At 39.1% G+C, this 71,798-nt stretch overlaps 5 protein-coding genes and 1 long non-coding RNA gene across 7 annotated transcripts; 4 read left to right on the top strand and 2 right to left on the bottom strand.

The window, feature by feature from the left end:
* Positions 1–29,006: 29,006 nt before the first annotated feature.
* LOC107760047 (uncharacterized) lies at positions 29,007–36,805 on the top strand. 2 transcript variants are annotated; one of them, XM_075244448.1, is made up of 9 exons: positions 29,007–29,435; positions 31,958–32,221; positions 32,322–32,424; positions 33,320–33,399; positions 33,480–33,557; positions 35,048–35,139; positions 35,921–36,032; positions 36,199–36,324; positions 36,407–36,805. In XM_075244448.1, exons 1-9 carry the CDS (start codon positions 29,130–29,132, stop codon positions 36,521–36,523), a joined length of 1,278 nt encoding a protein of 425 aa, XP_075100549.1. In that variant the 5' UTR covers positions 29,007–29,129; the 3' UTR covers positions 36,524–36,805. The 2 variants fall into 2 exon arrangements, with proteins under 2 accessions (XP_075100549.1, XP_075100550.1); XM_075244449.1 differs by having other exon boundaries at positions 29,009–29,435; positions 32,024–32,221.
* Positions 36,806–38,111: 1,306 nt separating this feature from the next.
* LOC107823798 (F-box/kelch-repeat protein At1g51550-like) lies at positions 38,112–41,527 on the top strand. Its single transcript, XM_016650507.2, has 2 exons — positions 38,112–38,732; positions 40,216–41,527. The coding sequence occupies exons 1-2, from the start codon at positions 38,294–38,296 to the stop codon at positions 41,184–41,186; spliced, it is 1,410 nt and encodes a 469-aa protein (XP_016505993.1). The 5' UTR covers positions 38,112–38,293; the 3' UTR covers positions 41,187–41,527.
* Positions 41,528–43,646: 2,119 nt separating this feature from the next.
* Positions 43,647–44,563, top strand: LOC107823796 (uncharacterized). The gene is made up of 2 exons (XM_016650506.2): positions 43,647–44,028; positions 44,187–44,563. Exons 1-2 carry the CDS (start codon positions 43,712–43,714, stop codon positions 44,407–44,409), a joined length of 540 nt encoding a protein of 179 aa, XP_016505992.1. The 5' UTR covers positions 43,647–43,711; the 3' UTR covers positions 44,410–44,563.
* Positions 44,564–44,694: 131 nt separating this feature from the next.
* On the bottom strand, positions 44,695–48,187 carry LOC107823797 (uncharacterized). The gene is made up of 2 exons (XR_001656717.2): positions 47,062–48,187; positions 44,695–44,919 (listed from the first exon to the last, which is right to left on the bottom strand). It is a non-coding gene; the product is annotated as an uncharacterized LOC107823797 (long non-coding RNA).
* Positions 48,188–48,485: 298 nt separating this feature from the next.
* LOC142176452 (uncharacterized) lies at positions 48,486–50,961 on the top strand. The gene is made up of 3 exons (XM_075244254.1): positions 48,486–48,984; positions 50,269–50,386; positions 50,650–50,961. Exons 1-2 carry the CDS (start codon positions 48,600–48,602, stop codon positions 50,334–50,336), a joined length of 453 nt encoding a protein of 150 aa, XP_075100355.1. The 5' UTR covers positions 48,486–48,599; the 3' UTR covers positions 50,337–50,386; positions 50,650–50,961.
* Positions 50,962–52,533: 1,572 nt separating this feature from the next.
* LOC107782425 (V-type proton ATPase catalytic subunit A) lies at positions 52,534–60,225 on the bottom strand. Its single transcript, XM_075243950.1, has 20 exons — positions 59,940–60,225; positions 59,139–59,265; positions 58,978–59,033; positions 58,823–58,879; positions 58,578–58,689; positions 58,437–58,474; positions 58,227–58,328; positions 57,504–57,560; positions 57,329–57,400; positions 57,140–57,241; positions 56,957–57,019; positions 56,747–56,879; positions 56,196–56,302; positions 54,783–54,977; positions 54,625–54,711; positions 54,396–54,500; positions 53,723–53,820; positions 53,559–53,637; positions 53,208–53,296; positions 52,534–53,059 (listed from the first exon to the last, which is right to left on the bottom strand). The coding sequence occupies exons 1-20, from the start codon at positions 60,015–60,017 to the stop codon at positions 52,945–52,947; spliced, it is 1,872 nt and encodes a 623-aa protein (XP_075100051.1). The 5' UTR covers positions 60,018–60,225; the 3' UTR covers positions 52,534–52,944.
* Positions 60,226–71,798: the final 11,573 nt, after the last annotated feature.

The raw sequence follows: 71,798 nt of genomic DNA, 5'->3' as shown, positions 1-71,798 counted from the left end.
GGTCGAGGCTGCAGGTTCGACCATAGAAGAGCTCAATCCTATCTAATTGAACCTCAACGACCATAGTAAGAAGACCTATATCGGCTGCAAACTCCGAGAACCTAGTAAATTCAGTAAATTCTTAATAGCTAATGAAGATATGTTTGCTTTCAGCCATGCAGATATGACGGGCATCCCAAAAGGAAATCACCACGCTCTAGTTAAATGTTGACCCATTCCACCCCCAGTAAGGCAAGTCAGGCGTAAATTGAACTCCGCCATCAATGATGCAGTCTGCGAGGACATAGAAAAACTGTTAGAGAATGGCTTCATTAGGGAGTCGAAGTACCACAAGTGGATCGCCAACGTACTGATGGTCAAAAAGAAAAATAAGAAATGGTGGATATGCATGGATTTTATAGACTTGAGTAAAGCATGTCCAAAGGATTCGTTCCCATTACCCCATATTGATCAACTCATCGACGCAACAGTCGGGCACGGACTATTAAGTTTCTTGGACGCTTACTCAGGCTATAATCAAATTCTCATGGAGGAAGAAGATCAAAAGAAGACCACGTTCATCACCCACCAAGGAACGTATTGCTATAGGGTCATGCCATTAGGACTGAAGAACGTGGGGCTGCTTATCAAAGATTGGTAATAAAGATGTTCAAAGACTAGCTCGGTAAGACCATGAAGGTATATATAGATGACATTTTGGTTAAGTACGAAAGGGTAGAGGATCACATTGATCATTTGAAAGAAACTTTCGACATACGCAGACAATACGGGATGAAGTTGGACCCAGAAAAATGCGCATTTGGCGTAGCCTCGGGAAAGTTCTTGGGTTTCCTGGTGTCGCAACGAGGGAAAGAGGTCAACCCAGAACAAATCAAAACTATTGAGGAGATACTGGAACTCTTAACCACCAATAAGCAAGTCCAAAGGTTGACTGGTCGAATCACTACCCTATCAAGGTTCATTTTGCGGTCGTCGGATAGATGCCACAATTGTTTTGGCATAATCAAGAAGGACAACGACCTCTAATGGACTTCCAAGTGCGTCCAGGCTTTGCGATAACTGAAGGCCTACCTATCATCACCGCCTCTACTTTCAAAACCCAAACCAAAAGAGCAACTCCTCGTCTAACTAGCCATCTCAGAGGTAGCGGTAAGCGTAGTCTTGATCCACAAAAATAAAGGTACGCTATCTCCCATTTATTACATTAGCAAAACACTCGCCGACATTGATATAAGGTACCCACACCTTAAAATTTTGGCTCGAGACTTGGTCGTAGCTTCACGAAAGCTTAGGCCTTATTTTTAATGCCACCCCATCTCGGTCGTCACAACCTTTCCCCTGAGAAGCATTTTCCATAAACCCGAGTTGTCGGGGAGGCCGGCCAAATGGGCCATCGAGTTAAAAGAGCACGATATCACATACAAGCTACGAATGGCGATAAATTCACAAGTTCTCGTTGATTTCAGTGCAAAAATAATGCCTGAAGTCAAAGGGGAAGTCGTCCAAGCTTCCCTCCAAACACAAGACCTCTGGGTTCTATACACCGATGGCACTTCCAATGCATCCGGGTCCAAACTGTTACTTGTACTCGAGGTCCCAACAGGCGAAGTAATTCTCCAGTCCATAAGGTGCCCGGATATGACTAACAATGACGCCGAGTATGAGGTCGTAATTACAGGGTTAAGGCTAGCACTCAAGTATGAGGCAAAATAGTAGAAGCTCCGTTGTGATTCCCATCTCGTAGTCAACCAAGTCACAGAAACTTTCCAAATTAAGGAACAAAGGTTGCAGAAATACCAGACCAAAATCTGCAAGTTATTGCCTGAGTTCGATAAATACCGGCTCGATCAGATCCGAAGAGCAAAGAATGTCGAAGCATATGGCCTCGCTATACTGGCCTCAATAACCAAAAGCATCACAACCGGAGATAAAGGCGTAGTCCATCTCCTCAACTCATCACTAGACCAAATCAAGGTAAAAACCATAAACTTAACTTGGGACTCGCGCAATCGTATTATCGCATATTTGCAGGACGACACACTCCATGGCGACAAAAAAGAAGCCAAGAAACTAAGAATGCAAGCGTCCATATACAGTCTCATTCATAGCAACCTATACAAGAGAACTTACGGCGGTCCTCTAGTGAAATGTTTGGGCCCGAACCAAATCCAGTGCGTCCTCGAAGAAATCCATGAAAGCAATTGCGGTGCCCACTCCGACAATCGGGCACTAGTCAGATGCCTCATAGGGGTGGGATACTATTGGACCACCATGAAAAAGGACGTTGCAGACTTCGTAAGGAAATGCGAACACTGCCAAAAGTACACCTCTATGATTCACTAAGCAGGTGAATACCTCCACTCAGCCATCTACCCTTGGTCATTCATCAAATGGCGAATGGACATCGTAGGCCCCCTCCTAGTGGGATGAGGTAATGTACGATTCCTTTTAGTTTTAACTGACTATTTCTCTAAATGGTTGGAAGCATGAGCGTTCGCCCAAATACAGGAACAAGAAGTAATCACCTTTAGATGTAGAAATATTATCTGCTAATTCGGCCTACCCAAGGAAATCAGCTGTGATAACGGACCCCAGTTCATAGGAAAGAAAACCACTGAGTTCTTCGAGAAATGGCGTATCAAGAGGATACACTCAACCCTATATCACCCAGCGGGTAGCTAGATTGCTATCCAACATAATCAACAGTTGAGAATTATGTGATTAAAAACTAAAATTACTTAATAATCTAAAGCTAATTGACGAATGAAAATCGAAACAAAAGTAAGCAAGAAAGATATCGATGGGAGAAAATAGGGATTGACTGGATAGGTGCAAGATAAATGTCTGGGATTTAACTCTAGTTAATTCACTTCTAATGTTCAAGAGAGTCTCTCGAATTCACTCAATTATTATTTCAAACGTTTAGTTGAAACTCCTCTCTCGATTAAGTCTCAACCTCACAAGATGAACTAAGTTAAGCTCGGTGAAGATATACAAGAATTTGTAATGGATTGGTCTTTAGGAGAACCTCTTTCGATTATCCTCCTAACTAGGTTTAATCAACAATTCAACTAGCCTCTTTCGATTGCTAAGAGGAATTAATGAATTCAACCAACAAGATAATGCAAAGATATCACAAGTTATGCCTCTCTCAGTTATATGAACGTGTTAATATAGGTGCAACTATTAAAACATCCAAAAAGATTCACTACACCAAATCCATCAAACCCTAAAAGGAACTACTCCATAGATATGTAGTAATTCATCACAATTATGTTTAAAGTAAAGGAAAACATAAAACGATCCAAATTCGTGTCTTTAGTGAGGATTGAATGAAGAACTCCTTGTGCTTTTGCCTCTACACCTTCTCCTTAGCCTCCTTAGGTCTTCGTGGTGATACTAATATTTACTAACTAATATTGTCTCCCTTTGCTTTGCATCTTTCTTCTGGATTTCATGGTGTTCCTATTTATACTATGATTGTTATTGTGATACTAATATCAATTCATACTAAACATCATGAAGAAAAAGCTCGAGGATGCCAAGGGACTGTGGCCGAAAATACTACCAGAAATGTTATGGGCCTACCGAACAACTCCGAAGATGAGCACAGGAGAGACGCCCTACTCTCTGGTCTATGGAACCGAGGCAGTAATATCGGTAATGGTCAAAGAACCCAACCTAAGGTAATACCATGAAAACGGCACGAGTAACGATAAAATCAACGAACAAAGAGATATAGCGTACATAAAATGGTCGCCCAAAAACAAGCAGAACGCTATGACAACAAGAAAGCAAAGATCCGGTCACTTAAAGTCGGGGACTGCATATTGAAATCCAAAACTTAAGCGAGCAAAGACCCCAGGAAGGCAAACTGGGAATGAATTAAGATGGTCCGTACAAAATCACAGCCAAAGCAAACAAGGTTTCATTTCAACTAGAGACAATGGAAGGAAAGCTACTAGCAAACAACTATAACATCAACCACCTCAAATACTTCAACTTCTGAGAGAAAAAACATCCCCTAAGTCGTACTCTTTTTTTCTCTCACTTGAGTTTGTCCCATTTGAATTTTCTCAAGAAGGTTTTTAACGAGGCGGCAAAGGGAACACTTCGAATCGAAGTACGCAAAGGTAGGATCGTTGTTACCATTTCATTGCTCGACCTCTCAATACCCTCAAGGTCAACCAATGAAGGGACTAGATAGACTAGGACTGGGACTAGAATGCCAGCCAATGCCCAAAATCTGTAATTTTCTCCAAAGTAGGTAACCAAAGCAATAAAAGACTTAGGTTTATCAAGACACCTTTTTTAAGGTTAACGAAAGGTTATGTTCGACCCCTTTCGAACAAACACCTACCAGCCCTCGACCACGATTTAATTAAAGGTTATGTTCGACCCCACTCGAACAAACACCTACTGGCCCTCGGTCACGATTTAATAAAAGGTTATGATTCAACCCCACTTGAATAAACACCTACCGGCCCTCCGCCGCGATTTAATGAAAGGCTATGTTTGACCCCGCTCGAACAAATACCTACCAGCCCCCAGCCGCGATTTACTGAAAGGTTATGTTCAACCCTACTCGAATAAACACCTATTGGCCCTCGGCCTCGACTTAACAAAAGGTTATGTTTTACTAAGATCGAACAAACACCTACTGGCCCTTGACCATGATTTAAACGAAAGGTTATGTTCGACCTCCTTCGAATAAACACCTATTGGACCCCAGCCACATCTCAACAAATAAACGCACGCGATTTATGAACACCCGACTCCAAGGCCACAACTAGCTAAAAGATAACACCAATAGGGGAAAAAGCGATACGAGCAAACAATAGAAGAAAAAATATACACAAGTACAGAAAATAAACCATAGGAATGGGATGCAAGGAACAACTTTGATGTTTCATATACTTAAACTATTTGCAAAAGGCTCGTGATGACGCTAGAAAAAAATACACAAAAAACCAAAAAGAAAACTATTGGTCACCGCCATTACGACCTTCAGTGCCCTCGCCATCTTCGCCTTCAATGGTATCACCACCCTGACCATCAATGCCCTCATCATCTCAGCCCCTAGTGCCCTTGCCATCCTATCTTATAGGGTATATGGAGTCATACCATACCTCGTCCTCAAGGTAGTCTATAACATCCTCATTGCCCTCATCTTCTTCACCGGGACAAGGAGTAGTCGGATCATAACCACATGCAATCAGAGCCTCACGAGCTTTGATACGAGCACCCTCAAAATTGGCAGTAGCAATTGAGCCCGCTATATGCAACTCGCGAAGCACGTCCAACCGGGCTTCGGCATGAATCCACTCTTCGTACAAATCACAAGGAATGTTAGGGAAGCCAGAAGTTGTAGATGAAGAGGCCGTTCAAGTAGTTTATCATTCTCAGCCTCCAAAGCAGCAACTCGATCGTAAAGATCAGAGGTCTATTTCTCCAACTTCTCATTGAGCCGCTCTTCTTCAAGCCTTGTCGTTGTTAAATCATTCTCTCGCTTGGAACGGAGAGTCCGGGTCGCAACCTCAATAGACTCTACCTTCCTCAATGCCTACGACCGAGCAGGCGCTGCCTTCTCTAGCTCCTCCATCTTCTCGACGATCTCGCCACTAAGGGCCTCTGCCCTGAATTGATACTCTTCAAGCTAGCCTCGCAATGAGACTACCTGATCTTGGAGATCACTGCACTGCGCTTCGACCCACTTGCTAAGATCAAGCTCTTCCTCATTACATCTCAACTTCCCCTTCAAGATGCTGCACTTCCCCACTAGCCATACCAGCTCCTCGTCTCTTGACTTTAAGTCGTCCCTCAGTTGGCGCACATTGTCGTTCTCGCGGAGCCGGTACTGAAGCTCCCGGTACTTCTCAAGGCACTTGAAATACTTATCCTTTAATTTCACAAATTTATTTGCGTCTATACTCCCTAGGAGCACTCTCAATCTCCAAGACGACCGTCTACAAAACAAATGAAGACAGCCAGAGACCAGCAATGTTATTTGACAAGGAAAATAACGAAAAGCAAAATGCACTTACCCGAAGGGCAAGACCAGCAATGTTATTTGATAAGGTGCTGCCATCTATAGTTTTGAGGGTCGTACCCTCGATATCAGAACATAGAGGGACAAGTGAGGGGATTATCTCCTTGGTGTTCACAAGAATATTACGATACATCGGGATCGCAATAGTCCTGGAGCCCCCTTCCAATCTCACTTCAAGTTGAGTCAGCCCATTATCAATCATCCTTACCTCATCTACATCCATGTCAGAATTAGATCCAACGTCCTCCTCAACGACGACCTTCCTTCTATCATCAGTCGAAGAATGCATGTCCGCCGCGATCCCGGAGGATGACGCCTTTTCTGCCTCGAAAAAATAGGTCCTCCATTCTTTACCACGCCCTCGACTGCGTCCTGCATAGGATGTATGTTCATATCTTCCAAATTAGGGGCCTCGGGACTTGACTCCGGGCTCTCCCCGATATGCACTATGGTCGTATCCCTAAGGACAAGGCCGCAATTTCCTACATCGATGGAGCCGACATCTCTCCCATGATGTCTACGGCCCTCCTCTTACGAGGCATCAAACCACCATCTTCAGGCGAGACGTCGTCCTCATCAATTAGCGAATAAAGTTAGGAGGCAGTAGCCATGGAAAGAACGGAGTCAGGCTCCCAAGTTACGATAGCCGAGGTCAAGATCGAAATGGAAAATGCAGTAGTCGTAACAAGAGCCAAAGTCGAGGAGACAGCAGATGCCTTACGGAAAGAAGACACTAGTGCCCGGCTCCTCCGAAAACCCCTGCCTGAGAAAAAAACAGTACTAAATCAGCAAAACAAATCCACATATAAAAGGATACGGAGTGGAAACAATCAAAGAAAGGAAATTACCAGTGGAAGGGAAAGCATTCCTGAATTTCTTGAAAAAATTGGGCCAATCTCGGATCCCTACAATGTGAGGGAGGAGTCACTCAACCCAGTTAGAAATATGATAGGCCAGAGGATAAGGATGACTGTTGGCTACAAAAGGGAAAACACAAAAAAAAAATCATCATCATTATTCAGAATCAAAAGTAAAAACAAAAGAAAAATTGGCACTCACGAGTGTAGTTCCAAGCTTCGGGGAAGCTGTTAACGTTGGCCACGACTTCCTCGGTCCTGACAAAGAAGAATTTAAGCTAGAGCTGACGATTAGCTTTGTCGTCCATCTTTATAAGTAAGCACTTACCTCTTCGGTGGCGAAGGTTCAACATCGCCCCCTATAGAAGTCAGGGGAGAACATGTGTATCAAGTGTCGTAGTGTCAGTTCGACCCCGGCTAGCTCGACGAACTTAGTTAGCATCTTTATCACCTCGTAGACATACAGTGCAAGCTGAGCCGGGAAAATACCGTAGTGGCGACAAAATTCCTCCACTAGCGGGAGTAGAGGGAGAGAATAGCCTATGAGAAAGGGATAGCCATAGAGAGCGCAATACCCAAGGCGGTGTACCTGTACCACATCCCCTCCGGCTGGGATCAACTTAATGTGGTTAGGAAGGCTAAATTTGGCCTTGACCTCCGCTAGTTCTTTAGGCGTCGTCATTGATTTAAAAATTTCAGGCGCAACATCCGGTAATTTGGTAAGATCGGACCTGGAATCGGGATTACGTGGAATTATCTCCTCCACCGATGGGAATGCTTCATCCCCAGCAATAACAGAAGCACCTTCCCAATGAAAGGGAAACACCACTGCCAACGGAGCCACACGACTTCCCTCACCAGACTCAGAAGGTACATTCGACATGATTCGATGTAAGGAAGAGAGGTATCAAATGATGAGGAGTTAACAACAATATAAATCACTGGAACAAAGAAGAGAAATTCGGAGGAGAAGAGAGCAAGAGAAAAGTATGGGATTTTGAAACGACAGAAAATTAAAACTTCACATCGCGTCCAAATACCTCTATTTATAAATGTCATGGCATCGAAACCAAAAACGATTCATCATTACTGGCATCGGAACCGAAGCGGCCGGTCTAATAAGAGGTCATAGGCAAAACAAAGCGATGCATTGGGAATATGTGTCATAATGACACATGACATCATGACGTCATCCTAATTTGTGGATAGCATAACTCCAAAAAATCACCCAGGAAAATCGAAGCATTTGAAATGCACGGCCCACCTAGGGCCACGTTTCCAGTTTGCCGCAACCATCACAACCTGCGTAGCTCGCTTGATTAGCTCGACCACAAATAACATGATCCGCTCATCGAACTTGCCCGTGAAGCCGGCCTCAATAAGCGGAGGGACTAACTGTATGGGTCAAAATCTATCTTTAGAATATTTAAGCTAAATTAGTACTAGAGGAAGAGTTCCAGGTTATCATTTGTCAAAATGACCCAAGAAGCGGCAAAATATGTGATCGAAGAGTTAACAAAGGCCGAAGTCGAGGAGTCAACGGGGGTCGAGATCGAGGTCGAGTACTTTCAACAAGGGTCAAGGCCGAGGTCGAGTACTTTCAACAAGGATTGAGTGAGGTCGACTACTTTCGACAGAGTTATAATGGCTAGTTTCAAGATAGGACATTAAAGAGAATATTCTAGTAGATATTCTCTGCACTTGTACTATTAGGGTTTTTAGGAACATGTTCCCTGTAAATAGAAAATAACATAATGATAGAGGACATGTGATATTCATTTGTAAAAAATACACTTTAACTTGAGAAAGAGAGTCAGATCTCATTGCTAGTATACAAATATCACCTTTTCTCTAAGATTCTTGTTTATACTTTTGCACTAGATCCGTACTCAGATATTCAAAAGATTGTTCATCACTTATCATTGTCAGAAAGAACAGTCACTGATTTCATCCTTTCTTGGGTGATTTATTTATTCTATTTACTTAAATGTCATTTATTGCTATTCATTGATATTGAATTCTACATTATTGCCTTTGATTTCTGAATATTTATTGCATATTGCCGCCGTTATTCAAAGACACCAACATAATATTTGTTACATTTTCGAGAACTCCATCTAAGGAATATTATTGTTAGCTAAGATTGACCCTCATTTATATAAAATTAATTAGTTGAACCAAGATCTATATTTTTTGGTCAGACAATATCCATCTCATGAATCGTTTCACTCCAATGCATGAAAATTTAGGTTCTTTAGTACTATAAACTTTTACTTATCAAAATTTCAAATAAAAGAGTAGATTAGCAAAATTCTATGGATCAAGAAAACTTAAATTTATTTTGATAATTCGCCTGTGATGGTTTTATAGATTTACACTGCATTAGAAAACTATTTCATACTAAAGATGACAAATATATCATGATGTGAATGTTTGTACGTTTGAAAAGTTAACCAACCTATTATGGGAAAAGAATATACAAAAATCACAAATTACAAAAACTGTTATAAATATATTATATTATGGTTGTTAATTTCAGAACTCCGTTGTAAATAAGCTTCCTGAAGAAGCTTATCTATATGAGACTCCGTCGTAAATATGTTTATCTATTTAGTACTCCATTGGAAATAAGCCTCCTGATGAAGCTTATCCTTTCAGTACTCCATTATGGATAAATATTACCCATGGTAGAAGATTATCTATATCTGGCACAACAGCTTAGAGTAGCAGCTTACAAGCAGCTTACACAGCAGCATGCAGTAGCAGCTTACACAGCAACTTCCTTTCTTCTATAAATAGAGGAGAATTCAGTTCATTATGTACAGAAGTTTGAAATTTGAATAATATATCAGTTTCTCTCTATAATTGTCTTTACTTTACTGTCTTTATTTTATAACACGTTATCAACACGGGACTCTGCCATCTCGAGAAAATACTTTGAAAGTATCAGAGGTACGAACTTTCTTTTTCTAAATAATGTCAAATCTTTCTAAACTTGAGTTTGTAGCCCTGGATATATCGGGAAAAAGCTACATGTCTTGGGTGCTTGATGCCGAATTCATCTTGATGCGATGGATCTGGCAGACACCATCAAAGATAAAAATCAGGCATCAAACCAAGACCGTGCCAAAGCAATGATATTCCTACGCTATCACCTTGATGAGGGTCTGAAAATGGAATATCTTACTGTTAAAGATCCATTCATACTGTGGAATAATTTGAAAGATAGATATGACCACCTGAAGATGGTCGTTCTTCCACAGGCACGTTATGATTGGACTCATCTAAGGCTACAAGATTTTAAATATATCAGTGAGTATAATTCTGCTATGTTCAGAATTATTTCCCAATTGAAACTATGTGGTGATAATATTATTGATCATGATATGTTGGAGAAAACTTTCACCACTTTTCATGCCTCGAATATGCTCCTACAGCAGCAATATCGAGAGATGGGATTTAAAAAGTATTTTAAACTTATCTCACATCTTCTTGTAGCCGAGCAACATAATGGGCTATTAATGAAAAACCATGAAAGCCGACCTACTGGTTCTTGTCCATTTCCTAAAGTGAATGAGACGAACTTCTACCAAGCTAAGCGTGGAAGAGGACGTGGCCCCAGTCGTGGTCATGGCTGTGGTTGGAGAGGAAACTCTAATCGTGGTAATAACAATGCACTGAAGAACCCTCCTCACCACCAGCAGTGGAAAAGGAAGGAACAAAAGCATGAAGCGGTGCAAGCAGCAAAGCCAGAAAATACATGCTATAGATGTGGAGGAAAAGGGCACCGGTCACATACATGTCGTACGCCAAAGTACCTGGTTGAGCTGTATCAAGCCTCCCTGAAGAAGACAGAGAAAAATGCTGAAGCAAATTTTATTTCTGAAGATAATTTAGACTTCATGCATTTGGATGTAGTTGATTACTTTGCACTCCCAGAAGGAGAAACAAGTCATGTGATCGGTATTGAATCTGTAGAAATATAAATATTTTAATTTTGTTATTTGCAGTAGATAGTATGGTTATGTAATTGTTATACATAAATAAAAGTTATGCTTTAAAAATGATGTTTACTATCATATTTATTTTGTTTATGTCATTTTGAAGAGTATGGATAATCCTCCAATTATATTTAGATCAAAGACCAATCATGAAGATATTTATGCAATTGATAGTGGAACAACTCATGCCAGATTCAAAGATAAGAAATATTTTTCTTATTTGTATAAGGAAAAAGCAAATGTTTCAACAATTTCTGGTAATATAAATTTGATTGAAGGCTTCGGAAGAGCTACTGTATTTCTGTCTAAGGGAACAAAACTTATTGTCGACAATGCATTGTTCTCCTCAAAGTCCCGAAGAAACTTGTTGAGTTTTATAGATATCCGCCGAAATGTGTATCATGTTGAGACAATAGATGAAATGAACGTGGAATATCTTTGTATTACAAAGAATATTTCTGGCCAGAAATGCATTATAGAAAAGTTACCAACTTTATCTTCTGGCTTATACTATTCAAAGATTAGTACAGTTAAAGCATACTCTATCGTAAACCAGAAGTTTACTGATTCAAATACTTTTGTACTTTGGCATGGCCGTTTGGGCCATCCTGGATCAATAATGATGAGACGAATTACTGAAAATTCGAGTGGGCATCCATTAAAGAACCTGAAGATTCTTACAAATGATGAATTTTCTTGTGATGCTTGTTATCAAGGCAAAATGATCACTAGGCCATCACCAATGAAGGTTGGCATTGAGTCCCCTGCCTTTTAAGAATGTATGCATGGGGATATATGTGGACCTATTCACCTACCAAGTGGGCTATTTAGATATTTTATGGTCCTAATAGATGCATCTTCAAGATGGTCTCATGTATGCCTACTATCATTTCGCAACCTGGCATTTGCAAAGTTATTAGCCCAAATAATTTGATTAAGGGCACAATTCCCAGATTATCCTATAAAGGCTATTCGCCTTGATAATGCTGGAGAATTCTCATATCAAGCTTTTGATAATTACTGTCTATCAGTTGGAATAAAAGTTGAACATCTTGTAGCTTATGTTCATACTCAAAATGGCCTTGCAGAGTCATTTATTAAATGGCTGGAATTGATAGCAAGACCACTACTTATGAAAACAAAATTGCCCACTACTGTTTGGGGCCATGCTATCTTGCACGCAACATCACTTCTCCATCAAAGACCAACACATTATAATAAATATTCTCCGTCACAATTAGTTTTGGTCGTGAACCAAATATTGCCCATCTACGAATTTTTGGATGTGCTGTATATGTGCCAGTAGCACCACCACAACGCAGTAAGATGGGCCCCCAAAGAAGGTTAGAAATATATTTTGGTTTGAATCACCCTCTATTATTCGCTATCTTGAACCATTGACGGGAGATTTATTTACTGCTCGATTTGCACATTGTCGATTTGATGAAACAAATTTCCCACAATTAGGGAGAGAGAAAAAAAGGAAATCAAAAGAGAAATTATGTGAAAAGTTTCATCATTATCTCACTTTGATCCACGTATCCCTATATCTAATCAGGAGGTCCAGAAGATCATCCATTTACAGAATATAGCAAATCAAATGCCAGACATATTTACTAATTTGAAAAGGATAACTAAGTCGCATATCCCTACAGAGAATGTGCCTATCCGAATTAATGTCTCACCAGGACCATCTACTAGCATGAGAGCTAGTGAACCTAAAGCACGGCTGAAGCGTGGTAGACATTTGGGTTCTAAGGATCGAAATCCTAGAAAAACAAATTGACAAATGATCAAAATGATATTATGAAGGGATCTCCTGAAGAGACCCAAGATCTGATTAGTTGTGAGATTCCTGAAGAAATCAATGAACCCGAGACTCAAGTGAGTGAGGAACTTTTAATAAGTTTTACTGGTGATAAGATTAATTTAAATCGATCTGAAATAGTGGTGGATAATATTTTTGCTTATAATGTTGCACTTAACATTATGCAAGATAGTGAGGATTTTGAACCCCGATCTGTCGAAGAATGTCGACAAAGATTTGATTGGCCAAAATGGCAAGGGGCAATTTAATCAGAATTGAACTCACTTGCTAAAAGAGAGGTCTTTGGACCAGTAGTCCAAACACCTGCCGGTATAAAATCAGTTGGTCATAAATGGGTTTTTGTGCAAAAAAGGAATGACAAAAATGAAGTTGAAAAATACAAGGCTTGCCTTGTCGCATAAGGATTCTCACAACGACCTAGAGTCGATTATGAAGAAACATATTGACCTGTTATGGATGCCATAACATTTCGATATCTCATCAGTTTAGCCTTACGTGAAAGGCTTGAAATACATCTAATGGATGTGGTTACAGCTTATCTGTACGAGTCACTTGATAATGAAATTTACATGAAAATCCTTGAAGGATTTAAAATGCCTGAAGCATATTCAAAATCTCGGGAAATGTATTCAATCAGATTACAAAGATTTTTGTACGGTTTAAAGCAATCTGGGCGCATGTGATATAATCGCCTCAGTGAATATTTGCTGAAAGCGGGTTACATAAATGATGTTAATTGTCCATGTATTTTTATAAAAAAAATGGCTTCAGAATTTGTTATACTTGCTGTTTATGTTGATGACATAAATCTTGTTGGAACTTCAGAAGAGCTCCAAAAGACAATTGAATATCTTAAGAAAGAATTTGAGATGAAAGATCTTGGAAAGACAAAACTTTGTCTTGGTCTGCAAATTGAACATTTAGCAGACGGGATCTTTATCCATCAATCTGCCTATACAGAAAGGGTCTTAAAACGCTTTTACATGGACAAAGCGCACCCATTGAGTAGTTCGATCACTTGAAGTGAATAAGGACCCGTTCCGACCTCCAGAAGAGGAAGAGGAACTCCTTGGTCCTGAAACACCATATCTCAGTGCAATTGGTGCACTTATGTATCTTGCTAATGCTACAAGGCCTGACATAGCATTTTCTGTTAATTTACTAGCAAGATATAGCTCTTCTCCTACAAAGAGACATTGGAATGAGATTAAGCATATTTTGCGATATTTAAAGGGAACTCTTGATATGGGTTTGTTTTATGCTAACAAAGGTAGTGCAAATCTTATTGGTTATGTAGATGCAAGTTATTTATCTGATCCCCATAAAGCACGATCTCAAACCAGGTACGTATTTACATATGGAGGTACCGTCATATCATGGCGCTCCACAAAGTAATATATTGTTGCTACTTCTTCAAATCATGCTGAGATAATAGCTATTCATGAAGTAAGTAGGGAATGCGTATGGTTGAGATTAGTGATTCATTTTATTCAAGAAAAATGTGGTTTGGAATGTGATAAAAGATCTACAATTTTATACGAGGACAATGTTGCATGCATAGCTCAATTGAAGGGAGGATTTATAAAAGGAGATAGAATGAAGCACATTTCACCAAAATTATTCTACACACACAATCTTCAAAAAAATGGTGACATTGATGTGCAACAAATCCGTTCAAGTGACAATCCGGCAGATTTATTCACTAAATCTTTACCAACTTCAACTTTTGAGAAGATGGTATACAAGATTGGAATGCGGAGACTTAAATATTTGAAACAAGGTTTTCATCAGGGGAAGTAAAATACGCGATATACTCTTTTTTCCTTACTAAGGTTTTTTCCCACAGGGTTTTCCTTATAAGATTTTTAATGAGGCAGCTAGCAATGCGTATTACTAAATATGTGTACTCTTTTTCCTTCACTAGGATTTTTTTCCCACAGGATTTTTTCCTAGTAAGGTTTTAATGAGGCACATTATCTTTTAATGAATATCCAAGGGGGAGTGTTATAAATATATTATATTATGGATGTTCATTTAGTACTCCGTTGTAAATAAGCTTCCTGAAGAAGCTTATCCATATGAGACTCCGCCGTAAATATATTTATCTATTTAGTACTCTATTGGAAATAAGCCTCCGGAAGAAGCTTATCCTTTCGGTACTCCGTTATGGATAAATATTACCCATGGTAGAAGATTATCTATATCTGGCACAACAGCTTAGAGTAGCAGCTTACACAGCAACTTGCAGTAGCAGCTTACACAGCAGCTTGCAATAGCAGCTTATACAATAGCTTCCTTTCTTCTATAAATAGAGGAGAATTCAGTTCATTATATACAGAAGTTTGAAGTTTGAATAATATATTAGTTTCTCTCTATACTTGTCTTTACTTTACTGTCTTTATTTTATAAAAAAACCAATTTTTAATATCGCAAAGACAAATTTGAAAGAAACTTTTGGAAACTTCCCGTGATTATAAGATAAGACAAAGAATATGGTAACCAGTAAATGTAGGAGAATATGGTAAGCCAAGACTGGAGTCAGCTCATTCTTTCTATAGTGTATTTCAGTCTGAATTAACAAAATACTAATATTAGCAAAATAAGCTAAATATATCAAATTTTGCAGCAAGTCCTTCTCTTTAACTTTGTTAGATGTAACTTATAGAAAGAGATAGTACTTAACCAAATCCAAACTTAACCATTTTGGTTATGTTATAGATCGAGAGACTTCTACTGATATCACTAGATTGTAAGGCTTAATAATAAAACTCAATTGATTTACAAGTTTAGCTTTTTCTTTGTTCTATAGTTCTTACTTGATGCCAACCCATTACTGTTTGACCAAAAATTTTAACTTCCGGTTAAAACTATTGTGTTTATATTATGAAGGGTTAAACCTAGTTAATGAAAATATCTCTAAATGAGAATCCTGAAAGTTTGGATAATATGGGGTAGATATAGTGGGTTATAGAAAATAACAAATATTAAATATTCCAAAAAGTATGAGAAATAATGGAGGATTAACTAGCAATAAATAGCAATAAATGACATTTAAGTAAATAGGAGGAGTGATTCACCCAATGAAGAATAAACTAGATGGTTGTTCCTCCTGATAATGATGAGTGACAGATAAATCCTAGAATGTTCAAACTATTTTTGGATCTAATGAAAAAGTATGGATTCTTGATGAAAAGGTAATGTTTGTATCTTTGCTAGAGAGAGAATCTTTTTCAGAAATCTGTTCTCATCACCTCAATATTACATACCCTTTTTCCTTCTCTGTTGTCCTCTTTATATGAGAAATATCCCCACCAAACCCTAATAATACATGTGCAGAGAATATTCTTTAGAATATCCCCTCTATTATCCTATTCTAAAAACTAGCCGTTACGATTCTTTCCACGGACCTTGTCCTCGACCATCATAGGCATCCTGACCACGAGCTTCGCCATTTTCCGATCGATCTTGACTGATTTTTCCTCAATACTTCCTCGCCCTAAATGTTCTGTGGTAGATTTTAACCTATACAATTAGTCCCTCTGCTTATTAAGGTCGTACTCAGACGACCTCGATTAGTGGACTTTGTTGGTTATGGTCGAGGAGAGTGGACGAGTGAGTTGGGCAATTAAGTTTGGGCCGAGCTGGCAATGTGGCCTTTCATGAGTCGCAACTTTTGGGGGCGTCGTTTCTGCGTTAGAATGACGTCATGACATCATGCGTAATTATGACTTTGCATCGTTTCCCGTGTAACTGTCAGTTGGAGCTGTCATTTTGATTCCAGTGTTGCGTAATTATGGCATAATCTTTTGGTTTTGATGCCCGAACTCTTATATGCAGATGTGATGACATCCATTTGTTCTTTACGTGTTTTTCTAAACAAACCTTGTGATTTCTTCTCCTTCCTCCCTTGTTGTGAGTCTTTTTTCCTGGTCTTAGTGCTTCTTGTTGCTTCTAATCCTTCTTTGCCTGAATGTCCTTTCTCTCATCGAAAATATGGTTAATGTATCCTCTGGTTCCGGTGTGGGAACTGACCATGTCCCTTTGGCGGTGCTTATACCTCCTCACGCTGATGGCGTCTCTATCACCATTGAAGATGAGAACTTTCCAACGGTGGAGAAAATAATTCCTCGCAGCGAGAAAGTTAGGTCTGATTTTTCGAAGGCATCTGAAGACGAGCCCGAGGTTTTTGAGTCAGCGATGAAAGAGGCCGATCTAGCAGAGCTTAGGGCAAAATTCAACATTCCTGCCCGCATCGATTTGGTCTCAGCATGGCATGATGTAGTACAAATCCACCTCCTCGGGTATTGTGCATTCTATGCATATCCCTTCCAAGTAGGCTATGCTCTTCCTCTTCTCCCATGGGCGGAGGAATATTGTCGCTACTATGGCGTGTGCCCCGCTCAATTCGCCCCATATATCTATAAGCTCATCAGGATGCTTACTAAATTTGCGGAGTTAGCCGGGGTCGAGAACACACTTTGGCATCTGATGCATCTCATCACCCGTAGTTTCTATAGGGGACAATGTTGAACCTTCGCCATCAAGGAGGCAAATGCCTGGTGGTGAATATGGACGACAAGGCAAATCGTCAGTTCTAGCACAACTTCTTCTTTGTTAGAACCGAAGACGTGGTGGCCAACACGGACGGCTTCCCTGAGACTTTTAACTACACTCGTGAGTATCTATTATTCTTTTGTTAAAACATTTGATCTGTCTGCTTTAGTCATTGGCCCTGAAATTTTGTCCCTTCCTTCTGCAACCAATACTACGCCCCCTCCCTTGGTCGGGAACATTTCTGACAGAGGTGGCCGGATTCTGCCTCACATCGTGGGAATTCGTGAGTGGCCGGGCTTTTTCAAGAAGTTCGGGTCTGCTCCTTCCTTGGACGGTGAGTTTATCTGTATATGTTTTTGCTGGTTTGGCCTCATGGTCGCCTACTTATTGTAGTTTTCTCTTGGTGGTGATGATAACCTGATTTGATTTTTTCTTTTTCAGCCCGAGGATCTTCGAGGAGTTCGAAGGCTCCTCCTCCTGCATTTTGTAAGAGAAAGGTTGCCTCCTCTTTGGCGTCTATTCCTGCTGTAACCGCAGCTAGACCTGCTCGATCATCTGCTTTTGTTACTTCCTCAACTGCGGCCAGGTCTACTCGATCGTCAACCCTATCTACTGCTTCTCAACATTAGTTTTTTCTCCGCTTGTGGATATTTCGACAGCGGAGCTTCAGCTTTCCTTTTGCACCATCTAGTGGACGAGAAGGGGGAGTCATCGCCAAGCGGTGAGAATTTGGTCCCCGTAAGAGAAGATCGGTGGATGTTGGTGATGGGTTTGCCCGGGCTGTGGATTCAGCAAAGGATGATTTTTTCATCTGTGAGACGGTGACCATAATACTTGAGGACGACGTTGAACTGGCATCTGATGTTCCGATATTGGCGAAGGCCATTCAGGACATACCTCTTCCTTTTGCGGCAGTAGGAGCTGAATGGCCGGCCGTTGTGACTTCTAATAATTTATAGTCGGAGGGGCCGTCAACTTCGCAGCCAGCTAACGATGCATCTTTGCCGGCCAAGGGGAGAGGCAAAGTCATTGCCGAGGATGGCTACGAGATGTGTTTTGATCTCGATGCTAACGAGACGAGGATGATAGAGAAGGGATTTACCCAACTGGAGGTGAGACTAGAGGGGTCCATGCGGACTATTGTGATCCCCATAGATCGAGATTTATTAAAAGATGCTGAGAACCTTGTTCCTACCCTCGGTCCCCTTTGTTCCAAAGCAAAGAGTCGAACTCTCCAAGATCTGAAAGATACTACCTTATCGAGGAGCATAGCCGGCCTCGCTCTCAGTGTAAGTTTTTCGACACTTATGTTCGTTATGCTTAATGTTTAGGGTTTGTTCTTACTCTGCCTATTTTCTTTTTCTTTCTTTTACAGATCGTGATCTTAGAAATTGAAAGTGCCCGAAGAGAGGAGCAGCGTAAGTCAATTTTTATGAAGTTGTAGCGAAAATATTTTGAGTATCGTGGCAAGCACGGGGAAATTTGTAGGCGGTTTGGTGAGAGCGACAATTCCTAAGCTCTTCGAGATGAACCAAAGGGGAAAGATGACAAGCTGGTGAGGGTCATCGAAAAGTGTAACGTCCTCGAGGGGACGCTAAGAAATAAACAGGAATAGCTTGAGGTTAGCAGGGGGTCGAAGCCCAGTGTGGCGACCTCCAAGCACAGGTGGTTTCTCTGCGTGCCCAACTTGAGGAGTGGTAATTCAGAGCGGATGCTCTAAGTGGTGAGGTCGTCGAGAAGGCAGAGGACCTTGAGAAATCTGAGTTTGCTCGGTTGGGGGCTCTGAGGAAGGAGGAAGCTTTGGAGGTAGTGATCCGTATTCTTCGCTCTAAGCGAAAAAATGACTTGGAGACGGCTAGGCTTAAAGAAGAGTGGCTTGATGAGAAGATTGGGGAGTTGGAGAAAGGCAACTCCCTCCTTTAGGACCAGGTGGCCGCCTTAGAGGCCGAGAAGGCTCAAATGCTTGCCCGACCGTTATCTTCTTATACTTCAGATTTCCCAAATGTTCCCCTGGGCTTGTATGAGGAATGGATTCACGATGAAGCCTAGTTGGATGTGTTCCGAGATTTGCATGTGGCAGGGTCTGTTCCTGGGGACGCCCTTGAAGATGCTCGTGTTAAGGCCCGTGAAGCTCGAATTGCTTGTGAATATGATCCTGCTACGCCGAGACCGGTGGCGATGTGAGAGACACAGATGTGGATCAAATTGAAGAGGATGCCTAGTACGAGGACACGTACCCTGAGGGCGGTTGTGATGGTGAGGAGATAGCTGGTCAAGCCGATGGCACTGATGGTCCTGGTGAAGACCAATAGTTCTTTTCTTTACCTTCATTTATTTTGCTGCAAACTTGTGCATTTTTTGTAGGCGTCTTTACAAGCCTTTGAAAAAATATTCTAAGTATGAAGTGACGATTTTGTTGCTCGTACCTGACTCATTTTCTCCGATTTGCGCTTGTATAATTTTTAATTTTCTTAGCCTTAATCATTTAGCTTGAATAAGGTTGAACACTTCCTAAGTTTAATTACGGCCGAGGATCAGCAGGTGTTAGTTCGAACGGGGTCGAACCAAAACCAAAGTTTGATTATGGCCGAGGGCCAGTAGATGTTAGTTCGAACGAAGTCGAACATGTCCTATATTTAATTATGGCTGAGGGCCAGTTAGATGTTAATTTGAACGAGGTCGAATATAACCTATGTTCAGTTATGACCAAGGGCCAGTTAGGTGTTTATTCGAGCGAGGTCAAATATAACATATGTTGAGTTATGGCCGAGGGCCAGTTAGGTGTTAATTCGAGTGAGGTCGAATATAACCTAATGTTGAGTTATGATCGAGGGCCAGTTAGGTGTTAATTCGAGTGAGGTCGAATATAACCTATGTTGAGTTATGGCCGAGGGCCAGTTAGGTGTTAATTCGAGCGAGGTCGAATACAACCTATGTTGAGTTATGGCTGAGGGCCAGTTAGGTGTTGATTCAAGCAAGGTCAAATATAACCTATGTTTAGTTATGTCCAAGGGCCAGTTAGGTGTTAATTCGAGTGAGGCCGAATATAACCTATGTTGAGTTATGGTCGAGGGCCAGTTAGGTGTTAATTCGAGCAAGGTCGAATATAACCTATGTTGAGTTATGGTCGAGGGCCAGTTAGGTGTTAATTTGAGCGAGGTAGAATATAACCTATGTTTAAAAAGATATGCCTCTAGGTGCGGCATTTGTCGACATTGTGAACTTTAAGGCAACGTTGCCTTGGTTGTATATCCGGAGAAATAGAAATAAACATCATGCATTTGTGATTTGTTCATACATTTAGAGAGATTTACATCTTTTTTCGGGCATTGGCTGGCGTTCCGGTCCAAGTTTATCTAGTCCCTTTATTGGTCGACTTGGAAAAGACTTGAGAGGTCGGGCAATGAACTAGCCGTCCTATGCCTCCGTTTGTGCGCACTTCGACCTGAAATGTCCCCTTTGTCGCCTCGTTGAAAACCTCCTTGAGAAAACCCAATTAAGACAAAACTCAAGTGAGGGGAAAAGGAGTACGACTTGGGGGACGCTTTATCTCTTAAAAGTTAAAGTACTTGAGGTGGGTAATATTCCAGTTGTTTGGTAGTAGCTTTCCTTCCATTATTTCTAATTGGAATGACCATTTGTTCGTTATTGTCATGATTTTGTATGGGTCGTCCCAATTTGCTCCCAGTTTACCTTCCCGTGGGTCTTTGCTTGCTTGTGTTTTAGCCTTAAAAATGTAGTCCCCGACTTTGAATGGCTTGACCTTTGCCTTTTTGTTATAATAGCGTTCTGCTTGTTGTTTTTGGGCGATTATCCTTACGTAGGTCATATCTCTTCGTTTTTCGATTCGTCGAGCTCTTGCCTTCTTCTTTCATCGTTCCTTGGTCCGCTCTCGTGGGAGTATCTTAGGCTGGGCTCCCCGACTTTGACCAGTATTACCGCATCAGTCCCATAGACTAATGAGTAAGGTGTCTCTCATGTGCTTGTCTTCAGTATTGTTCGGTAGGCCCAGAGTACTTCTAGTAATATTTTCGGCCACAACCCTTTTGGCATCTTAAAATATTTTCTCCATGATGTTCAATATCGACTTGTTGGAGGACTATGCTTGTCTGTTGCCCACGAGATGACATGGCGTTAAGAGTATTCTTTTGATATACAATTTTTCAAAAACTTTAGCGATCTTCTTTCCTGTAAATTGGAGTCTGTTGTCGCAGCCGATCTCTTTGGGGAGGCCAAATAGACATACAATGTTTTTCCATATGAAGGAGAATCACTTTCTGTTCACGTATTTGGGCGAATGTTCCTGCTTCTACCCATTTAGAGAAATAGTCAGTCAAAACCAAAAGGAATGGTATGTTACCTCGTTATGCCGGGAGGGGGCCTACGATGTCCATTCCCCATTTGATGAACGGCCAAGGGGAAGTGACTGAGTGGAGGTGTTCTCCTGCTTGGGGAATCATTGGGGCATACTTTTGTCATTGCTCGCATTTTTTTCACGAAATCTGCGGCCTCTTTTTTCATGGTAGGCCAGTAAATACCCTGTCCGTATGAGGCATCTGACCAAATCCCGATTGCCGGAATGAGCTCCGCAATGGCCTTCATGGACCTCTTCAAGAATGTGTCACGTTGATTTGGGCCCAAGCATTTCGCTAGAGGGCCGTCGTACGTTCTCTCATACGGGTCGTTGTGGATGATGCTATACCTGGCTGTTTGAATTCTTAGTTTCTTGGTTTCTTTTTTATCACCTAGGAGTACGTCGTCCTACAAACATGTGACAATACAGTTGCACCAGTCCCAAGTCAGGTTTATGGTTCTTACCTCGATTAGGTCTATTGATGAGTTGAGAAGGTGAACTACACTTCTATCCCCGGTTGCAATATTTTTGGTGGCTGCGGCTAACTTGGCGAGGACGTCTGCCTCGATATTCTGTGTTCGGGGGATTTGGTCGAGTTGGCATTCGTCGAACTCGAACACCAACTTGCAGATTTCGGTTTGGTACTTTTGCAACCTTTGTTCCTTGATTTGGAAAGTTCCTCTGACTTGGCTGACAACGAGTTGAGAATCACAACGTAGTCTTAGACGTTTCGCCCTGTATTTGAGTGCTAGTCTCAGCCCTACAATTACGGCCTCATACTCGGCCTCATTGTTAGTCATGTCCGGGTACCGTATGGACTAACAAATCACTTCGCCGGTTGGGACTTCGAGTATGAGTCCCAATCCGGAACCTGACGCTTTGGATATACCATCAGTGTATAGGACCCAGAGGTCTTGTGTTTGGGGAGAAGCGTGGATGACTTCTTTTTCGACTTTGGGCATTATTTTTGCGCTGAAGTCAGCGACGAAGTCTGTAAGGACTTGTGACTTTATCATTGTTCGCGGCTGGTATGTGATATTGTGCTCGCTCAATTCGATGGCCCATTTGGCCAACCTGTCCGATAGCTCGGGTTTATACAAAATGCTCCTAAGGGGGAAAGTCGAGACGATCGAGATGGAGTGACATTGGAAATATGGTCTAAGCTTTCATGAAGCTACGACTAAGGCCAGAGCCAATTTTTCAAGGTGAGGGTATCTCGTCTCAGCGTCTACTAGTGTTTTGCTAATGTAATAGATGGGATACTATGTACCTTCGTTTTCTCGGACCAGGACTACGCTCACAGCTACTTCGGATACAGTGAGGTAGACGAGGAGATGTTCCCCCGACTCTGGTTTTGAAAGTAATGGTGGTAATAACAAATATGCTTTTAATTCCTTCAGGGCTTGGACTCACTCAGAAGTCCATTGGAGGTCGTTATCCTTCATGAGTTTGCCGAAGAATCTGTGACACTTTTCCGATGATCGCAAAATGAATCTTAAAGGTGGCGATATGGCCAGCTAACCTCTGAACCTATTTTTCGGTGGTTAGGTATTCTGGTATTCCTTCGATGGCTTTGATTTGATCAGGGTTGACCTCGATCCCTCGCTATGATACCAGGAAACCTAGGAGTTTTCCCGAGGCCACACCGAATGCACATTTTTTTCTGGATTCAGTTTCATTCTGTACCGTCTGAGTATGTCGAAGGTTTCTCTTAGGTGGTCAATGTGATACTCTTTCCTTTTGGACTTTACTATCATGTCGTCTATATAGACTTCTATCGTTTTGTCGAGTTGGTCTTTGAACATCTTCATCACTAACCTTTGGTAAGTTGCTCCTGTGTTTTTCAACCCGAATGGCATGACCATGTAGCAGTACGTCCCCTGATGGGTGATGAAAGTGGTTTTCCCGTGGTCCTCTTCTTCCATGAGGATTTGATTATAGCTCGAGTAAGCGTCTAAGAAGCTCAGTAGTTCATGCCCGGCCGTTGCATCAATGAGTTGGTCGATATGGGGTAACAGAAATAAATCTTTGGGGCATGCTTTGTTTAAATCTGTAAAGTCTATGCACATCCTCCGTTTCCCATTCTTCTTTTTCACCATGACTATGTTGGCGACCCATTGGGGGTATTTCAACTCCCTGACGGAGCCGTTTTCCAATAGTTTTTCCACCTCTTCGCGTACCACATCATTAATTGCGGAGTTGAACGTATGCCTAACATGTCTCACTGGGGGATGGAATTGATCGACGTTCAGCTTGTATGTGGCGATTTCTCTCAGGATACCTGGCATATCTGCATGGCTAAAAGCAACCAAGTCCGCGTTAGTAGTTAAGAATTGACGAAATTTACCTGGTTCCTAAAGCTTGCAGCCGATGTAAGCTTTCTTATTTTGGTCGTCGCTGTCTAATTGAATTGGGTCGAGGTCTACTATGGTCGATCTCGCGGCTTCGACAGTATCGGGGTCCCTAATGATGTTTTTGCTATCATCGCATATCGACCTCGACACTGTTGATTGCTATGCCTCTTTTTCTTTGTCTTTCATTTGTTGAGTAACCGTGCAGTCTATAGCGATGCGGTAGCATTAACGAGATGTACGTTGTTCCCCTCATATACTGAATATTCCCCATGGATTTGGGAATTTGATGTCTTGGTACAAGCTGGAGGGGATGGCTCTCATTATGTGAATCCATGGTTGCCTTACTATGGCATTGTATGTTGTGTCCTGGTCCATAACATAGAATGCGGTTTCCAGAATGACGCCACCGGCTAGGATAGAGAGTGTTATCTCGCCAGATGTTCACTCCACTGCATTGTTAAAACCTGTTAGCATGATCCAGCGAGACACTATCTTATCCTCGAGTTTCATTTGTGCAAGTACTCGAGGATGGATAATGCACTCGCCGCTCCCATCATCTACCGTAATGCTTCTCACATCGGTATCTAAAATTTTTAAAGTGATAACAAGGGAATCGTAGTGAGGGAAAACCTAACTGTTGGTACATGACTTATCGAAGATGATACTTTCTTCGAGTTCATCATATTGTTTGTGGGTGATTGATCGTTTGAGCTTGTGGGTTGTGGTGGACTTCACATTGTTGATGGAAACATCATCACCGTTGCCGATGATCATGTGGATAGTACAGGTCCACGAGGGTGGTTTCGGCGGTCCTTGATGTCGTTCACGACCTCTAGCAAAGTTAACCCTTCCTCGGTCGCTCAACAACTCTTTGAGGTGTCCCTATCATAGCATGTTTACAATATCCTGTCTTAAGGCGATACAATCATCGGTTTTGTGCCCTCGATCTTAGTGGAACTCGTATAGGGCATCCAACTTTCTGGTATTCGGGTCCGACCTCATCTTTTGCGGCCACTTCACCTTTGGTCCAAGTTTCTCCAAGGCGCAGACTATTTCTGTAGGTGACATACAAAAATTTTGAGCGGATAATAAAGAGGTCATACCTCTCTCATTCTAGTGAGTCCATGTTCTTGATCGGGGTGGGCCCTCTTCATGGCAGGAGGATGACGCAATGGCGGTTCTGACATATGGTAGATGGCATTCCATGTTTGGTCGCGGAGCTACGAGGTCCGGAGCTGCGAGGTCCCTTCTGATATCATTTCATCGATCTTTTCTGGATTCGGCTTGTACCGAGGTCAGTCAATGAGTTGGCCCGTTGAGGTCGTCCTCGTCTGCTCGGACCTCAGCACAATACGCGTTGTGTATTTCATCCCAAGTAGTTTGGGGGGGGGGTACTTTATAAGCCGACTTAACAACTTTATTGTTGCCCTTGAACCATTCCTGCTCAGCCCATTCTGAAAATTTGCGACCGTCATCCCTTCCGATACATTCGGCAAGTTCATTCTTACTCGGTTGAACCGAGCAAGGAAGTCCCCCAATCCTTCTCCCGGAGACTATTTAATAGCAAATATGTCGTTTACTCTCGCCTCGGCCTTCTTGGCCCCAGCATGGGCCGTTATGAACTTGTCGGCCATTTCTCCAAAGGTTTCAATGGAACGCACAGGCAGATGTGAATAACATGTTAACGCTCCTTCCGTAAGGGTCTCGCCGATTGTTTTTAACAAAATGAAGGATACTTGTTCCTTGGCGAGATTATTGCCTTTCACGACGGTGATGTAGTGAGTCACATGGTCTTCGGGGTCGGTTGTGCCATCGTGTATTTTCAGATTGGGTGGTATTTTAAAGGTCTTTGGTATGGCATGTGGGGTGGCATCATCACTATACGGATGCTCGACGGACCGACCGACATCTCTCTTCGGCAAGAGCTTAGGGGTGCCCGGTATCTTATCGTCCCTTTCTTAGTGTTCTCTCATTTGGTCTCAAAGTGCTTTATTCTCATTCTCCATTTTCTCCATCCTTTTCAGGATGGCTGCGAGAGCATCGTCACCTTCACTATTAATGACATTGTGAGTAATATATGTCGTTGGAGGAGAAGGAATTTGATAGTGCTACTCGTCTACTGGTGGTATAACGCAAGTCCTTGCATTTTTTGTAGCCGTGCCCCGAACGAGCTTATGGAGGACGCTGGTTAGCGTGTCAGTTAGCCAAGCCTCAATGAGCTTTTTTACTGCTGGTGGTGTCTCCTCTGCCACGGATGTGAAGGCTCCCTTACCAAGAGATTTATTGATGCTACAATGAGGAGGGGGTGACCCACCTCTCCTGGGGGAGGCATTAGGCGTTGCGTCCTCGTCCACTGCTTTAGAGCTCTCATTGATGATATTTATGAGGTTGGTTGGGAGGTCACTCACTATTCTCGTTCTTTCTTCTCTGTTACCTTCCATATTAGATTTGTGCATACAAAGAAAGGGGATCTTGTTCTTGCTTTCTCCGTTTTTTTTTACGTTAGCGATCCGTGTTAGCTATAGATTTAGAGGAAGCTATAACTAGGAAATCTCACAAAGGGCGCCAAATTGTTTGACCAAAAAGTATAACTTCTAGTTAAAACTATTGTATTTATATAATGAAGGGTTAAACCTAGCTAATGATAATATCTCTAAATGCGGATCCTGAAAGTGTGGATAATGTGGGACAAATCTAATGGGAGATTGACAATAACAAGCATTAATTATTCCAAAAAGTATAAGCAATAATGAAGGAGTAACTAACAATAAATAGCAATAAATGACATTTAAGTAAATAGGAGGAGTGATTCATCCAATGAAGAATGAACTAGATGATTGTTCCTCCTGACAATGACGAGTGACAGATAAATTCTAGAATGTTCGAACTATTTTCGGATGTGATGAAAAAGTATGGAATAATACGAATAAGAATCTTGATGAAAATGTAATGTTTGTATCTTTGTTAGAGAGAGAGAATCTTTTTCAGAAATATGCTCTTATCACATGAATATTACATACCTTTTTTCCTTCTCTTTTGTGCTCTTTATATGGGAAATATCCCCAACAAACCCTAATAGTACATGTGCAGAGAATATTTTTTAGAATATCCCCTCTATTATCCTATTCTAAAAACTAGCTGTTACGATTCTTTCCGCGGACCTCGTCCTTGACCATCATAGGCATCCTGACCACGAGCTTCGCCATTTCCTGATCGACCTTGACTGATTTTTCCTCAACACTTCCTCGCCCTAAATGTTCCGCGGTATATTTTGACCTATACAAGTACTCATCAAGTCCATATCCACCTCAAATCCCCCTTTCAAAAGGAAAAATAAGACACCAAGTGGGGGGTGGGGTGGGGGGGTGGGGGAGAAAAAGTACTGAAAAGAAAATGAATTGTTACACAAATAGCCGACCAAATTTATTATTTATTTATTTTAGGCGATATACATAGATTATACATGCATGCATGCATGCGCGCGCGCGCGCACACACACACATATATATTTTAATTTAATATATTAGGTAGACAGTTATTTGGTTAATTCTTCAACCAAAAGAAGTAGGGACTGTTTACTATATTAGAAACTTATTTACTTATGTTTTCTATGTTTTGTAGTTTTTAATAAGTATCTAGGTTTTTCTTACAAATTGTATATATTGCTCTTTAAAAGGCTCTCACCCCTTTATTAGTGCCTTCAATTAAGAGATTCAATTACATCATTTCCTCTTTTTTTCCCCTCTCCTCTTCTCTCTCCTTCCTTTTGTTTTTACATCACCCTTAATCTACACCCATAATCTCCATCTTCTCTCTTCCCACCATTGCCGACAACTTTATATTATTAAAAAATCGCCAATTGTATCGCTCTTTGCTGGGAGACTGGACAACACTGAAAATGAAGAAATATTCAGGAATCATATATATTTGAATTGTACCAGATATATCAACGCTTAAAACATAATTGTATCATACTTGGATCACAATTATATTTAACTTATATATGGTACATTAATACACAAACTAATACATGATACAACACAAATAAATTAATGTACAATTATCATATATTTGTGATATAAATTATGAAATTCGTTACGAGCTCACAACTGCTCGTAAAAATATACAATGAGTATACAATTATCATACATTTGTAATACAATTCCTTCAACAATTATGATACATGTACAATTATAATACAATCGCGATAGATTTATGAAAATTTGTGATACAATTATGATCTTCATCTTTTTCAAGTTTTAATCACAACTCTACACTAAAAATCTAATATAATCGTATTATAATTGTATTAGTATCGTATCAAGTATTGTTTTGGGTATTGATGTATCATATATAAGTCACATATAATAAAGATTTTACAAAGAAAAAAAATAAGATTTAAAACTTACCTATGTATTGATTCTTTAGCAATATTATGATTTTTTTGTTTGAATTGTATCAATAAGAAATAGAGATTTTGGGTGATTAGTAAGAGAGAGAAATTGAGTTTGAAAACCTTTGGAAAAAGAAAAGAATCGAAAATTTTGTATGTGTGTGTGTGGGGAGGGGGGAGGGGGGGATATAAAATTGAAAGAGAGATTTTGGATGATTATTAAAAAAAAAGAGAAAATATTTTTGACATCCTTTTGAAAAGAAACAGAATCTTAAATGTAGGGGAGATTATTGGAAATGATGGGCGGGTGTCGTGTAACTGACATGCTTAAATTAAGGGATCTTGAATTTTTTTCCTTTTTTATAATTTTATATATTACTTGTAAATATAGATATATAAAGTAATTAATAAGGAAATTAAATAAAGGTGGTAAATAAGTTTCTATTATAGTATAGTTAGGTAAAAATACCAAAGAAGTAGAGATGCTTTACCAATTTGGGCCGTATAACCATGGGCCCTTGTGCATAGGCGGATCAACACCCAACTTTCACTCTTAGCCGGGCCCGATCAAACTCCGCCGCTGCAAAGTACATACCATGGTCCATGGCTTGCCATGATGTGCTTTTCTGCTTTAGCTTTCCGCAGACGCCCTCCTTTTTGCTAAAGCCACCTTTTTTACTCTCTTTGGGACGTTGAACTTCAGCTCACATTGCCCCGCCCCTTCCCATAATTCCTAAACATGGCGTCGTCACACGCTCTTTCTTCCTCCATGGAAGCAGCCCTCTCAAGCTCCAATCTTGTCTCTAGGTTTTCAGAGACGCCGTCAGCATTTCAATCCATCAAACCGTTTAATAGGACCAGTACTGGTTATCTCAAAGTTAGTTTTAGCCTGCCTTCTACGAGCTCCTTCGGCTGCGGCTCTCCCCGACGAGTGCTCACCCGCGCCGAACTGTCTGGTGAAAGCGGCTGCGAAGAAGAGGATAGTCATGATTTGAAGAATGATAATGGATTTTTAGTTCCTGTACCGATTTTTTCATTGTCACAGGTAAGATCTCTCTCTCGGCTCTTCATTGCTTGTCGTAAAAATTTAAACTTTTTCTTTGTGATTCTCCTTAACACTTTAAGGTCCCGGACCAATATATAAGAATTTATTAATTATCTTGTCAGTTTCTAATATTATTCGCCCTTTATAGCTAGTATTAGATATTTCATAATTGTGTTTTTGGATCACGGTGGAAGTATGATAAAAGAAAATGCACCTTGGACCTTACTCATCCCAAAAACAGGAAAACTAGCTCATGAAAATCATATAAGGAGTCCAAGTACCCATTTCCCATCCGATGTGAGAAATCAATACCCCGGTATGCCCAAGACTGGACATATGAAGCGTGGGCAATATATGATGGTTACCCAACATAGATAAATAAATTGGGATGTGCCTGAACTCTGATACCATGAGAAAGACATGTATGTATATTGCGCCTAACTCAACCCTAAAAGCTAGCTCATTAGGTGCGGATTGCCCAACCATATAAAGAGACCAAAAATCCCACCCATAACCGATGTGCACGCCTAGGACTGGGCAGATATAAGACGGGGGACCCAACATTGTATGAGACAAGAATTGGGTGGGCCTTACTTTGATACCATGATAAAGAAAATGGACCTTGGACTTAACTCAATCCCTATTAGTTCAGGAAAATCAGGTTTCACTTGCGTGCAGATCCTATTCCTAGGTTATGTTAGTGTCTTAGTTCAGGTAATGGCTCCACATATTTTGTGCTTGGTAAATTTTGTAAAACTTCTCCCCTACCATTTGGTGAAATTTTTTGCATCTTGATTTGCAAGAAGCATTATCATGTAATTCCTCTCCATGGGTAGAATTGGATAATATTCAGGCCACTTGTCAATAAATATCAAGCTTTTTCTTGCATATGCCTCATTTTTCTCATAGCATTTACTGATTAATGTTAAAATTTTAGTACAAGCTCTGTATCATCTCAGTTATACAGAGATCGCTCAAGTTTAGTCCTCTATTGTGGTGATTTTCTCGAATACAATGACACGGTTTAAATCCTAGGAATTCAATACTTTCCTAATAAGATAATCTACATGTTTATCAAGAAAGACGTCTCTTCTAAATATTATATAGATGTGTCCAAAAGAGCGTGAAATTGTACCACTTCCTCTATATCTAGTTTTCCACTTTGTCACAGGAAGATTCTTTTTTGGTGCATCAAATAAACACAATAAACCACATGCTCCCCACGAGAACAACAACATCAACAAACCCGGTGAAATCCCAGTATCCCACAAGTGGGGTTTGGGGAGGCCGCAGTGTTGTAAATAGCGCTCGCCTCAGCGCTAATAGCGTGAGGCGATGCGATGCGAGCTGCCGGCGCCATTTTGCTCTGTTGCGTGGCGATTTCAGAAAGGCGAGCGCCTTTGCCTATGTAGCGAGAGGCGCTGCGATGTGCGAGGCGATGTGTAGCAGCGCTTTTTGAAAAAAAAAAGGCAGCGACCAAACGACGATTAAAATACAAATTAGGGCTTGGGTTTTTCACTTCTTTCTCCTTCAACAACCATCAGTGCCATTTGTTTTTTCGATCAATAAACTAAATATTAGGGCTTGGGATTTCATCTTCTTTTTAGTTCATCAGCGACATCATAACCCAGGTATGTTGTCCATTTCTTGTTTCTTCTTCTCCTTTCTTCTTCTAGTTTCTGCTATCCATTTTTTTTCTTAGACCATTGCTGTCAAAAAAAATATCTTTCTTCTTTTTCCTTTTTTCTTTCTTCTTTCTTCAGTTTTCTTTCTTCTTTCTTCTTTCTTTCTTCCTTTTTCTTCGTCTTTTTTTTTGGCTGTTGTTCGAGCAAGTAGCAGAGAGTTCTTTGAGGTTTGAGCTAGCTTTATATCTTTCTTTCTTCCCTTCCTTTTTCTTCTTCTCTTCTTTTTTTGTTTTGCTCTGTTTTTTAATCATGGATACGGGCAGAGGCAGTCAGACACAGAGCTTCTTCATAGTTCAAATCAAACCTAAAATTTACTCTTTTTTTCAGTTAGTCTTATAGAGCATAATTAATTGCATATAGATGTTGCTTGTTTTAGTTTATGAATCTACTATGACTATCTATTAAATTTTTAAGTTTTGAATTGATATATTTATTAATATATTATTGCTATTGAGTTTTTAGTTATATATATAATATTTTATTTTTTTGTTATATTTTTTGTATAAATTGTCGCTTCACATAAAAAAGGCGAGCGCTTCGCTGTTCGCCTCTCGCCTCAGTGAAGCAGGCCCTCGTCGCTATTTGTCGCCGCACGCTATCCAAAACACTGGGGGAGGGTAGTGTGTACGCAGACCTTACCCCTACCTTATGAAGGTAGAGAGGCTGTTTCCGAAAAGCTCCCTCCAGACTGAGGCAGTTTTTAGATCAGAAGTGCGGACCTGAATATTTTGTCACCCATCCAAACAATGTTCAACATTCTGAAGAATCTCTTTTTACTTTATTTTTTTATTTTTTTCCTTTGGCATGAGGAATCATACTTCTCTTTCCTTGATATAGTCCATTACTGGTTATGCTAAATGGCTAGTTCAGCTTTGTTGTGATGGACTCTCTCATATTCTGAAGGATAATTCAGATCAAAGAGAAACAAATAAAAATGGTTTGGATCAAGCTCCAAAAGTGGTTACACCCCTTGAGCAATCAACTGGTGGGGGTACAAGGGCCGGGCTTTTCAGAACTCCCATTTCTGGAGGCGTACAAAGTGCAACCTCAGCTCATGGCCTACCTAAACCTGCCTTAGCTGTCCGCAATCTAATGGAACAGGTAGATTCCTTGTGTTAGCGGAAATTTTGTAGTTTTTCAGAGATTTGTAAATGTAAAATCTTTTTGTGTGTTTTTTCATCATTATATACCATTGTTCTAGGCTAGGTTTGCTCATTTATGCACTGTGATGTCCCGGATGCATCATCGGCGAGAAGGCTACCCGTTTGGTTCACTTGTAGATTTTGCGCCAGATTCCATGGGACGTAAGTTGCTACATTCTAGTGTTTGAACAATTCTTTATTTTTATGTCCATCTTTTGGGTTTTAATACAATCAAAGTGTAGGCTAGAATAGGAGGTCAAATTCAAAACTACATTTCGGGTAATATTCATTACCATCAAGTATAGGTCTTTTTGACCCCAATAAGTAAGCTGGTTGGCTGCGCTGGTTTAGCATGGAGCATAAGCTTTTTCTTTCCCGCGCCTGCTCACAACTCACCCAAGATCGACACCCAAATTGGCTTGAGCCGGGGGTCTTTTAGAAATAGCCTATCTACCTACACAAAGTAGGGGAAAGGTTTGCGCACACACTACCTTCCCCAGACCCCACTTGTGGGATTCCACTGGGTTTGTTGATTGTTGTTGTACTTTGACCCCATGTGCAATAGGCATAGCTGCCCCACATGGCTAAAGGTAAGCTCTTTTTTTTAGTAGTTTCATTGAGAAAGGCTTCCTAATAAAAACGACCACTTTGGTCTTGGTTAAAGTTCTTATTTATTGACTACTTTGAGCATTTCAATGGAACGATTGTGGTTAAGGATCTGGAATCAACTCATGCATTGAGTTTCCTTGTTGGATGGTTTGTGTACCAAAATGGGGAAACTAAGCAACTTGTCTAGACTGCACCTGGAAATTGTTAGGTAAATTGTTGGAAAATATTCTTAAACTAAATTTAGTTTCCAGCATTAGTGTACCTTGACGTTGTGAAAAATTGAACATGGAGTACATATATTTAATTAATTGAAAATCCTTGTAAAAATGTTGTTCTGGATTTGATGTTAGAAGCAAAACTTTGTTATCTGCACAATTATATATATGCTGCCTTTTCCAGTTTATATTACAGACAGTGCTCAAATAGTTATTTTTCATTGTTTCGGCAGATCCAATATTTTCATTTTCGCCATTAGCTATACACACCCGTAATTTGCTGGCTGACCCAAGATGCACACTAGTTGTACAGGTTTGTGATCTATTTCAGAAACATCAAGTACATCTGGCTTATACTATGTCTCTGAGTTTCTTGAACTTTTGGCTTTTTAGATCCCAGGATGGAGTGGTTTATCTAATGCAAGGGTAACGATTTTTGGTGACGTTTATCCACTACCTGAAGATCAACAGGTAACTAACTTACCTTCTTGCAATGTGGTGATTATTTTCAGATTCCTATTAACATCAAATACACTGACATTAAATGCTAAGAAAATTCTTAGATATCCTTTTTGTTTCCTAAAATGATGAGATTTCACTTGCTTAAATGCTCATGTACACTAGATATGTGTTCCTGAACCGAGGGTCTATTGGAAACAGGCTCTCTATCCTCACAAGGTAGGGGTAAGGTTTGCGCACACACTACCCTCCTCAGGACCCCACGGTGTGGGTTAATACTGGGTATGTTGTTGTTGTTGTACACTAGATATGTGTGGTCTTTCCTAACTGTCTCTTTACGTTTTACTTACAGCCTCTATAATACCTAATCAAATGAATGACAACTAAAAAAAAAGAAGACTTCAGGGGAAATGCTTCTTACATGATCTCATTATGATCGCATATGCCTCTAGCTTTCTACCAATGTAAACCGTCCTCGTCAACCCTAGTATTTTTGGTCAGTTGACATATGAATCAGAATCAATTCTCACATCAGACCCTAGTGGCCTGGTTATTTCTCTCCTTTCTCTCCTGTTTAACTCTCTACTGTTAAGACAAAGGTTTGATTTACTTGATACACTTTGAAGAAGTGGTATGAGCCGGACCTCCAAGGGTGCATCTAAGTGGCATCTTTGCAGATGGAATCCTCAGCCTGATTTATCAGTTTCTTCCATTAGGGATTTAGTCCCATTTCATTATTTCATCATTTAGCTTGGTCAAGGACAGTTTTTTATGAAGAGGTCAAGGACAGTTTGTTCAAGGAGAAGGATTGACATTTTTTTATTTTTATGATTAATCAAATGACCGTTTGTTCTCCTCAATAATCTTCCCAAGTTGAATAGTTGTGTTTGACTTATTATGGATAGTAAGAGAACAGTTGAATATTAGTATTGTATAAAGATATAAAACTCCACATGCAAGGCCCATAGATTCCCTTGTGATTTTATTTGAATAGATATAGCATAGTGAATTGTAATGATGAAGCTTGCAAAGATAACCCATGTTACTTTTGGTTATAAAATATTTTTAAAATCAGTCCATTCCAGGAAAGTGGACATTATTTTGGAATGGACGAAGAAGGAAAGGATTCATTTTCTGCATACTGTATATAGTTTCTTCTGCTTAGGTCGATTTCCCTTGAACGTCTATGACGACTTGCTGTCCTCTTTGGAGTCATATCTTTATGTAGATTTTCTACTTTTTGGTGTACTTGTGTAGGGAGTTTTCCATTCCATTATTAATAAACTACACTTCACTTGATAAAATAAAATGACTTGCTGCCATCTCATATTTTATCCTGCTATCTTCTTTCAAATGCTACTTGTAGAATTCTGCAATTTTGATGTGAATGCTAAAGCTGTAATTGCGCTTATATTCTGTTGGTTGAGCCAAGTTTGTCAAATTCTCTGTAAATGTTATGAATGTTGCAATTATCTTAACAACTGGGTCGGTTGTTTCAACAGGAATGGGCGCACAAGCAGTATATAGCAAAACATCAGCAAGGTCCTTCTCAACAATGGGGAAATTTTTTTTACTTTAGGATGCAAAATATAAGGTTAGCTCCTTTTTTCCTAAGAGATTTAGTTGAGTTCTTATTTCAAATGATAAAAGGAGAAGCAGTATACAAATTGATGTGCGCATTCACTCTGCTTAGTTCTTTTTAGCTCTTTTACACCATGAGCCTATTCAGAATTTCTTACTTGAATCATCTTTTCACTTAAGTTGCCTAGTGTGCGTTCTGGCATCTGACAAATGCCTTTTGACTAATAATGGGTGCACCTTATATTCCAATTACTAGTTGATTTCATTGTAAGCATTTTATTCTTATGCAACCTGTTTGTAACCTAATTATTAATCTCTTTATTAGTGGAGTTTACTGTTCATTTTGGTTAGCTTAACTCGGTTTCAATGTTGACTGTCTCTAGCAGTTCAGTATGACTTCTCTCACTGCCAATTTCTTTCTACTGTAGTAAATTTAGAATTTCTGCCTGGAGTCTCTTGCATCTCACTTCAAAATTTTGTGCTCTGCTGCACTTTTAGTACTTATTTTATGATTACTGGAGGTTATCTACTTCCAGCTTCTATTCTGGCCTACCACTAGTGTTTCCCAGCTATGATGAGCGATAAGTGGATGCTAATTGAATACAATAACATGAAGAGTTATCTACCATGTCTAAGTTTGAATTTGAAAAGATTCCTCTACCATCTGCACTTTCTTTGATTAGTTTATCTGAAAAGATGGAAACAAAAGGCAAGCTCTCGCTGCAGATTGTTGCTAAGAGAATGATTAGCAATCTGTAGCCCAAAGAACTTACCTGCTTTATCAATTATTACAGCGATATATATTTTATTGGAGGCTTTGGAACTGTTGCGTGGGTGGATGTCAAGGAGTATGAGACGCTTCAGCCTGATAAAATTGCTGTTGATGGTGGTGAACAAAATCTTAAGGTATGTTTTTGGCAGCCTGTTGATGCTGCTATATTTTTTAGAAGTACTATTAGAACTTAGAAGTGCGATATGTAGACTGTATTTCCATTCTAGTAGGTAACATGGCTTCATTTGCCTCCTTTCCTTTCTTTGACTAAGTTTGCGAATGTGCTGGTGATTCTTGTAGGAGCTCAATGCAATCTTTTCAAAGCCTCTAAAAGATCTTTTATCGCAAGAAGCTGAGGTGGATGATGCTGCTTTGATATCAATAGATAGTAAGGGTACAGATGTCCGTGTCCGCCAAGGTGCACAGGTACTATCTGTGTGCTGCTTCTTTATTCATTTGTTCTCATCACATACCCTTTAAACTTTTCCTTTCACTTTATCTCCCACAGTTCAATGTACAGAGAATATCGTTTGAAGTAGGTCATTCAGTTCAAACACTAGAAGAAGCCAAAGCAGCTCTCTGGAAACTGATAAATGGAGGCCAAGTTTACAATTTGCAGAAGTGAACATTGCATATGCATCTTTTTCACTCGAGGGGTCAGAATGATAGCTGTAACAGTCAGTGTAAGGTTGTCGGTGATGCTGTTACAAGAATCACTACATCACTTTTTTCTGCGGAAGTATTAACTTATAGCCTTATAGAGGTTATTGATGTTGGTGGGGTGAGTTTTTCAGAAAAGTGGACTTTTCTCAACTTAAATTTGCAGTGTAAGATTGTTGGTGATGGTGTTTCAAGAATGTTCTCATCATATTTTCCTGGGATAGTATGAACTTATTGCAATTAAAAAGGCATTTTTTTTGGAGGGGGTGGGGGGGTGGGGGTGGTTGTTGGCTGATTTTAAAACTAAAGTCTGTCAACTTGAATCCTATGTTTTCCAATCATCTAATTTCCATGTAGAGAATAAATCATGGGATTAAAAGCACTTTTATTGCCTAAATTAGGTATCTTCATAGACGTACGTTTGTACTGTTTAGTGCTGCCTGTTAAATGAAATGCAAGTGACATTGTTTCTATTTACTATTTTGTAATTTCAATTTTTACTGCTAAGGACAAGTAGTTTGATAGATTCTCCCAGCAATTATTCATAAAGCAATTCAATGACTGAGAAGGAACTGTGGATGCAATGTTTTTGGTTCTCAATATGGGTCTAATTAATGACGAAATCCATCATATTCAACTTTAATTAGTGAGAATTATCACCTAAAGATAGAATCTCTCTCTGTAAATCTTTATCTCAATTTCAATTAAAAGTTAGAACTTTCGACCAGAATGGAAAAGCTTTGTAATCCTATAATTTACCAACTTTGACTCGTTAAAACTAAAGCCAAGTGTTGCATTAGAATATATTATTTCGAAAGTGACTGTGGAGTGTGGAATTGGGAGAGAATGCCTGTTAACGCCATTTGATTTGTGAACTTTACACTAGGCCCTCCTTATTGGTCTGCCTAGTACCAAGATGATATGGATGAAACCTGATTTTTCCAGCAAAACACAAAATGACAAATATCCTCACTGACACTTCTTGTCCCGGTGTCCACTAAAACCAACAAACAAACAAACCCAAAAAAGGTTACTGCCAATGGTCTGTCTCTGATATAGTAAAAAAAAATATGAAAGTTACAGCTTGTTTGGATTACTTATTATATTGTATCGCATTATTATTTTAAATATAATATTTATTTTAATTATTATTTAAATTTTATTATATTGTATTATTTAAATTCGTCATTACGTAAGGAAGAAAAGTGTCACCGATCGTGTAGTCTTCTTATTTTTCCTCTCATTTTGTCCTTTTTTTTATTATTAAATAATTTTATTTTATCTTTTAATATAATAATATTATTTTGTACCTTACATTTTCTTTATAATATTACAAGTTTATTATTGATATCGTTAGTATATGACATCTTAAAATGATGATAAATAATACAATATATCTAAATATTATATACACGATAATGAATTTACTTTAATTCTTTCCCGAGCATCTGGTAATTCTGGCGGCCTTTGCTCTTTTTTTTTCATTGATTCAATAATATACGGTAGATAAAACAGTATATAACAACCATGAATAATGGCATATAAACCAAGAAAAGTAATTGGTATGCTCTGCCTCGGGTATAGTAAAAATGAAAGTTGAATTATAGTAAAAAAACAAGACCAAAGCCAGAGCAAAAAACAGAGCTCTCCGCCTACAACCCAAGAAGGTAAAAGCTCAAGAGCCAAAATATCCCAAAAAATCAGCAGCAGCGTGTGCCCTTCAGTCTCATCTCCCATGGCTACAACCAGCAGCTGCAGCACTCCTTCTATCAATGGATCATCTCCAATTACAAGAATAGCCCAAGACCATCTCTTCTCCATATTACTACTCTTACCCTTAGACTCAATCTTTTGCTTTGCTATGACTTGTAAGAAGTTCAGGTCTCTCACTTACTCTGACCCTTTTTGGGAATCTCTTTGCCGTAGAGATTGGGGTCAATCTTCCATTGATGCGCTCAGATCCTTTGCTACTGACAGTAATAAACAACAGCAATTTCCTTGGAAGAAGCTGTACCAGCAAATCTACCAATTGGATTCTGTCTACTGTAACAGACTCTTGACAACACATCCAAAAGGAGGAGATGAAGAGCTGCTGCTTCCTCGGCCTAGAGCTTCTCATTCTCTCAATTTTGTCTCTGGCTGTTTAGTTCTATTTGGTGGGGGTTGTGAGGGAGGTTAGTCAGTATTCTCTATCTCTTTAAGTCTTCAATTTTAATGGATTTTGATTTCTTTTCTAAACTTGTCATAACTCTGAAATGGTTGATTTGTTCATTAATCTTTGTACTGCATTTCCAAGGATCTTGGTTCCTCCTCTGCTGAAAAAGAAATGAAAGTGGGATATTACATAACTGAACCATTAAGTCGAAGTGTTATAAGATTTTGATAAACTCGGTTAATTCAGTTTCATATTACTATCATTTTTGCTTGTGCTCATGGTTTTATTGATTAATGCTCAGATGGAGCATATACTTCACCTTTGTGTAAGTCATTGTGCTTGTATTCTTTTACTAGCTCAGCATTTTATGGTGATCTAGTAAGGATATTTTCTTTGATCGAGGCGGAGTAAGGATATGAAGTTTATGGGTTGTAAATTGCCACCGAATCTATAGATCGCCTTACTTACTAGGTTTGCAATTAAATTATACATATTTAATGAATTTCATAATACAAATACTGGTCTAAGCAAAAGCTACTGAGGTCTTCCAAACCCGTACATGATACTCTAGCACCTTCCCTATCTCTTGATTAGTTGTTTTCTTTTACTAGCTCAAAAGGTATTTTTCTCTTGATTAGTTCAAGCTTAGATTTTTTCTCTCATTTCAGTTCTTCATAGGCTGCTCCATTTGAAGAAAACAAATCAGGGTACTGCTGAGGTCTTTATATTTACTTAGGTTTTCAGATACGCTGGGAAGGATACTATTGTTCTGGCTATTTAATGGACCAGGTTGAATGAAATTCATGTGATCAGTGTCTTGGCTTTACTTTACAGATGAAGGCTGAAGCACCACATGCAAGCTTGTGAGAAGTTCTAAAACTTTTATATGTTCTTGGGATAGATGTATAAATTACGCTGTATTTTTCTAATTAAAAGCTAGCTGAGATGAACTTCAACTTACTGAGAGAAATTTTGAAAAGATCGTGAAAGAGTTAGCTTAAGGGGAGAAATGAACTAACATTAGACATGGATCACAGTAAGACGTCTTTCACGACTTCCTGCGAAAACTTAAATTCAGATGACAGCAAACATCTAAACACTGAATAGCATACATATTTTATTTTTTTTGATAACCGTGGTGTCCGGACCAGCTTGCGCGCACCTCGACTAATTCCACGGGATACCTGTCACCTCCCACCAGTAACAGGTACCAGGTAACTCTATCCACCAAGGCTTGGATAGATGGGAAGAAATCACCTAGTATGGATTTGAACCTGAGACCTCATGGTTCTCACCCACTTCATTGACCACTAGGCCACACCCTTGGGTGCGAATAGCATACATATTATAAAATGAATAGCATACATATTATAAAATTAGTTTTGTAGATTATTGTGGGTTCATATGCAGTAATTGGCTATCTGATGTTTGTCTGTAGATAATCGTGGCTTCATATCAGTAATATTTCTTCCTAAAGTGGTGTTATTTGTCCTATACTTTAGGAAAGCATCTGGATGATACATGGGTAGCATATGTTGGCAATGACTTCAAGAGAATATTGAAGTGGAACAAGATTGAATCAGGGATCCCAAGTGGCCGCTTTGGTCACTCATGTGTTGTGATTGGTGATTGTCTAGTCCTTTTTGGAGGAATAAATGATCATGGCGCCCGCCAAAATGATACGTGGGTTGGTCAAGTAGCGGTACATGATACATTTGGTATCACATTGTCCTGGAGGCTACTTGATGTCGGTTCCATTGCGCCTCCACCAAGAGGCGCTCATGCTGCATGTAGCATTGATAAAAGGAGGATGCTGATTCAAGGTGGAATTGGTTTGAATGGCTTGCGACTGGGAGATACATGGGTCTTAGAACTGGCTGAGAATCTTCATCTTGGAGTTTGGCAAGAAATTGTGACTCATCCGTCTCCTCCATCTCGCTCTGGGCATACATTGACCCATGTTGGAGGAAACCAAACAATTTTGTTCGGTGGGAGGGGTTTGGGGTATGAGGTGCTTAATGATGTATGGCTCTTTAATACATCTGAAGGTCACTGGAGATGGGTACAGTTACTATTTGACTTGCAAAATATACCCCAAGGATTGGCCTTGCCAAGAGTTGGTCACTCAGCCAATCTCATCATAGGTGGCCGACTATTAATCCACGGAGGAGAAGATTCCTACAGACACAGAAAAGATGATTTTTGGGTGTTGGATATCGGCTTAGTGACATCCATTATGCAGTCTGGGACTCCTTCAAATCTGGAGCGATCAAAGACTAAACTGTGGAGACGGCTCAAGTCCAAAGGTGATAACCCTGGAGGCAGATCATTTCACCGAGCTTGTGTAGATTCTTCAGGTCGTAACTTCTATATTTTTGGTGGTATGGTGGATGGTTTGCTGCAGCCTGCCGAATCCTCTGGATTGAGATTTGATGGAGATTTGTTTCTTGTGGAGCTTGTGATTCAGTGTTAGGAGAATGGGCAGGAGATTCCGAAATGCTGCTGCTTTACATGACAAATGCATGTAATGTAAATATCAGTCCCACTTGTATCAGCTAGAGATGTAGTGCTTTGCATAGTAAAAGACATAGAAGCTGGTAGTTTGGCCTTAGTATTGGATCTGAAGAATTGACAATGTATATTTCTGGTCTTCTAGAGGAAAATAGAGTCAACCAACTGATGCACAACGCCTGTACGTTTCTAGTTTTGAGAGGGCAGAATAGGTGAAATTGGGTCCTGTAAACAGACTAGACTTAGCTTGACATATGATTGATTATTCTAAATTCTGATGTATGTACATATGTAGGCTTGATCTTTACTTGCTAGTACTACTATTGCTTAATAATAATTAGATAATAATAATAATAAAGTATATCATTCGTGGCATGTCTCTGTTACAACAAAATGAAACTAAATGGTTCTGATTTTAGGATGTACGCCTAGTTTTCCTGGGATTATAGTTCAATCGATTAGAGTACCGCCTTGTCAAGGTGGAAGCTGCGGGTTCAAGCCCTCAGTCCCGACAGATTCAATAAATATATTAATTCATCTATTCATTTTCGGTGAAAAGGAGGACAGGGAGCTTGGCCATCTTCGTTTTGGTGAAAAAAATAAAATATCTCGATCTCCGAAAGCCTTTTCCTACAACTGCCGAGCCTTTCCTTTAATGGTTGACATCCTGTTACCTTTAATTTTCACTCTTTAGTTATTCTAATGCGAAACATATAGCTACAAGGGGAAGAAAATTGGAGAAAAAGTAATCAAATCATGGTTGCTCAATTCAACATTATTGAGTATAGTAGACGACGATATAGCAAATTCCACATGTATCTTTTAGCATAATAATGACTCATGAAGCCATCCTTGTATAATTGGATCTTATTTATACTTGAGCAAACAAATAAAACGAAACATGAAAAAGTTTTCAATGATGTGTATTGTGTAGATTGGTATATGCCAAAACGAAGTCTCGTATTTTCATATTTTTTGGGATTCATTTTGTTAGTCTCCATGAAGATGAAGAGTAGAGTTGCAACTAGATGTGTATATAGGCCGGGTTGGTTCAGATTTTTTTATTACCAAACCAAATCAATGGTATCAGAATTTTTAATCTATAAACCAAATCAACAAAATTGCGTTTTTCAATCTCGATTTTTCTCGATTTTTTTTGGGGGGGGGGGGGGTTTCGGATTTTTGGGTTTTTTCCCGTTAAAGTTTTCATAGCACAAAATATATAACTTGTACTCCAAATATTTCTTTAGTCCTAGTAAGGTACAACTATATAATATATTTTTCAAGAAAGTAGCACAATAATATGAGATAAGTCATAGCATTATACTAAAATATTCAATACCAAAAATAATAAAATTACATAAAGTAAATAATGCTAATTAATAATCCATAATAAAAATTAACATTATCTAAAAATATTATATAGGTTATGCTAAAATAAGTATTGCTAATAAGTACTATTAATTACATAACTAAGCACCGAAGAAAAAGATAAACTAAGTTATGTATTTTCAATATAAACTAATGTAAAACTAAAAATTAGATATCCAACACTATCATTATTCCTAATGTTGAATTGAATTTCTTTTGTTAGCATTAGTATTGATTTGAACTTTGTTTGAGTTACTACATTTATGAGTTATAAAATTTATTTACCATTCAAGAATGTTAAGTCCAAACTTGAAATAATACGTTAAAAGATAAAACCGTGAAAAAATAAATTAAGAAATTTATAAATTACATTAAAATAAATATTATGTATAAAATATTTTTAAAAATTATATAAATATATTATCGGGTTGGTTTGATTTTAGTTTGACTTTTTTTAGTTAAAACCAAACCAACCCAATTATAATCGAATTTATTTTTCAATGCCAAACCACAATAGGGTTATTTTTCCGGTTTGACTCGGATTATCGATTTGGTGCGATTTATTGATTTTCTTCGTACACCCCTAGTTGCAACCATATCGTCACGACCCTAAGCTTATAGAATGATACCAGGTTGCCACTTTATAAGATTGCTATTTTATAATTAGCCAATTAATCTTGAATTTTAGTTTTTCAGTTTAATTTTTTAAGATAAAAATACCTTAAATTGTAAGTTAAAAATTTTTAATTTAAAATTTTAGGACAAAATAAATACTAACTAATCTCTAAATAACATCATCAGAATAGTTATATTGCACTTGCCCCGTTAGCTTTCTAATCAGGAAATTCAAACACGCATTCTAATAATTTGTCCATGTATTTTCTCAAGTGCCACGTGATAGTCCACGTCTATGCCAAGTGGTAGCAACACCTAGCATCCACGTATGATGTATAATTAGCACTACCAAATCAGCATTCATGAAACGTGTCGACCAACAATAAAATAGCAATTTGGGAGAGGCTTCAACGGTTGTATAATTAGAGCACAACTATTGATTCAAATTACTATAAATTTCTGTGATTTATCCAAAAGCCTCAAACCTCATTTGGCAACAACATGGAGAGCAGCTATCTTCATTTTAGGACCTACTCCTCCTTGTTCCTTCTCTTATTGTTGTTAATCATATCCTTCCGCTGCACAACTGCAGCAGCAACTGTTGGCAGTACCGTCGGAGGAGGACAAGAAGAAGAAGCACAACAGCTTCAAGAACAACTTCACATGGAGGCCAAGGCTCAGAAAACTCCCATTATAGAGACGGTCAAGAGAATGTTTTCTTTCCCCACTACTCTTCCTCAAACTTCAACCAGTTATTGGAGCAAATTCAATTCACTCATCAAACAATGCAAGGCCTACTTCTCCCCTCCAACTCTTGAGTAAGTTATCGCAACCCTATATCCACTCATGCACATCTCAATCAATTTATCAAAGACATGTATTTATCTATTTATTTCAAGTCTACAACACTCGTCTATTGTTTCTTTTTTCCAAAGTTAGAACTTGTTTGCGACTGACTTGTGAGGAAAATGCGCAGTTTCCGAGATAGTCAAGAAGCACAAGGCAAGGAGGAAGGAGCAGGTGAAAAGGTGAAAGAAGCAATGATAAAGAGCCTTGACAAGAGTAAAGAGGCAATGGAAGATTCCGCCAAATCAGCCGCAAAATTAGCTGGGGACGCAGTGCAGAAAACAAAGAATAAGGTAAAAAGAACATTCTCCTTTGGAGATAAAGACTCTGGACATCATGCGGAGGAACTCTGATGAAACAAATACTTGACAATGGGTAGGCCTTGTAAGCTAAGCTTAGTTTCAAAATTTATGTACGTCTACTTTCACTTGAGTAATGTGTTGTAAATAGTTGGTGTACCTTTCATTGTTTCGTTATAGTTATCTATCATGTACCCTCTTCCATTAATCATAGAAGTCGCTAAGGCAATTGCTACGAGGCCTAGGCTTGGGTTAAAGCCTCTTCCCCGTCTTTAGCCGAGCAGCAGTTGCTTTTACTCCGAACTTAATTGTTAGAGCAAGGAGACAGATCTGTAAATGGGTGAAGGAAAAGAAAATCCTGCCTCTATTTCGGTAATGCACATGCTATACCGTCCACAAGCCAAGGGAAAATGTACTTGGTTACATTTTATTAAATTAATAAGCCATTGTATTGTATAAAATGAGTTATCTCATTGGGTACACCAATTTTACCGGCGAAAGAGTAAAAGCAACCAACAGATGTTTGTCCTTCACTGGACCCATCCACTCAGTCTCCCAAGAAATCTGTCAACAAAGACAAAATAATTTGTTAAAATATGAGTTATGTATGCTCCAGCTAAGTTAACAGGCGCTCCGGACATTAATTACCTACTGTACAGATAAACATAATTTCCAAATCTTTCAGTTCCCTTCTAAGAGGAAGTGGCATCTATATGAGTTGAGCTAGTTCTCGAGCTCAAACAATACACATGCTCCAAATCAAGCTACAGCTCCGAAACATCTTTCACAATTCACACTAGTAACCTTTCATAATTCACATTAATAACCTGATAAAAGTATTAGGACTTACCCTAATATAGTTATTCTGAGAAAACAACCAATATATTATCATTTGAGTAGACGTACTTATAGAAGTATAGACATTAATTTCTCATGATTCACAAATAGGTCCACTCTCGTTTACGACCCTGATCCTTATTTATAAAAAAGCATACCCCAGGATGAAACACTGATCAGCTCTGTTTAAGGTGTTTCAAAGCGACCATATTCAGTAAACTTCGCACGTAGTGTAGTGGTGGTAAAATGGATAAAAAAATTCAATTATCCACCCATATTATTCATTTACAAATGGGTTGGATAATAAACTTTTTAAAAACGGGTTAAATATGAATAAGAATCATATTATCCACTTAGAAAATGAATAACTAATGGGTTTAACTTTTATATTTGAAAAGTCTCAAATTGAGGGTTCTCAAATTTGAGAGACTAAGAATTATCCCAAAAGTAATCATATTAAAAAAGCCATGGATAATATGGATATCCAATTAGGTCGGGTCAGATAATTTATCCGTTTTTGCATTACCCGTTTTCGACCCGTCTCATACCCGACCCAACCCGACCGTTTGCGACCCTACTTGCACGTATTTCCTCCACCAGAAGTGATTAACCCCAACAGACTAGTTTGATCTTAAAAATTCATATACTTTGCGAACACTTAACACATGAACAAGTTGTTTATTGAACGTAAGGTTTTTCCATTATATTTATCAGTATAAGATATGACTGAATACTTCTAGCCCATATAATCGCCAGCTGAATCTCCCTAAAAATGGTAGCCAAGCAATAAGTAGCATCAGAAGTGTTTTGCAGATTTAAGTAGAAATGTAGAATGAAGCCCAAGACATCTGCTTGGGTACATAGTGAACAATTAAACCTGAGTTCCAAGCTAATCGAAGTTGGCTATTTGAATTCTCTATTCCTTTTCCTTCTTTGGATCTGTCTCATTCCAACACTTAACTTCTCTAACTCCTACAAGTTATCTACATTTTCTACTAACATACAAATTTCTCAACAAGAATAAGAAATCGTTGGACTAATTTGAACCTACAAACAAGAGTAAACACTAATCTCAACTAATTGGTATTAGCTTATACGGATGTTTCTTCATTGTGCTCTATTGTTCGGTTAACCTCTCATGGATTCCACAGAATTTCTGATTTTCTATGACAACTTTTTCTACGTGATACCTGATCCCATTCAATACCCTCAACCATCATAGTATGTGGAATGGTGCATGCGAAGGTGTGTATAAGACATGACTAAACTATTTCAGGTGATGTTCACCCATTTTATTCTCTATGTTTATTATTAAATGCATTCATTTCTAATCTTGTCATGTGTGCTGTTAAATGCACTCATTTTATCCTCTATCTGTGTTGTTAAATGCATTCATAAGTAAAATACATTCATTTCTAATCTTGTCTAATCAGGTATGACTAAGCATCTATTTTAACATTCCCATTTCTATGACCCTCATCTTATTCATATGTTAAGATTTTAAAATCTCAACACTTACTTTAATATAATATTGTCGAATTTACAACCATTCTATGGGAATTGCTTTTCGATTTAGTAGGTATCTACTTATCGCTGAAGACTCAGATAGCAATTCTCCATTTCAAGTTTTCAACCATCCTCTTTTTAGAATTTAACCTCACAAACTCATCTCAACTGCCTTTACAAATTAGAACATTAGCAATATTCAACTGTAGGAAGATTATATTCTCAACATAAGGCAGTAACATACACAATCTAATGAAATCCCTATAATCTGGAATACAAAACCTACAGATCCGGTACAGAAATGAATCAGAAAAGTTGTAATTGCATCAAGAGAAAAACATAGAATCAACGAACTATACGTACCTTAGAAAATCGGAAGGCGACAATCAATGACTGCCGTGCTGTTTGTGCTCGAGGTGGCGTCGCTCTTCTGGAAGGGCAACGAGGTAGGAGAAAATCATGCCTCCAAAACAGACGTGGAGGAGAGGGTCAACGGAACTAGTTTCAATGTACTTGGCATGGTAATTATCCAATCCCTTTTTGATAGCATTCTTCGCGTAATCGATAGATAGCATCGGCTTTAGGTGCGCCGGCACCTCCTTCACCTTCATACCTTTTATCTCCTTGTACAAGTTTCTCAACGCCATTTCTTCCCAAAAGGTTTTACCGAGATCTGAAACCCTAACCCCTTAGCAGCTGCGGTTGCTCTCGTCCGTCTTTCGGGAGGATTGACTTTCTATTTTACTGTATAGCGCTCTGTTTGGTAGATGGGGTGAAGTGAAAAATGGAAAGACTAATGGGTTCGGCCCATATGTTTTTAGCTGATTTTCACCAATGGTCAATTAGGGTGAAGTGCACCAATAGCCCTCAAATGGATAGTTTTAAATTTTTGTACTTATTTGTTCCATACTTACAACTTCACGTTTAACTATGGACAACACTTTGCTTGTCCCATGGACAACACTTTTGACGTTGAATTTCTGCTCATAAAGCAAGCGGTATATCAAAAGTTAAAGACCGCCTCAAAGAGTATCATAATTCTGCAATTTATGTGATCTTATATTTAAAATGACTGCTTTTTGACATTAGATCAGTGACGAAATAATAAAATAGTTACCTCGTCTGAAGTTTCAAAATTCAAAACTATTTTTCGGACAAATTAGTTAATTTTTGTTATAATTATTAACTTCTAAATACAAGGCCACAATGTGTGTCTAACACTCTTTTTCTGTGACTCCTCTTTAAATTTTATCTTCGTTAATTCGGTGGGTTAAATTTTACTTTAAATTAATTGGATGAATTTTTCTTTTGTAAAACTTAGGCATTGTTTATATTACTGTTGTGGTATAATATCATACTTTATAGTATAAGATAACAATCCTAAGGTGACTAATCCCCAAATAAAAGAACAGAATAACACATTTGTCATTTTTCAAAGTTCTTCTCCGAAAGTCTTTTAAGAAAGTTAAAGTTCAAATAAAAATTAAAAGCTTATCCAACTTTATTTATTTAATATAAATTAAATAAATGTTTTATATTGCTTTTTATATTCTTGTTCAATAAATTAAACATCAATCAATAAAGTATATACACTAAATAACTCTACCATTTATTTTATTGCTGAAATGGGCTGCTATTCTAGTTAATTGTTCTATTTTATTTCCGTATTACAATAACCATATTGTAATTGAAGGAAGGATATGGGCCTAGAAATGTAGATGAGCCCAATCCAAACAAATGTGGATTGTAACCGTACACCGCCAAACTTTAGCTCTGATAAATTGCCCGGAGCCATTTTTCTGTATCGAGTCATCCGCATCCTCTCCAAAAGTGAGATCTACTCCTTTTTCTGTATATTTATAAGTTCTTTTCCCCGATTGCCTTGCAATTTCTCTTATCTCATGGCCCGTTCCATTGCTCAAGCCCTAAATCTGATCCGAACCACCACCGCCCCATCCACAGCCAGCCGCCGAGATGCTGTTCGCCTCGTAGCTTGTAGGTGCGAATCCACTCAGCCGGACAGACACGTGGCATCTGACACGTCGGAGGCGGAGGCTGTGGCGGTGCAGAGGATCGAGGACGCTATTCATTGTATCATTGTACGGCGATCTGCTCCCGATTGGCTTCCTTTCTGTCCTGGTGCTTCTTACTGGGTCCCACCTCGACGTAGTTCCTATGGTATAGCTGATCTCGTTCATAAGCTCTCCAATACGCTTTCCGAAGAGGAAACTATGTCTCTCGCTACATTCCGCGGCTGGCCTTCCTCTACTTTTTATCTTAATAGTGGTAATTAATTATTTTGCTTTCCTCCATGTTTCATAACGTATATTTTGATGAATTGTTCTAGCAAATCTTTGCATTAATAGCAACAATTGAATATATCGTCAGCTTTGATATTTGATTACATCGATCTGGAATTCGACAAATCTAGATGGTAGGAATAGATAACTCGGTCTTTGCACTTTTATTTTTTTGTTAATGGTGAAGGATATGTGCATCTGTGAAAGGAAAGTGTAATTATGGCCAATATTTTGGCTAATGGAGTCCATCTCACATAAGCATGAGCATCCACACCAACAAGACTTGTCTTCAATTCCTGTTTCTTCCTTTCTTCCTTTATTAAGAGTGTTTTGTATGAGAGTTAGTGTTGGGAAGCATTTGTGTGAACCCTTTCTTTGGAGAAATCTTGTGAGGTTATTCTCTTAGGGTATTTGGGATTAATTAGAGTGTTTACTCTAATTTTGTACTCTCTTTTGTACTCTTATTGTTTTAGTAAATTGCTCTCTCCGCTTGTGGACGTAGGTCACTTTGACCGAACCACGTTAAATTTGTGTCTTCTTTATCTACTTTAATTATCGTTGTTATCAACTTAAATTGTCTTTGTTATTGTCATTATACCGTTATTTGGCTAAATTCCGCACCACCTGGATTCCCGATCCTAACAGAAAGCTAAATATAATTTCCTGTTTATTAAAGTTTTGCAAGAACTGCAGGATCAATGAAAAACTATACTAGGTTTTTGTGCAGGTTTAAACCTGTTACGTGCACCTATATCATGTGTTTTGCCCACCTATATCATGTTTTTGTGCTCTTAGAGACCAAAGCCATGCTGCTCAAATTGGATACACACATTACGTTAGCTAATAAATATTGTAAATTTTCTTTCTTCTTTTCTTCCTTATTGAATAAATGACCCAATTCATCTCTAAGTTTAGACTTTCTTCCTATTAGTACCTGCTATGGGAGAGAGCAATCTGATACATTCCACTTAAAATAATGAAATGACATTGCTTACCAAAGAGAGATGATATAATATTTCATTTCTCATGTTTCTTTTGTGCAAAGTTGTTTTAACTCTTGCTTATTCGATGTGTGTGGTTAATTTATTCATGACAATGTAAGCATAAGGCAATGGTTGTGTATCTCGAACGTTCAAAATTTTGCAAGTGTTATCTTCATGAACTTATGGACTCCTGTACGTTCAAGTATTATTTTTGTTACAGTTGGGGATCGTTTGCTCATGTATGCTCTCTCGTTGTCTCTGTTTTTCTTTTTTCTTCACTGTGACAGAGAATGCCGTGACAGAGAATGATAGTATGTCCAAAAAGGTGAACCAGTCTGACAACGAGGAAGATTAACTGCAAGCATGAATGGTTAAAGTAACTGCTTCTCCACCATTGTTGTTAAGGTTGGTGAGAACTTTTTAGAGTTATTGTCAAAATTGCCGTATACAAATTCTAGCCCTTCATAGGGGGGTTAGGTTACACTTTGTAATGCATCTTGTTATCTGTTGCTGAACTCAATGTTGATTCAATTAATAGTCCTACACGCAGTTGTGTTCCACAAACTGGCCTTATGCCTCTATTGTGAGTTTTAAGGTGGAGCGGCCTTCTCTGAAGTGGCAGTTGCTTTTGAAAAAAGCCTTTTAAGTGTTTCTTGTTGTGTTTGCAGGTCTAAAATTCATGTACATATGTTTGTGTAGCTGGACAGAGTACTGAGGAAGCATTTCCAACTTTGGAATTTGTACATACACAAGCTTCCTCGCCATATTTCTGTTATACTAGCAGAGCAGCAAGTCTAGTTGAATGTACAAACTTTTTAGCTTGTCGAAATTTTTTCTTTAATTTGCACCAATCCAAATTTCCCTTGTTTATGATGATGGGTAGAACTGAATGCAAAGCTAGCCCTCTTGCTATATGCCCTAATCAGTGTAATGTTATCGGTAGTTGTAAATGGTAGAAATAAATTTTGGTTGTCCACAATTTGCTTCTTGTGCTTGCCTTCCCATGCTTGGGTGATAGCGAAAGTTCTCAAATGTTGAGCCAGCGTGGATGGAGACTAGGGATGTTCGACCGTCTTTTTTATGTGTTGCCAATTGCTGCCGCTAGCAATCTGAAATTACTCTTCTACGAGCTATCAAGCGATTGCGTTAACCTGATGACTTAATGCAAGGTTCTCGTATACTCTGTGGAGTCGTTTGGTACGTAGACTAAATTATTTCAGGATTTTAATCCTGGGATTATAATCTCAGGACTAATTTATACTACATGAGAGATGGGATAAAATAATTTACCGCCAACCAAACACAGTATAAATTTAATCTCACATCTTATTCCATCTTATCCCTTATACCAAACGACCCCCGTGTACTTGCAAAATGTTATTAAACTAAGCCGCAAATGTAGGTGAAAAACAAGAGAAGCTACGAAGAACAATGTTATTAAACTAAGCCGCAAATGTAGGTGAAAAACAAGAGAAGCTACGAAGAACAGATCCACCGATCTTCTAAGTACAGGGTGATCAGTGCGTTTTGTTTAGTTTGCTGAAGGAATTGGTTTTGAGATGCGTTTGTTGGTGACGTGGTTTTGTATTAGAATGCTGTTAGTGAAGATTCCTGAATGCGGACGCAGTTCGGTTGTACAAAAGCTGGACCAGCTTTTCGAAACACAAAACGTGCCTTTTCAGATCCATTCAAACAAACTCGGTCACTCCGAAAATCAAGTGGTTCATCAAAAAGTAGATCAAAAACATGTTTTCTCGTAAGATTGAGAGAAACGAATAAATACAGATTGTAACTAGCACTGAAATGTTTATCGAAAAGATTTTTCAAAACATGTTTTCTCGTAAGACAGAGAAGGACTTTCCTCTTCTTTTTCAGTACAAAACGAACAATAGGACCACGCAACTGATTTAAAAACTGCTTGAGCCTTCATTTCAACCTGAATAAACTATGTGCTGTGGCAGCATTTCGTGGCAATCGTTACTGCTTTATCTCGAGGACATAGTACAGCTTCGTTCTTGGTTTGACAGGTGGATCACCGGAAATCACTCGAGATAGGAAAGCAAAGCAAATCAAATACAGGGACCAGTAAGACTCATATTGGCAGTTCTTCAATGGGATCAGTGGATATGTTAAAGACTCCTATGCGATGAATGAGACTCAATACTGACGAAAATGTTTGCACATGTTTTTCAAAGAGACTACTGTATCCGTCTATACTTGAAAGGACACTTCCTAAAACAACAACAATAACAAACCCAGTGTAATCCCTTCCTGAAATGAAATACTAATATTTTTTTCCCTTAGATTAAATGTGTATTACCAATAGAATAATGCGCTAAATGCTCCCTGACATGCAGATAGTTGTCAGTTGAGATGGAAATCAAGACTACTTTGATCTGATATTCCACTTTGATTAGCATTTTAATTCTCATATCAAAGTATCAAAACATTGCAAGTTCATGATTTCTCATATTATGATTGCAACTGTAACTTTTTTTCAATGGACATGTTTAGCAACCGTTAACCATGGCGTATGAAGTGCACAGAGGTCAAACAATTCAACCAACTCTATACTTGAATTTGTAAATCAAAATCGAGAACAGCATATTCCAGACAGGAGCGCTCAGAACCTTATTACATGTCTGATAATACGACAAATTAAAGAGCAATACATTATACCCAAGTGATAACGCTTAGGTACATACTTCCATCACCTTTATTTTTCAACTCTGATGATAGAGAGGACTGACTAAATAACATTCACCTAGATGACCCCATAAAACCAACTAAATAAAAAAAATAAAACGCCGAGCCAAGCACCTTCCCGGTTTTACTCATCCAATTCTACGATCCAAACGGCCATTTTAATGCGGACAACAGCATACAACCGATTCAACAAAAATTCTGCTTTGGAGCCAGGCGGATCCCTCCAAGAATTGGAAGACATTTACTAAAGAAATGACTTATCGAGTTTCATCCTCAAGGTTGCGGAAACCAGCAGTCAAATCATCATGAAGCTTCTTGAACTTGCCCACCAGAACATCCTCTCCTTCGGCTGGGTCCTCAAACTTTTGGGACCTGCAAAGAATGAAGGTATAAACGGCAAGAGGAAAAGAAGAGGGGGGAGGGGGAGTGGAAGGCGGAAGCACCAAACTAGTAACTTGGGAAAAATCTGCATTTAATATGATACCACTTAACAAAGTGCATATTCTTGAGAGATACTTACACCAAACGATAGAACAGATCCCCTAGACGGTGCTTAATGAGAGTGTAGGTAATCTTCTGGCCATCCATACCGGCTCCTCGTTCGACTGCCTGCGCAAAAGATGACAACCGCAAATGTCACAAGCAAATACCGCTGTACTTGTTTCTCTTATTTACTAATCAAGTAACCGTTCTCTTTCAGAAGTTTGAATCTTATTCATCTCCAAATTATCTTAACTAAAAGTGATAAAAGGAAACATGAGGATGAAAATAACAGCACAAAAGTACAAAAATAGAAAGGCATTATCTCTATAAATGTCGGAAAGGTACTCCAACACAAAACCTACATGCAGCCACAGCCAGACTATTGTACCTGATTGGCTAAGCTATAGAAATGGATAATATTGCGCAACATCCAAACAGATTTGTAGAAAGGACAGAACTTGTCATACCTGTAACCAAAGACACAAGAATGTAAGATCATTAACAAGCCCAATTAACAAGCATCCCATGGTAGATTAACTTTTTAACACTTACGGAGTAAATGCATTTTGTGCAAGATAGTCCTCCCTCAAAAGCTTTGCAGTTTCCAAAGTGATTTTATCTGTTTCAGCTAAAGCATCCTTCCCAACAAGCTGCAGAAGAAAAGAAGCAATAACGCAATGGGCCAATGACAACTGTATCTACCGTCTGTAGACCACTAGAGTTTGAGGGGAAAAAAGAAAAAAATGGCTCGACGGTAACAGGGGAATTGAGAAAAAATGTTTTATTTACCCTCACAGGCTAAAAGCTGTTATAGCACACAGTAGCACTGACTGTTAATTGTGTTATGCAACCCAACTGAAAGGCTAGATCTAAAGAAATGACAACTCCCTAAGGTGACACGTGATACCGGGAGATGGTTGAAGTGATATACCAACAACTGAGCCATCACGTATCTGAGAAACTGGAAATAGTCCTCGTCTCCAAGCAGAATTTCAGAATTAGTTTCTTTTTTTTATCTTAGTGTAGCCAATTTCCCTTGAAAGCGAGTACAAACATAGACCTCTTGACGAAATTAGATCATGATTGTCCAAAAAGTTGTTGAGGTCATGAATCAGGAAGACTTGCACTACCCCCCCCCCCGGATAAACTGGGTCGGCTTGTCTTTACAACATACACCACAGAAGAAATGTTAAAAGTAAGAAGAGAAAGCAACATAAGGACATACTTGAACAATTTCATTTAGGTCATCCTCCCTTTGCAGCACCTCACGGGCTTTTGTCCTTATGTCGATAAAATCGGAATCAAACTTCTCATAAAAGGACTCCAAGGCCTGGATATAGAAACTTGAGTCAGCGAGAAGCAGTATGTAACCAATGACTAGAAGAAGCAAAAGGTGGATGATGAGCAAGTTTTGCTGTATAAAGAATATCAACATGAACATTTAAACAACATACGCCTGAATATTTTGAATAGGAAATAAGCCAATTTACAGAAGGAAAGTGTTTCCTCTGTGCCAATTTCTTGTCCAGTCCCCAGAAGACCTGGAAAAGAACAATATTAGAGAAATATCTAAGAGAAACTTCCAATAGTGTAGATCTGTGGTTCTACCAACCTGAACAATACCCAGGGTTGCAGATGTAACGGGATCTGAGAAATCTCCTCCAGGAGGAGAAACAGCACCAACAATTGTCACACTCCCAGTTCTCTCAGGTCCACCAAGACATTTAACTTTACCAGCGCGCTCATAGAAAGATGCCAAACGTGCAGCGAGATAAGCAGGATATCCACTGTCTGCAGGCATCTCTGCCTGAAAGGTGCATAACGTATGTTACAAGAAGACAATACAAAAAACACTTGGCTCCAGATTGAGAAGGTAATCTTTTCCACAATACTGTATGATAGGTTTTATACATTCCAAGCCTTCAGTTAAAAAGAATGCTTACACAACCAGCAAGCAACATGCATGAAGGAATGTCTGTTAAGAAATGAAACAAGAGAATAGAGCAGCCAAAGAAGAAAGTAATAAAAAGTTCCCTTTTAGTTGCCAGCGTGACTCTATTGCACACAAGTTCAAAATAAAATAACTGAGAAACACTACATAAAACAACAAAACAAACCCAGTGTAATCCTACAAGTGGGGTCTGGGGATGGTAGTGCGTACACAGACCTTATCCCTACCTTGAGAAGGTAGAGAGGTTGTTTCTGGTAGACCCTCGACTCAAGAAATTAATTTCCAAAAAAAGAAACTCCCCAAAAGGGTGAAAAGGTAAGGAAATTAATCTTCAATTGATTCCTGACAAGAAAGACAGTGAAACCATAATACAGAACTTCGATGAGTCAAAGCCAAAATGTCCAGCCACACTCCAACACAAAGAAATTGAAAAGGAGAAAAGCTAAAATGAGATACCATAAAGTTCCTTCCAACAAATTGCGAAGAGAAATTATAATTTCAATGTTATCTCTCTCAACAACTGGTTCAAATCACTCTCTCATTTTGAAAGCATGGTCTTACAAGAAGGGAAAAAAATTAAATCCCTTATCTAATTCTAGAAGCAAACTTTATCTGAATCTAAATGTCATGCAACAACAACTACTATAACTATGCCTCAATTCCAAAGAGGTTGGGATTGACTATATGAATCCACGCTGACCATGTTCCCCATTTAAATTCACCTCAGGCCAATTCTATACAATATAGAAAAAAATGCTTCAAAGAAAGTCAAAAATTAGTTAGAACACCATAATAAATATACGAAAGTAAACATGCCACGAAATTAAGGGGAGTCAATACATATAAAAAAAAATTTAACTACCTACACAGTGTATTTTTCCCGCGAAGGGACACCCCTTCCTATAAGGTGGCTCCGCCACTCGTACTATAATGAGTAAGGTATGAAAATACCAAACATAATACGAGCAACCAAACAGTAACAGAAAGCTTTTCCGAAAACAGAAAGAGGATATCTGAGCTGTTGCAATACAGAGGCTATTTGACTTTGTGCCAATAGAGGGAATAAATACTCACCAGTCGACCTGAAATTTCACGTAAAGCTTCGGCCCAACGAGATGTGGAATCTGCCATCATGCTCACATTGTAGCCCATGTCTCTGAAATATTCGGCTATAGTAATGCCTGAAAAATGATATTGTACAACGTCAAGAGTTACCATGTTGTGTTATCAAAAAAAAAAAAAAAGGAAAAGAAGAACTACCAGGTTGTAGCTTGTAAGACACAGTTGTTTATTTTAAACTAGTTGATACTTATACCATAACACAGAGCAAGCAGCAGTGTTTGCATATTAAACATGAAGGTACTTAGAGCAGAAAGTGGAACATTAATGTAATTATCCTTCATATCGTTTCAATGAAGCAAGAGATAAGAGGGAATAAGATCATATCAGCATTTAAAATTCTCAAGCTAAGTAAACTGTACTTATAGGAGCTAGAGCAACGAGAGAAGAGATTTCATATTTTGCAAAATACAAGACCAGATCGTTCAATGGCAATGTCACTTAAGGCGCTTCTCCAATTAATAATGTAGCATCAAGGAAGTTAGAGGAGTGAAGAGAGTAGCAACCTGTATAGATTGAGGCCTCACGAGCAGCCACAGGCATGTTAGAAGTATTAGCAACAAGTGTGGTACGTTTCATGACAGACTCTTCACGTCCATCAGGCAATGTCATTGTCAATTGAGGAAAATCCATTAGTACCTGAAATTAACAACTTTGTGTTATGCAACTCGAGTTTGATAATAAAGAGCTCACAAAATAGAGTCAAGAGCGCATACCTCTGCCATTTCATTCCCTCTTTCCCCACAACCAACATAGACTACGGTGTCTGAGTTAGAGTACTGCATTCATTAATCAACATGAATCAAATGTGAATTGGAAGAAGTGTAACAAGGATAAACATCTAATTTTAGATCTGAGATTAAAGTAGAAAGTCAAAAATGAAGCAAAATGAGCCTCACCTTGGAAAGAGCTTGACTAATCACTGTTTTTCCACATCCAAATGCACCCGGTATAGCACAAGTACCCCCAAGCACCGAAGGGAACAGAGCATCAAGAACACGCTGATGAAATAGAGAAATTATAGCAAAAATGTCCAAGATTCTAACATGAAACCCAAAAGGAGCTTAATATTCTACGGCACTAATTACCTGTCCAGTAAGAAGAGGAGTATCAGCAGCTAACTTTGAGGCAACTGGCCTAGGTGTACGCACAGGCCAATTCTATAGATGAGGGCAACTTAACATCAGAATCCACTGCTGAATCTGCTAGAATAAAAGAGCAAAAGACAATTTAAGAATCCTATGAGACTAGAGTGTCAATGACCTGAAGCATAGTGAACTGCTTTTTGACTCCTTGGAACTCGAGCTCAAGAACAGTATCCTGCGTGATCAATGAGAGGAAGAATCCATCACATCTCCTGGTAATAAGTTGATGTATTGCTTGCAATAATTTATTTTATGCTTAAAATGGACGAAGATTATAGGGCAAGTCCGCAATTCATAGCCTACACCCATCTATTGCTTTTCTTCTTTTAAGAAAGGCATACATACCAAATTTAAGAACAACATAATAAAAACATTATATTGAGAAATGAATATCCTCACAACCAAATTTAAGTAATAGGTATATATACCACAAGAATAAATCTAAAACATAACTATCAGGGCCAGCAAACATGCATTTAGGACCTAGGTTCAGGAAAAGGAATAGATATCTATTTTCCCATCTTTTTATATGTTCAAAGAAAAAAAGGGAAAATAGATATCTAATCTTTTTCCTGAACCTAGGTCCTTGGTTCAGGTACCAATTTTAATACATGTCACAATGGGTGGCAAAGTTTCACATGCACTAGACATGCTTCATTGACACTGCAACAAGTTTTAAGATTAAAAGACAAACATTGTTTTTATAAGAAAGTAACTTCATATCATATGCAGCAGTGCAAAAGAAATAGTGACCCATTGATTTATATATTTGTTTATTAATCCAACAAGCACAGTTATAGCAAATATATAGCTGTATGAAGTTTGATGAGTATTCACGGACATTCAAAGAGTATTGACCAGCTGGAGCAATGTAAGTAATCTTTCCCATGGCATCAGGAGAAAGAGCAATATGATGTTCCATTAAGCTGTTCTCAAAAACGGTCTGCAAAATCAGGAATAGATTCAAATATAAAGGAGGATACTGGAACACTGTTTTGGAAAAGGACCAAAACAAATTTCCTCAAAAGAAATTGAGTCCCATCAAACTTACAGCATACAGATCTCCACCAGTTAAGATATCTCCCTCGCCTGGCACCAGAAATATTACACAGAGTCATCAATGATGAAATTAAAGTTTTGACAAGGATAACTCTAAGTCCAACATGTTATGGAGTCAAAGGCTATAAAATACCTAATTTTTTAGGTTGAAATTCCCAGAGTATATCCTTGTCAAGGGCTGGAACAGATACCCCTCGAGGGATGTAGACATCACCAGATCTTTTTGCAATTGTCTTAAGCGGCCTCTGCATTATTGACGAAAGAAACATACAAAAACAAAGTAAGAATTAAACTGGAGCTTCCAACACAGTAATCGAACTCAGACAAACTTCAGTAAAGAATTAAGAGAAAAATAGCAGGACATCGTCAGATGATAACCTGAATACCATCGAAGATGTTTCCCAAGATTCCAGGACCCAGCTCTACAGACAAGGGCTGTAATTTAACAGAACATCAATTCGCCTATTTGAAATTTGAAGTCAAACAGCTCAATTAAAAAAATATAACTGAGAAGAGGTAGTCTATTTATTTACCTTGTGTGTACGTAGAACAGGATCATTCACCATCAGCCCAGCTGTTTCTTCATAGACTGCAAAAGAAGTAGATCTTAACAACAAAAAAATCTTGTTTGTAATTTCAATTCAAGTTTCATTATGGCAACCAAGCTAGTCCATAAAGAAATTCAACAGCATACCCTGAATTGTAGCGGAATCTCCTTCCAGCCTAATAATTTCACCAATGAGATTGTCATGTCCGACACGAACAAGTTCATACATAGCAGCCCCAGCCATTCCATCAGCAACGACCACTGGTCCAGATACCTATAGGACAAGTCACAATTTGCAGGCAAAAACATAAACTCCAAGTACTAGCAAGGGTAATTTTTACTTCGAAGTTGGAGAACCAATAATGCTGGGCAAAGTATTTCATTCAATTAGCACAAAACCAACAAAGAAATTTGGTAACCAATATTTCCATATTTATATGATCATCTACATCGTGAACAAAATAGAAAAGCTAAATAAAAACCTAAACGATTACAACTGCAGTAATCAGAGTCGACAGATAAGGAAGTTTATTGGCTTTAAGTCGTATTAGCTCGTGAGCAAGATACAAGCTACCTGTTTGACCAATGATCGACTCTAAAAGCTTCTTGACAAAGAAAGGTTTAAACTTTAAAGCAATTAAGCAAAGGCCGAACAGTTACTACCAAGTTTAGCATTTACAGAAATTTATGTCCCGAAAAATATTGCAATGATATAAGAATGTGTAGCGAAGTGAGACCGATCCAACTAATATACAATTCCATCCAATAAGATAAAAGATAACAGATATCAAGCTCAAGGAAGCATCAAAGGTAATACTCGGATTAAATGGATCTGAAGTAGAATTTGGAGAGAAAAAATCAAAGAAGTAGTCGGAAGATTGAATATGAATTTCGAAAAAAAAAAGATATGGCAAGTAAATCAAAGATCTAAGGAGGAGGAAAATGTACCTTTCTAACGTAACCATACTCGCTTTCCTTTTCAGAATCTTCAAATGTAGTCATCGGACCACCGAAGAGCGACGGCATTGTTAAAAAAACGAAGTAAATCTCAATTCAAAATCGGATCGAGGATAAACCCTCCAATTGAAATTTACAGATAGTAAAATAGAATTGCAGTTGGAAACGAGACAAAGAAGGAAAGAGGGAGAAAATATACACGAGATAGAGAGGCAATAAAATGGCTATTTGACATATTGGGGGCAACACCTGTATAAATCCTTTGTCGTACTGATCTGCGTGTCTGGTCCTGCCATGTGTAATGTAATGTGATTCATTCATGATATTTTTTTGTTTTTTGTCCTCCTAAAATAAATGAGTGAGTAATATATTTCGGCCAGATTTTTTTAATGGGATAAATATAAGGCTTATTTGTTTTTAATTAAGTTTAAGACACTGTTTAGTTATTAAAATTAAGATGTTTTAATTTGAATATACGTTGATGATAGAGATATTTTATTTGTTTTACATCATCTTAATATGTATATAATTTATTTTTATTTAAAAGCTTCCGAGACCTCGTTCGAAGCCACCTCCAATTTGGACTTCAACGTTGTATACTCTAGGCCAAGAGCGTCACGCTCTGCGACTGCTGAGGCGAGTTATGCCCGGAGTTCCTCATTCAGCCGAGCTCATTTGTCGGCCTTTTCTTTCGTCACTCGGAGCTACACTTTGGTCGACGCCAAGTCCTCTTTGGTGGCATCCCGCTCCAATGCTAGGCGATCCATTTTGCCTCTCAGCTCATTGGTTTGAAGCTTTGACCCCGTCCATCTCGGTCCTGAGCTGGTCTATCAAAGTTATCTTTTCCTAGACCTGTGAGGTTGCAGCGTTAACATTGGCATTTAGCCTCTTATTATCAATATCCAGCACTCTTACCTTCTCAACCATAAGAGCATGGTCCTATTTTGCTTTAGAGGCCTCCTTCCGGCTCGATCTGAAAGGCGAGGAGATCGGTCATGTCCCTAAGGACTTCATCCTTCTGCTCACAGAGAGCTTTGTATATCTCTGTTTGTCGGACCTGCTCCTTGAGCTCAAATTCGAGGTGATTCACCTCCATCCTGAATCAGCGAAATCATTCATGATGAAGCACCAAGGCCTGATATATAGAGAAAGAAAATCGTTAAAGAACAATTAAGACAACGGGAACTCATTGAAATGAAAAGGGAAGAAGGTATACCCGATTCAGCGCATGTCGGGCCTCATTGAAAAGACTTGGCCCATCCACCTCAATCATCTTCACTTGGTCTTCTTCGGTTACCAAGGAATGAAATAGTTGGCCACTCTGACTGGCCCGAACAACATGCTAGTATTTGCCGACACTGTAAACATGACCGTCTTCTTTCATTTGTTTTTCACACTCGGGGGAGGGAAACTGCTTCTCAAGCTTTGATATCGAACACAGCCCACCTAATCCCAGTTGCACAACCCTTTTCGGGATCTCTAATTGGCCAAAGCCAGAGTAGTCTCCCAGCATACAGACGTCCACACCCTCGAAGAACGAGTTAAGGGCAACATCCACAGCCAGGGACGTTTCAGTCGGCTTCTGTTTAGCGAACCGAGCTTCATTAAAAATGGCCTCCATACGAGGCGGTGACTTTTGAATGTGGATGACGGTGTCGCCTTCAGAGACGACTCTCTTCGGGATCGGAGGATCTTCTTGCGAAGCAGTAGCCACATGCTCTTTTTCGGGCCTCCGAGCTAAGGAGGATTCAGCCTTACGAGTATCCCCCTCAGGGGCCACCAACTCTTGGTCGGCATCGATCAGCTTGTGGGTGACGAATTTCATGTCCTCGTCATCCTCGGGAAAATCCTTCAGCTGACAAAGAGCTTCAGAATCTAGGACCCAGGCATCAGAGGTCTTTTTTGTGCTCTTTCTGACCCTGAGCATAATCTTTTTTCTCTTCTTGACTTCGGCAGGAGTGTTTGGGGAGTCAAGAGATCTCTTCTTCTTCTTCTTCTTCTTCCTTCTTTGCAGTAGCTTCAGCAACGGGCTGCAGAGAGAAAGATGGTTTGGAAGACGGGGTCGAGACCACAGTATCGGTGGTTTCCCGAAGCTTGGTGGTCTTAGGCAAACCTGTGAAAGAAGAATTTAGTCATGACAATAATAGAATAAAAACGACAAGGGAAAAAAACACTCACCGTAAGAACGAGCCTCTCACTTGCCTTTGGAGAGCTTACGCCACTCCCGCTCAAAATATGTGAGTTACTTGCATATACCCTCGACCCACTCCCTAAAATGCAGGACCGCGTTGGGGACTCTGGGGATAGCTGCATATCAAATAAAACATGTCATAGATACAAGAAAGGACTTTGACGACTTAAGAAAAAGTAAACTTACGATTTGGGTTCCACTTTTTAGGGAACGACATGAATTCAGGAGAAATGTGGATCCTTAGTATTTATCCGAATGAACCTACCCTGCCAACCTTGGTCCCTGTCTTTATCTATGCAGGAGAAAGGAGCATTCTTTGCCCGACAGGCAAGTTTGATTAACCCCTCTTGAAAAATTTAGGGGCTGTAAAGTAGGAGTAAGTGATCGACCGTGAACCGAGGCTCCTCCATACTTTTTGCAAAATAACGAAGAAGAGTCACGATCCTCCAAAAGGACGGATGAACTTGCCCGAGGAAAATTTCGTACCTATTGCAGAACTCGAGGACCACTGTATCAACAGGGCCAAATGTAAAAGGATACATGTAAACACTTAAGTATCCTTCCATGCATGTCATGATGTCCTCGTCAGTACTGGGAACGACTACGTCCTTGCCTTCTCATTTGTAATCTTCTAGGACAACCTTGAGCGTTTCATCGGTAATGGAGCAAATGTACATCCACATCTCCTCACCCCCGATCTCCTTGTGTGGAGGCCTTCTCTATCATTGAAGTCGTTATCTATCGAGTAGCCGCTAGGGATAAAAGTTGTAAGGGGAGGTTCAGGGTTACTACTGGAGGCACTACCTCGATGCGGTGGCCGAGAAAGAAGTCGTCGGAGCAGTATTTTGTGGTACCAATTTTGTAGTCTCTGCCCTTTCTATCTAAGTTTATGAAGATTTGAAGACTTGATGTGAAGATTTAAAGACTTGATATGAAGATTTGAAGATTTGGTATGAAGATTTGAAGGTAAGTTATGAAGGCTTAAAGATAAACTATGAGGATATGAAGATATGAAGGACAAGTTATGAAGATTTGAAGGATTGATGAACAGATGAAGATATAAAAAACCAGAGGATAACATAAAGAAATTTGGATTCAGAAAGTAAAAAGTGAAAATAGGAAATCGAAACTTTTATAGGAAAAGAGTAATAATTGCAAAACGTTTCGAATTCGGTAACTACTGGGGGTGTCCAACCGACTGCTGACGCGTGTCAAAAATCAGAGCGATGTGGCTGATGGAACGTTTCGGTTCGTCAAATTGCTCATGATATATGAGAGAAGGAACCGGGGTCAATTAGTTACTTCTCATCGTTCCTATAATCTACTCTCAGAGAAGTGAGGGGACTATCTATATATGGATAAAATCGGGGATAGAATCACCCCCGATTTCTCGTTATGGAACGAGGAACGACGTTACATGTTACAGGTTCAAGTACGACCAAAGGTACCCATAGATTGAAACAGGGATGGACGAACGAACGATATAATGGGTCTCGGGCATGGCCGAACCCGGAAAGAGTCAAGCTCGAGTGAGATGAAAAATCGAGAGTAAAGGAAAGACGGTTAAAAGAGACAAAACGGGGAGCCAAAATATCAGCCATCAATCGGATATTGCGGCGTGGATCACACTCGGTATTGACTACAGATCATTTTTTTCGTGGGAGAAAGGGAAGAAAAGATTTTTACTTTTTTTAGACTCGTATTATGGTTAAAACTCCTCTACTATATAAAGAGGGGGATCCCTTCATTTTTTTCACAATTTTTTGCAAGCATATCAAGGCAATAGAATTTATTTTGACTCTCAGCAATTATTCTAATTGTTCTTCAATTGTTCACTCATTTAACTAGATCTGGGCTCTATCTCGAGGACTTGATTGAAACCGACCGCTAGCATTTAAGCCTGACGCAATGTTTTCCTGCTTTAGTTTGATTGTTCTATCTCATTTCAATTCTATTATTTCCTATTCTTTGATTATTCATGTTAAATCAAACCACATATCATTTAAACTGCGTACAAATTTTATTGTTATCCATTTTAAGGGTAAACATCGTTATTTGTGGACTTCGACTTGGCAACGGGAGAGTTTGTACTCTACTAATACATTATCATAATTAAGTTTTCAACAAGTTATATGTCGAACTTTGTCGCCAATAATTGACATATCTAAAAATAGTAGTGCACATGTCGCACTCAAATCATAGTCTACCTCTGTTGCTGGTGGTCGTAGTTGTGTAAGGGTCGGTCATAATGGTTATGCATTGTTGGTCGGTAGTGGTGTGCGACAATGGCTAATGATGGTGATTGGGCGTAACTGGTCGTAGTGATGGTTGGTGATTGACGATGATGAATATGCGATGTAAACTGATGTTTGTTTGATGGTTAGTAGTATGGGTGGCTAACTGGTGTTGGTTGATTATTTTACTCATGCAATGGAGACTGATGGTATATGTGGTTGATAATGTTGGCAGATTGTAGAAGTGACTGGTGACGGAGTTAATTAACCATTGTCACGACCCAAAATCCCACCACAGACGTCGTGATAGTACTTAGTCTCTAAGACTAGGTAAGCCGATTACAATAACAACTTAAGCCTTTTTTTTAATTTGCAATGGTGTTTAATACAAGTAGCGAAACAAAAGCGAAAATAAACCTATGCGGCAATAATCATAACAACCTCCCAATACTGATAATACAGAGTCACGAACTCTAACTGAATACATAGAAATATCTCAGAAATTGAAATACGATATTGTTCATATACAACTGACAGTACAAGAAAGAAAAAGACTCCAAGGGACTACGACAACCAAGCATCTCTACCTCGAATCCTTGCGATCAACCAATATAACTCTGTCCGAGTCCGATATCTCCAATACCTAGCTCTGCATAAAAATATACAGAAGTGTAGTATGAGTATACCACAGTCGGTACCCAGTAAGTATCAAGACTAACCTCAGTGGAGTAGTGAAGAGGTACAGTCAAGACACTCACTAGTCAAATAACCTGTGCAATATAACAGTAAACGACTAATAATATAAAGCAGGAATCAGCAAATAGCAACAAATCCAACATATGCATATAGGCAGTAAAGCAATGAGAATACCGGGAAAACATCATTTAAACCAAATAAGGAACATAAAGGATAACCAATTAACCAAGCTGTCTAACATAAGTTTTTCATAACAAAGTCTCCATATGGTATCTCATCTCATAGTTACAAATCATGGGTCTCAACCTAATATCATATTCTCACGGCACCTCGTGCACATATCTCAATCAGACCTGCATGGACAACTCACGTGCCAACAATATCAATATAAGGATCTGTACGGATAACTCGCGTGTTGCACAGATAACTCATGTGTTGCACATACAGCTCACGTGATGCACGCACAACTCACGCGCCGATAACATAATCATCATATACTCACGACACCTCGTGCCCACATCTCATATCACAACCCGCACGGACAACTCACGTGCCAAAATCATAATCCGCCCAGCATGGTCACAGGCTCACAAATCTCAATATGCTCGGCATAATCACAGGCTCAATAGCAACATAACACGTATAATACCAGAATACATGGATATGATCAAATAAGTGTCAAGTTTCGTACCCATGAGCTAGTATAATTTGCATACTATGGTGTATGCTTGTGCAAGTGTACTACTGCAGCCCAAATCAACAAGAAATATCAAGGATATCAAATAGTTCACCGAAACACTAGATAGGTCACGCACAACGTATGACAAACACAAGAAAAATCACAACATCACACAAAAATCACCAACACATTGCCACATCATCTCTGACATTGCCACCCTTATCTCTCTTATAGCCACCCTTATCACTCCACCCTGACAATATCAATATCCACTCTTATCTCTATTATAGTCACCCTTATCTCTCATGTAGCCACCCTTATTACTTTGTATATTCAACAACAATGAGATATCACCCTTATGCCTCATACAACAGCAAAACGGTGAAGTGCATGCCTTATACTCCGTATAACAACGACCCAAATTCACACAACAATTTACATGTACTATTTCACAACAACACAACATGATCAACTTGTATCAAAACTGCCCGTAGGCCACAACTTTCCCAAAGATTCCACGATATCACTAATTTCACAACAAATAGCACACGACTCAACAAAACGGATATGGTATCTCAATGACAACAACATGAATGGAAAAGTAACTCATCAAGGAACAACATCTTCTTTAATCACAACTTCTGGAAATATAGATTAATGCCTCTTGATAACTTCAATTTCAATTTATTTTTTAAGAATGAACTCAATAGTACAAGTATCTCCACAAAAAGGCAACCCAACAATAAAAGAATTCACGAAATGGTTAAAGTAGTAATAATTCCAAATAAGCATATAGGAGCAACTCGGCAAGTAAAGAATATGACATGTAACTACAACTTCAAATAAAGCATGTAATAGTAGACATGGCGAATAAAGGATATAACAAGTGCCGACAACTTCCAATTTAATACATAAAAATGTCTTAGAGTTTAAACCGATAGAATTTCCACATATAAGCCCGATTAAGTACTCGTCACCTCACGTACACGGCTTTCATATTACACAATTAGCACAAACGACTCAATTTCTAAGGGGTAGTTTCTCCCACATAAAGTTAGGCAAGATACTTACCTCAATAAAACTAGACTGATACTCTAAAATGGCATGTCGCGTGAAACAACCTTTGGACGGCTCAAATCTAGCCAAAATAATTTCATAATATAATTAAAACTCATAGGAATCAATTTCGGATAATAAAATTTTGACTTTTAATTTTACATTAAAACGTCAACCCCGGTCCGCACCTCGGAATCCGATAAAAATTCAAGAAATCCGAACACCCATTCTGATACGAGTCCACCCATACCAAATTTATCAATTTGCGATATCAAATTGCCCTTCAAATCTTTATTTTATATTTTTTTAAAGATTTATAATTTTTCTCAATTTCTTCCATTAAATTTACAAATAAATGATGAATATAACTATAGAATTATGAAATATGATCATTTTTGGATATAGAACACTTACACAAATCAAACTCATGAAGAACTCCTCTAGAATCACCCAAAACCCGAGCTTCAAACCCCAAAAATGACTAAAAATGGCAACCTTCGAATATAACCTTTCTGTCCAGGCTTCTTCGCATTTGCGGACAATAACGCGCGCCTGCGAGCTCGCTTTTGCGACTTAAATGTCGCGTCTGCGGATGATCACTGGAGGCCCATTTTCTCTCCTGCACTCCCTTCGCTTCTGCGAGCCCAGGCACCGCACCTGTGATGTCGCAGGTGCGCAATAAATTCCGCTTCTGGTACCTCATGCCTAGCTGCCAACTTCCGCTTCTGCTTCTTCATCTCCGTGTCCGCTATCACATAGGTGCGAAAAATACTTCGCACATGTGACCACTGCTTAGTCCTTCCCATTTTTGCTTCTGCGATCACTGCCTCGCCTATGCGGTCTCGCACCTGCGACCAAATCTATCGCAGGTGCGATGGCACCAGTCCAAAACTCCTTAGTATTTCTTAAGTCCAAAAATCTGATTCGTTAACCATCCGAAATTCACCCGAGGCCCACGGGACCTCAACCAAATATACCAACACGTCCTAAAACATGATACGAACTTAGTCGAGGCCTCAAATCATATCAAATAATGTAGAAATTACGAATTGTACCTCGAATCGAACTTACGAGTTTAAGAAATTTCCAAATTCTATAACTTTTGCTGAAACATATCAATTCGATCCGGAATAACCTCAAATTTTGCACACAAGTCATAAATGACATAATGAAGCTATTCAAATTTCCGGAATCAAAATCCGAGCTTGATATCAACCGAGTCAACTCCCGGTCAAACTTATGAATATTCAAAACTTCAACTTTTCGATTTTCACCAAAATGCTTCAATTTATCCTAGGACCTCCAAATCTAAATCCGGACGCATGCCTAAGTCTGAAATCACCGTACGAAACTATTGGAATCATCAAAATGTTATTTCGGAGTCGTCTACGCAAAAGTCAAACTCCGGTCAACTCTTACCGCTTAAGCTTCTAAAACAAGGATCCTTATTCCAAATCAATCTCGAATCATCCGAAATCTGAACTTGACCACACACACAAGTCATAATACATAGTATGAATTTGCTCGAGAGATTAAGCCACCGAACGGGATGCTAATTCTCAAAATGACCGGCCGGATCGTTACATTCTCCCCTCTTAAACAAACGTTCGTCCTCGAACGTGCCAAGTACCATTCTGAGGTCATCAACTCATTGAATGTACTCATCATACATATACTCGCGGGTGATTCCACGTTAGCCCAATCCACATAGGCCCGACAACACCATCTCAACTGAAAATTATTCCTTCCACCCACACTGGTAAACCTTAGAATCAAGTTTCTCACCATCCAATCATTTCCAAAAAACTCAATTTCCACATAAACACACGGTGCCAACCCCAACCAGCTGTAACAACTCATGCCTATACCCACCAGGTACAATACACGACGTGACGCACCACACATATGCCAATAATAACAACTCTGTCCACAATAGTTGCCCACAATCCAATACAACACCGACAAATAACCTCATCTCAGCTAAAACCTCATTCCCTAAACACCAACAACGATGCAAGAAATACGAAGACCTCATAACTATTCACCAGAATCATCAAGTCATATTTAACGCCACTTGGGCACACATCTCGTAAGCTAAAACCTAATAAGCACAACACGAATATAACTAAATATGCAAAGAGAAACACATAAGAGAACTATCAAACAAGCCCAACAGGCATAACTCCCTATCAGTACTATAATACAAATTATTTCCACAAGGGAGAATTAAACCACATGAATTAACGACAAGGATCTCATCCTGATATAACTCCACCGCGCCATGCAACCCGGTTCAAACATATCAAATCACATGAAACTGTGAGGGTCTCACCCTCAACTCTGAATCACAAGTAATATACGCATCGTGCCAACCGAAACCTTCCATTTTCTTCTTTTACTAAATTTCGTTAAACAAAATCATCACACATAATGAAACCCTATACTGGGCATCTAAATCACAATTTGCAACCAAACCGCCAAGAAATCACTTTAAAACTTACCGTGATGAGTAACAAAAATCCACTTCTAGTCTCAACGCTCTCAATAATGAACAAAAAAAAATGATAAACACGGGCTACCACCATAAAATCTCTCAACAGGGGTAAACACATAAACAAAGTACAAATCACAGGCATGATATTTACAAGTTAAGCAAGTAGAAGGCATGGGCAACACAACAACAATTGAGATAAAGAATAAAGACAGAACAGTGACGACAAGTCATATAAAAACCGTAAGTACGACAATAACAATTCAAGGTAAGGACATGAAGATATCTACAGGAAAAGTATATCACAACATAATGCATGTCCCTCGTCCTCACTTGCACGAAAACGCCCTTCGCACCATGAACTCGCAATAACACAAAAATATGACAATATAAATGCAATGGCACGACATCACCCTTCATGCTTTTACTCACATAACATAGCACGATATCACCCTTCGTGCTTTTACTCACAAATGATATGGCACGACATCACACTTCATGCTTTTACTCTCAGATAATATGGCACGGCATCACCCTTCGTGCTTTTACTCTCAGATAATATGGCACGGCATCACCCTTCGTGCTTTACACTCTCTCTAATATGACACAGCATCACCCTTCGTGCTTTACACTCTCCCTCACATGATAATGTATAAACAATGGCACGACATCACCCTTCTTGCTTTACACTCTTCCTTACCAAGCATATGCATATCAATGACAAACAAGGCATGAAGCATAAATAACGCCAATGGGAGTATTTAAACAAATATTCCAAATGAATCCCAATAACAACTTCCCAAGCCAAAAATAGTTCAATAAACTCATAAGAACCTTATTATGCAAGTATTCCAACAAATCTCACAAATGATCTACAACACAAGTGTAAAATCTAGTATCTCAACAATATCGACTGTAGCAATGTATTAATGATTATGCATAATAATAACCGAGTTAAACATATCAATGTAATCTCAGAATTCCATCAAATTTGATCAAGTCATAATAAACTAAGTCTTAGTTTCCAACATTTAATACTATATTCTTAGTATCTAGGAATCAAGTAAGGCATGAAGCAAGAATTGATTAGAGCCACTTACCCAATTTTTTCCCTAGATTTATCATGAATTTGATGTTAAATCTTGTGTAAAATCGTGAAATGTAGTTGAGAATTTATTAGAGGCACTTACCTAATGATTTGGTATGAAAATCCCTTCACAAAATCGCCTCTCATCGAAGCTAGGGTTCAAAATATATCAAAATGAAGCTAAGTCTCAGAATTCTCGGCATTTAGCAGGTTGCAGATGTCGCATTTGCGATAGGGGGTTCACAAATGCGACCCCCGCAAATGCGAACAAAATATCGCAATTACGAACTAGAGACTTTCCTGCTAAAGTCGCATTTGCGACCAAAAGCTTCGCAAATGCGAAAAAGGGGGTCATCGCAAATGCGAGATATTCTTTGCAAAAGCGAACTCCAGCCCAGCAGCCCGGGTTCAAAAAAGAGATAGCCGCATTTGCGACCAAAACATCGCAAATGCGATTAAACCAGAACCAACACTAAAAACGTTAACAAAAACAATCTGAAACCAATCTGAAACTCACCCGAGCCCCCGAGGCCCCAAACCAAACACCCACACAAGTCTTAAAACATCACATGAACTCACTCGAGCAATCAAAACATCAAAATAACCTCTAGAATCACGAATCAGACTCCAAAACGCATGAAGATCAAAGAAAACTTCAAGAACTTCTAGAATCGCAATCAAGCGTCCGAACCATATCAAATCAATTCCAAATGGCGCCAAATTTTGCAGACAAGTTCCATATGATGAAAAGAACCTACTTGGGACTTCAACTCATGCATAACAACCTCGAAACAATGAATCACACCTCAAGTCAAAATCAATGAACTTTGGAATTTCAACTTCTACAACTGATGCCGAAACCTATCAAAACACGTCCGATTGACCTCAAATTCTGCACACACATCACATTTGACATTATGGACCTATTCCAACTTCCGGAATCGGAATCCGACCATGATATAAAAAAGTCCACTCCCGGTCAGACTTTCCAAAAATCCAACTTGCGCCATTTCAAGACTAATTCGACTACGAACCTCCAACTAACAATACGGATGCGCTCCTAAGTCCAAAATCACCCAACGGAGCTAACAGAACTCACAAAATTCCAAAATTCCATTCCGAGATCCAATACTAAAAGGTCAAACTTGGTCAACTCTTCCAACTCAAGGCTTAAATCTTGAAGTTCATTCTTCCAAATCAATTCTGGATAACTTGAAAACCAACACCGACGATTTACGCAAATCATAATACATCATGCGGAGATACTCGAGCCCTCAAACTACCGAGAAAAGTGCAATTGCTCAAAACAACCAGTCGGGTCGTTACATCCTCCACAACTTAAACACACGTTCGTCCTCGAACGTGCCAAGAGTCGTTCCAAAGCTGTCAAACCACGGTGTAATATTACTATACATA

The sequence above is a fragment of the Nicotiana tabacum genome, chromosome 22 (genome assembly GCF_000715075.1).
Source record: "Nicotiana tabacum cultivar K326 chromosome 22, ASM71507v2, whole genome shotgun sequence".
NCBI classification, from domain to species: Eukaryota; Viridiplantae; Streptophyta; class Magnoliopsida; order Solanales; family Solanaceae; genus Nicotiana; species Nicotiana tabacum.
The sequence above is the reverse complement of the archived record's forward strand: the minus strand, read 5'-3'. Positions and strand labels throughout refer to the sequence as shown.

Excerpts from the sequence above, each read along its gene's own strand:
- LOC107760047 (XM_075244448.1), top strand. The coding sequence starts at position 29,130 with ATGGCGTCGTCACACGCTCTTTCTTCCTCCATGGAAGCAGCCCTCTCA. Across the intron at positions 33,400-33,479 it reads GATGCACACTAGTTGTACAG|ATCCCAGGATGGAGTGGTTT; the intron begins GTTTGTGATCTA and ends TTGGCTTTTTAG. Across the intron at positions 36,033-36,198 it reads GTGGTGAACAAAATCTTAAG|GAGCTCAATGCAATCTTTTC; the intron begins GTATGTTTTTGG and ends TGATTCTTGTAG.
- LOC107823798 (XM_016650507.2), top strand. The coding sequence starts at position 38,294 with ATGGCTACAACCAGCAGCTGCAGCACTCCTTCTATCAATGGATCATCT. Across the intron at positions 38,733-40,215 it reads TGGTGGGGGTTGTGAGGGAG|GAAAGCATCTGGATGATACA; the intron begins GTTAGTCAGTAT and ends CCTATACTTTAG.
- LOC107823796 (XM_016650506.2), top strand. The coding sequence starts at position 43,712 with ATGGAGAGCAGCTATCTTCATTTTAGGACCTACTCCTCCTTGTTCCTT. Across the intron at positions 44,029-44,186 it reads TTCTCCCCTCCAACTCTTGA|TTTCCGAGATAGTCAAGAAG; the intron begins GTAAGTTATCGC and ends GAAAATGCGCAG.
- LOC142176452 (XM_075244254.1), top strand. The coding sequence starts at position 48,600 with ATGGCCCGTTCCATTGCTCAAGCCCTAAATCTGATCCGAACCACCACC. Across the intron at positions 48,985-50,268 it reads TACTTTTTATCTTAATAGTG|AGAATGCCGTGACAGAGAAT; the intron begins GTAATTAATTAT and ends TCACTGTGACAG.
- LOC107782425 (XM_075243950.1), bottom strand. The coding sequence starts at position 60,017 with ATGCCGTCGCTCTTCGGTGGTCCGATGACTACATTTGAAGATTCTGAA. Across the intron at positions 58,475-58,577 it reads ATTTCAACCTAAAAAATTAG|GCGAGGGAGATATCTTAACT; the intron begins GTATTTTATAGC and ends TTCTGGTGCCAG. Across the intron at positions 54,712-54,782 it reads CAACCCTGGGTATTGTTCAG|GTCTTCTGGGGACTGGACAA; the intron begins GTTGGTAGAACC and ends GTTCTTTTCCAG.